Below are 72089 nucleotides of genomic sequence, written 5' to 3'. Positions count from 1 at the left end.
TTCCTTAGGATCTTAAAAAAGGTGCTAACCCTAGGAAAGCAAAGTACTTGCCTTCATAGCAAATGTCTTCAAAGGAGAGAACAAGAAGTCCCTAAACATGCAGAACTTTGGATCTTGACCATTATCTAGAAACAAATCTCTTTATTTCACTGGAGTATCCCATATGGCTGTCATAGCCTTAAATGAACAACTCTAGTACACATGCAGAGATATTGGTATACATGTGAATTCTGATGCACAGTGACTATTTATAGATGGAAACCTCCTAGATGCTACCAATAAAAAAAATATCCTTCCATCCCATCCTAAAGGATTTTTTTTCCTCGGTAAGAAAGAATATGAGAATAGTGATGAGAAAACATGGACGAGTCACTGTTGGCAGATAATAGTGGTGGATCCCTGTGCATTTCCATGTTTGAAGCAGGGTGCTTGCAGGATAAAAGCCATCAGATTTATAATCTAAAAAGCCACATGATGAAAAGGAAAAAAGGGATGGCAAGCTAAAAGAAAACAAGAACATTGGGGCACAAATTCTTAACATTGCACAGTTCTTACAATAGCCACCTGCAATAAAGTGTAATGTCATAATAGCTGCTAAGGCAGCAGAAGGAAAGGAAGACCAAATATGAGGTGGATTGACTCTATAAAGGAACCAAAGCCTTGAATTTATAAGATCTGAGCAAGGCTGTCATGGATAGAACGTTTTGGAGAGCTTTCAGTCATAAGGTCATCATAAGTGGGAGATGACTTGATGGCACAGAACTGGAACTAGAACAGCATAATGGAAGTGCACAGCTGATTTTGGGGGCTGCTCTTTGGGAGTGTTATGTTCACTAGTAGAAAGCAAGTAGGAATAACATTGACAAATGCCTCTGAGAAGATGTCCAGAGGGATCATTGATGAAAATTACTATATATGACATAAAAACTGATCTGTGTTGGGAATTTTAGGAATGAGGTTACCATTTTGTCTTGAAGACAATATTGTTTTCTGTGGATATAGCATAGCTCCTGCAGGAAGCTGCTAGAACTTTTTAGTCTCTCAAGTCTTTGATCATTAATTTGTCTCTCCCAAATCTGTCCATTATTTCTTTTTCTGTCCAGTCAAGTTACAGCTATTGCATTTTCCTCAAACTGAGACTCAAGTCTTGTTTTCACAGCACTCAAGAATACACAATGCATTTTCCAAAAAATAAAAAATAAAAATGAGTTATTATCAATGCTTGGGTATTCATTTTCTGCTTTGATTTTGCAGATCTTCACAGAATAACTCAAATTATTATTTCAAAATAACTTTGTAATTATCTTGTACCCAAGTCTAATGAAAAAAAAATCCAACTCCAACAACATGGACATATATATGAACAGAACCTGTTATTCTGGGAAACAATCACAAGGTAGTTTTGCATATTCTAAAAGTGTAACAAATATAGCATTCCCACACATGGTATTCCACTTTTGATAATTTGTAAACCTTGTATGGTAAGCTGGACTCAGAATTTATCCTTGAACAATGTCAATGTGTGCTTTGTCTACTGTTATCACCACATAGCAGTAGGGCTCTACCCAGGAGTGTAAATAAAGTTTTTAACCGCAAGCTCATTCCCTTCATTGACTTGAAAGCAATGAGTTAAGATCTGTTAGGTACCCACAGTAATGAAAACCTTATGATAGTGTTTTTCTCAGTGAGGGCCTCACAGTTAGAAGGTGCCTTCATCCTATGTCTGATGCCCAGTCTAATATATGGAAAGCCCTTTTATGTCAAATGTGTATTGGAGGCAGATTTATGAGCTCTGCAGGTATTATAAAATTATTAAGCAAACAGACGGCTGAAGTCACTTAGAAAGAAATAAAAATGTGGATTGAAGTCTTCTTCACACACTAGTGATTATCTACTCCAATTGCTGGATTTACTATTCCCTTTTTGTCATGCAAACAAGAAAAGGCAGGCATTTTATAGGAGCTCTTTCTTGGTGATGTGTATTGGATTCTACATGGTGGATTTAAAATGTCAGACAAGGGATTTAAAGTGTCTGTAAAGAATGAAATATGAGAAATCTCAGTTTCAGTCTGAGGCTACATGTAAAGTTTATGAGGGCCATGTCAGTAAATTTAAGGTTAGCTTCCATTTTGCATCCAGAAATAATCTTGATTCTCTGCTTTGTTGCAGGGCTGTATTTGCATTATACCAACATGCTCTTTCTTGAAATGATGCAGTGTGTTAATCAGGAAGGCGCAAACCTAACTGTAAAGATTTGCTTGGATAAGCATGGACATTTCAAACACACGTGCAATCAGACAGAATATTTGCCAGGAGCAGATGGTGCCTCTATTCATTTAAGCTTATTTTTCCTTTAGCTGTCAATATGCCATAATACAGGGGTGCACTGCTGGCAGGATGGCATTGCCTCTACGGCTCTTAAATAATATTCCAAACTATTAGAATTAAGGTAACAGCTTAACTCTATGTAAGTTTCTTCATAGAAAGGTTAAACACACATCTCTGCTTCCAAAAACAATGAACCACCAAAAAAGCCATCAATGAGAGCAGTGTTCCTTGGTGCAGGATCCTGTTCCAACTCTGGGTCAGGATCTTCAGGTACACTGGTGAAATGCCTTTCAGCTCAAATGTTGTCTCCTGTTTTCTTAGAGAAAGAGGTGTGGTAGTGGAGGGTGATGAACAGATTATACAACACAGAAGCCATCTTTTCAGCGTTGTCTTCCATATCCTGGCATTAAAAGTATTTTCCTTAAAGTCACTCAGTCAGGACTGATGAGCTTGAGACTCTCTCCTGGGAAAGTAGGCATTAGGGATGCTCCCACAATTTCTCAAATGTGGAACAAACATTGCCAAGTATCACAGGGACAGTCATCTGTCTCAGTGGCTTGTCTAATCCTTGCTTCTGTCAATGTTAATAAGAGAGAGATGGTTAATTCCATGATTCATTTTTGGCTGTTGAATCAAAGTTTACTCACTTAGCTCTGTGAAATTAGGGTGTACTCCAGTGTATTTTGAGACAGAACATACAACTCCTATGGCTGACCGGGGAGTGCTGGGAACCGTAGAGCTTTTTCTGTCTAAATGCACACAAGTGTGCTCTTATCAACTAATTCTTAGCCGGCCTAATATACTGCCAAAATATACACATACTCAACTCCCATTCATCTAAAGCTGCAACCCTGCTTCTTAAGAGTAAGCCACATAGCCAATGACTCTGATTTGCCTTTACCAGGTATGCCTTCTCCCATTCAAATATATTATTTCTTTAAAATTTGCTTCAGACACCTTCCTCTGGGTATGCCACATTCAGGGGTAAGAGGATACTAATTAATGAGAATCTTTTCAGTGGTGGCACCTTCTTTCCAGAATACCTTTCCCAGGCAGAACCCCAGGAAGCAGTAAGATTGTTATCTTCTAAACAGGTGAAGAACTGTTAATGGATCATTTGTAGTTCTGTACCTTTTATCTGATTTTTACTAGATTTTATTTTAGACACATCCCATCCTTGAGGGAGCTTGTATGATCTTCTCTCCTATTTTATCATCAAATTATTCCTGTGGGTTAAGTTAGGCTGTGAGGGAGAGACTGACAGGATGTGGATGACACGGACTCATTGTGGTCATCCACTAAGCTTCATGGCTGAATGGGGACTTATATCCTCCTAGTCGTAGTCAAATATCCTAATCATTACAACACATTGTGGTTTTTTTAAACAAAGGTTTAAAATGCATACCTTCACATAGATTTGGGGGAATGCTTTCTCTTCTATAACCCCCTCAAATATAAATTTAACATAGAATTTACTTTCTTCCAAAACCATAGGTCATGAGTTTATTAGCTTTTCCACCCCTTAGCCAAAATGAATCTCTGAATGGTTTCAACACACACACAGTGTTAATACAGTGGCATACTTAAGGTCACCACTATTGTACATTTAGTTTTTATTTCCATATCACCTTCTGTCTATTGCTGCAAGAAGGGACATGATTAGCAGACTACCAGATTGCACAGCAGAGGAAGTGGAGTCAGGTGATTTAAATTATTTGCATTTAATTATTGTACGCCAGTGTTTTCAGCACAAAAGACTTTATATGTGTCTTTTTAGAAAAAGTGATAAGGAACAAGGAAGTTATTTTTTTCCTTATCTTGCTCTTCCTTACTTTTCTATTTCATGCACTGTTGGATAGAAGTTGCCTTTCCTCTTACTGTTTGGAGACTGCATGGAGAAAGTTCAAAATGGCAACACATGGTAAGTAGTGTCTGATTGAATAAATGCAGAATAGATTACCATTCCAAAAATGGCAGGTTAATTTTATTTGTATTTTAGGATTACAAAATAATAATTTGTGACAGGTATATTTTTTTCAAAGATCGCATTGGGAAGGCGTTATGGGTATGACTCCATAGCAAAACACATCTTTTGCACGCAGAAGTTCCCATTCAATCCCCAGCATTACCAGGTAGGCCTGGAAATTTTTTTAGAGAACTGCAATCTGTGAGTATCAACAAAGCTGGGGTAGATTGACCAGTGTCTGACTAGGTATAAAGCAGCTTCCTTTAAAGTATAGCCAAGTAGCGGCTCTGCTCATAACCAGGCAAGTCACAGAGATAACCTTTATATTTGCACAGGCTTCCCATTTTTTCTGTGCATTGTACATTGCCTGGGCTTCCCATTTTTTTCCTGTGCATTCTACAAGTGTTTTGTCTCAAGACAAAACATATTAAGATGCAGGTCTAGCTTATACAGAAGTGGTAGAATAGACTCTACTACACCAGACTGCAGGTGTGGAAGCGGTTTAAAAAACCCATTTCCCATAAAAAGTATGTCCAGGAAGCTATAACACTAGCATATCACAGGGAAGGATTCTAGCCCAGAACTCTCTCTGGTGTGCCACTTTTTAAAACTTGTATGCTGATTTTCAGATAGGGGTAAATCCACATTTGCAGTCCTGGTATAAAATGTTTATTTATTTATTTTAAAAAATAGTATCCCGCTCTTTACAGTGTCTCAAGGCAGTGATAACATAAATAAGACACAGCATCACAATAGTATATAAAATCAATATTAAAAACAATACTAACTTTTAAAATGCAGGGAAAACAAGGTTTGGGCCTGGTGCCAAAAAAGTATTCCTTTCTAATACTTCGTCCCATCTTGTCTACTGCATGGGTAGACAAGGCCTGCAAGATTAACTGCCTCGACATGATCTTTAACACTGAACAAGAGCACTTTCTTTACCATATGTGCACCATGCTTAAACATTATTTATGTAGACATTCTGTATATAATCCCCCCACATGCACACAACATGCATATAGTATAGATACTTTAGGATGACACATAACAAAGAAATATGCACCAGGAAAAGGATGTACAATGGGTGCAGTCCAGCTCCATTAAAATCAATGAGATTTGGCAATGCATCAATAATCTTCAGGTAGGTTTTCTGAATGCTATTGATTTCATTTGGTTTCCTCTTACATCATACGACTTCATTTACACAGGTTAATTATGCATTGTGAAAAAAAGTTCGTTCTATAATCAGAATTTTGTTGACTTTTAATTTCTTTGGGTATTTCTTGTTCCAACAAAGGGAAAGTAAGAAGGGCTGCTGCATTCATTTCCCCTCACTTTAAAAGGCTCTAATGCAAATTACAGCAACTTCTACTAGGTGTTATTTGGATGCATTAATAAAGGCCTTCAAAGGCAAAGTTGTCACAAACTGCATGCTAATGGAGGACAAATTATTTGCATTTCTAAGTTTCCTAGAAGGTGTCTGCTCAATCACCTTGGCCAAAAATACATATTAAAGACCAAGCTAAATAAGAATTGCAGAGAAAGTTTCCTGCTAAGGACCTAGGAGGTACTTAGTGCAAAAGCAGCTTTAATTCCCTGGAGGAGTGTAAATTAGGAAAGAGGCGACACTTGTAGTGATGCTGGCTAAATCTTAGTCGAAATCAGTGGCAGAATTTGCAGTAAGATTTGCAACAAAGTTGTGGTAGAATCAGTACATAAGTTAGCCTTCAAGTATTATTAGCAATAATACATTTTTAGATTCTGAAATAGACACATAAGGCAGATAACTGAACTTTCATTGTGCAAAGGATTTCAAACTAATCTATGCAATGAAGCAGAATTAAATGTATACCCTCCAGAGAGTACATTGCTACTGACAGAAAGCACAACTAAGGGAACAAGCCTATGCATGTGCAGGGAGAAAAAAGTCCTACAAAGCCCAGCATTCCCCAGCCAATGCTTTACATAGCTTTTTCTAGCTGTTTTGGCCTATGGTGGTCATTTATATATTGCCAAGTAACAGGAAATGTGACATCAAAAACAAGGGCGAAGGAGGACACTGGTTTGTATGATATTTGCACTTGTTAATTCATAATTTGGGGATTTATAAATGCAAAGTTAGAAATAATTACTATTTGAATAGAAAGACAATATATGTCACTATCGTGGGGAAGATTGTGACCAGGCAAGCTTCTGTACAGGGTTCCAGCTGCTTCACTCCTTTTTCATTCACCCATCTTCTTTTCCTTCCCCCTTCAACAGGAAGTCAACATTCTGTGTCTATCGAGCTTTTATAACCTGCATGTTTTGCCCCCTCCCCCACCAAATCCCACTTTGGGATTTTGAGAGGGGACACAGTTCTCCTCAAACCCAGTTAATTGAAATTTTGTTTTTTTCCCATTACATCCTATGAACAGCACTACTCTGCTTTTGGGGACCTTTTAAACAAAGCTTCTCAGGGTGAACCAGGAAATGATCTCTTCTGACGATGCTACAGTTTCGTCTGCACTTTTTATCTCTATGTGTCTCTTCCACCGGTCTCCCTTTCCAACCAGTTGATTCCACCCTCCCCAGTCCAAGCCATCTCATTTCTCACCAGGTTTTCATTTTGTTCCCACCCACTCCACTCTCTTAACACTCCCCCTCAGCTGTCATCTTTCTCTCTCAGTCTGCTACTAAGTTGTAACTGGACTTTTTGAATCCATTCTTAGGGTTTTAAATTACTGTTGCCCCCCTGCAAGCCTCAAGGTTACCCTGATTTCACAGATGCTTTCATTTTGTGCCTGAGTACAATCTTATGCAGATGTGGCATGCCCTCCTTTTCATGAGCTCTATTACCTTTTCATTAGCACTCCTCTTCAAAAGTTCTCCATAGAGCAGTGTGGGAAATGCCTGGAATGAATGGGGACAAAGAGAATCCAGATAAACTGAGATACTGGTGAAGGTTAGGAGTAGTCAACCAAGATGCAGGAGTTCTGCCTTTTTTATTTGAGATCACACTCTCCTTTAAGGCATGAGGGTTATCTGATGCTGTTTCTAGATGTTCAGGTCATAGTTGCAGGCAAGAATGCCTTTGGCAGCATAGTTTTCTGAAAATAGAACCCTTACTTTCCCATATGTTCTTTATGTGGGCTCCAGGTTGGGACTTAAATTAACCAAGATGCCAGCCAACTATTTGTGGGTATAGGGGGGAGGGCTGTGGGGTGGTGCTCTCCTTACTCCTGTGTAGATGATCCAACTAGTCCAAAGACTAAACCCTGATCCTTTTCAATTACTCTAGGAAGGTAGAATAAAGACAACACATAGGATGTTTGATACTGCAGCATACTCAGTCGGACTCCGTGGGCTACTCATGTTCAAGGGTGCTTTACCACTGGGTCTCAGGCTTAAAAATATGGGAAAGAAACTCTGCACATGCACAGAGGAATTCATCCCAAGATGCCAGATTTATTTTTAAACAAAAATCTGGGTACTAGTTAAATACTTATAGTGTTTTTATCCTCTCAACAGAAAATCTGATCTAAATTGCTTTGAGCAATGACTTTCATTACCAATTTCCAAAACAAAAAAACAAAAAACAGTTTAGCATTCTGAATAGATCAGAGTAAACCATGCACATCTATCTGTTCTTGCTATAAGAAGTTGATTTTCCTGTATTCATTTATGGGCTGCTGGTCATGTGCTTATACTTAGTTACAAGCTATATTTTTTCTTCTGTTTATTTCCGATAAGAACAGACAGGTGGTTGAAAACAGATATGACTCAATGAATATGTTTCCCATGTGCTAGGAGAATGCACACTCATGATGAAAAGTGTAGAAGGGGAAGTTAAGATCTGTGAGAATCACAGAAAAAGGAAGAGAAGTTCTAAAAATGTAGGACTGCTTGAAGGGAGAGGAAAAAGAATCAGCAGCAACCACTCTATACAAACTAATAAGAAGCAAACAAATCAAAAGAACACCCTTTCAATTTTCTGCTTTCAGGTGCTTGCAATTCTGGAAATAGTTATCATATTATATTGGAAAGATCCCATTTCATTAAAAATATGTCTGAGATATGTGTTGATTCCAACAGGTATTTTATATAGTATTGTGGGATTACATTGAGGTTACTTTTGGTTTGGTTGATACTAGACCTTTTCTCTTGAAAAAAATAGGATTTTTTTTTCTATACCTTGCCATAGTAGTAACTCGTATAAATCAGTGGGGTCCCGTGTTGCCTATGTGTTGCCTATTCTAGAGTGCAAAGAAAGTGTGCAATAAATTACTGCTACTTCAGAACTGTTAATAACATTAGCTTCTGTGCTATTAAATTAGAAGTATGCAAGTGGAGCGCTGGACTGTATTTCTAGTACTCAGGAGTGCTTCTGTTCAGGATACTAGCTAGCTTGGCACTGGACAGGAACCTTGTTTTGCTCTTTGGAAGTTTGGGGTGGGGCAGGGGAGGGCAAACCACACACTTTTATTTCCCACCCTCATAAAACTTTTACCTACCATGCTATATAGCATTAAAGAATTTGGAGCTATATTTAATTTAATTTAATTTAAACATTTCTATTCCATCCTATGCAGAGAGCCTCAGGATGGCTTACAAAGATAAAATAACAATATAAAATACCAATAACAATCAACAATAATACAAAACTACAATTCATAACTAAAAAGAAGAAAATGTGACTGTATAAAATTGATGTTACTATATTGCTATATAGTGGGAGAAGGGCAGACTTTTGTGAAAGCAAAAAGAGAGAATAAAGGTTTTCCCTTCCCCACTCCAACCACCAGAGTCCCCCTGTTTTTCATGGATAGGGTTTTAATCTTGCAGTGAGCATCTGCTTACTTTATCCCAATTTTCAGGATCCCATAAGCTTTTGGGACTGAAGCAATCTAACGCCTTTCTCTCTGTTTTCCTTTCTTTTCTCTGTCTACTGGGGTTGTTGCCTCAGAAGGGAAACTTCCCCTATCTGATTGCAAAATGGAAATAATTTTACAAGCCCCTTTAACACAGGAAAGTACTTGAAAGCTTTTTTATTTTTTTTCCTGCCATCCTGTCTCCTACAACCTTTAATTACTGGATCAGAGTGGAGATTTTGTTGCTATTGGATATACACTCAACTGAGGTACAGAGCTAATTCAGAATCCTAAAGAACATACATGTATAATCTTTGTTTTTGTGAATACATAAATATCATATTCTCACTGTGTTATTAGGTCTACAGATACAGTACAATTTATTACAATCTTAGAGCACCCATACCTGGAGTTCTCTGGGCAGTGTGTAAAAATCATACATTTACACCTAAAAAATATAATGGGTGAAGAGACCTTCCAAGAAAAAGATTAAAAAAATAGATCTGTTAAGGTTTCAACAAAGAGGCATTTAACAGCTAATTTGTACTCTGTTTTACTTTCACAGCTCAGGAAAATGCCTGTAGTGGAAATGCTGCCAACAGAGGGATAGGCTGTGAAAGCAGCAATGCCTCAGACCACCTGCTGGCCAAAATTCTGAGGATATGCATGGCCTTCAAGGGAACTGAACAAAATTCTAATTTCTGGTGGTAAAGAAATGAGAAGTTACCTTTAGTATGAAGCTGGGGCATACTAGCTATCTAAACTAGCTAGCTACACAGTTATCTAAACTAGGAATAAGCAGAATTCAGGCTTGTAATGTCCACTTCATTCCACAAAATCCACAAATCACAGTCAGATAGAAATTCCTGGAAGAAGTGTAGTCAGTTATCTACCATGCCAAATGGACCATATACTATATATATAAATCTGTATCTGAGTTAAGATAAATCAGAGATTTGACGATTGGGTGTTAGAGAAATGTAACAAATAAATAAAGCCTAAAACTATAATTAGTATTCCCATTTTGCAGATAAGAAAGAGTGAGTCTAAGGGAATGATCCTATGGCCCCTAGACATAATTGCAGGGTGTGGGGGCAACAGCGGATACTCTGAATCCACAGCTCTGAGGCAGAAAATAAAGCTTTGGCTTCAGAGCTAGAAAGTCAAGCTCTGCTACCCCTCCCCAGCTAACACAGAAAGAACGGTGACTGATGCTTTTCCAAGGTCCATCAGCAAAGTGACTGCAGGGAGAGTTTAAAAGGAAGAGTTGAAATGGGTAAGAAGGGGCTGAGACTGTAGAGGCCAGGATACAATTTCCCTGCTTCTTCTGCAACCTCTTTCCTTCCTCTTCCAAGGTGCCCTTACTTTCACTGCTCTTCCCACTCTGTAATGGGTGACTGGCTTCCAAGTTTGGACAATCTAGGGATGGTAAGATTGCACTGTTCACATTTTTTTAAAGACTGGGTTCATTACCATTTCAAAACTATAATTTGTACAATATTTAGTTATATTAGTATTGCAGGCATATCACTGGGGTGACTTTGGGTCAGTTATTGAATCTCAGCTGGACCTACCTTACAGGGGATTGTGAGGAGGACCATGTACAGGATATAAGTGCAATATGTAAAAGTACTTTAATATATGAAATTAAAAAGTTAAAAATTAAAGCAGCTAGAGAGTACTTTCATAGCAGTCTGTGCTGTGGTATGGATGCTGGTAGCACTATTCATAACAGCCATGGAGGTGCCAGACACACAGCCTATTCTTTCTCCCATCCCTACTTTAAATTACCAATAATAGTAAAACATTATTATGTTGTACTGTCATTCAGAATAACGCTAAACTGGCATTTGTGACTGTGGTGGTATAATCTGAGTGTCCCACAGCTTTTATGACCAAGTATGTAAGTCCCAAGAGTTGTGTTTGTGGTTTGATTTTTTTTTTAAATGTGCATAAAATACACAAGAGAAGATCAAACAGCAAAAATAAAACAGACAATTTTATGGAAGTTCTGTCACTTATGCATCGTTGAGAAAATGCAGCAACCAAACTGATAGAAGAGAGATGAATGTACAAGCCTTTTTCCTTGTGAGCCATGTCAGCTAACTATAGGTTCAATAAACACCAGACTTTGGAGACTGACCTTGAAGTGGAACTTGTAATCAACCAGCACAAATAAATCACAGTGCCGGAGGGATGTGTAACTTTGTTAAATTCAACACTCAAAAGCTGTGATTACAATTATCAGTATCTTAATTCTTTCCCCTTCAAGAAAAGGCAGCACTTGCTCCCAAGTAACGATTATTAAATGCTAATAGGACGTCTGTGATTATTTTGTTCTGCTTCTTGTTGTTATTGAAAGATTTGCAGTTTGATTTGAGCAGTGACACATGAAGGCATATTTCATCCTTTCTTCCATGCTATTTTCCCAATCAAAATCCTTGGAGTCACCCTTGGAGTTTGCCCCACAAGTGCCTAATGCACCCGTGGATGCATGCGGTCACTTCTGATGGCAGCAGCTTGGGCTGGTGTGGCCCACACAGAGCTCTGTAGTAGCCAACATGGCCCACCAACATTCCAAATGTGCCCACCCCTGCCTCAAAGAATGGGCAGGCTGGTATGGGAGCAGGCACTTATTTGATTACTGAATCATAAATAGTATTTATGCAGCACTTTCAGCAAAGTTATGCTCAAAATCCTACAAGCTAGGCTCCAGCAATATGTGGACCAAGAACTACCAGAAGTACAGGCAGGGTTTCGAAGAGGCAGAGGAACTAGAGATCAAATTGCCAACATACGCTGGATCATGGAGAAAGCTAGGGAATTTCATCTATTTCTGCTCCATTGACTATGCTAAAGCCTTTGATTGTGTGGATCTCAACAAATTGTGGCAAAGTACCAGACCATCTTATTTGTCTCTTGAGAAACCTGTATGTGTGTCAAGAAGCAACAGTAAGAACAGGACATGGAAATACCGATTGGTTCAAAATTGGGAAAGGAGTATGGCGAGACTGTATATTGTCGCCCTGCCTATTTAACTTATATGCAGAGCACATCATGGGCTAGATGAATCACAAGTTGGAAATAAGATTGCCAGGAGAAATGTCAACAACCTCAGATATGCAGATGATACCACTCTAATGGCAGAAAGTGAAGAGGATCTAAAGAGCCTCTTGATGTGGGTGAAAGAGGAGAGCACAAAAGTTGGCTTGAAACTCAACATTAAGAAAACTAAGATCATGGCATCTGGTCCTCTTACTTCCTGGCAAATAGATGGGGAAGAAATGGAGATAGTGACAGATTTTATTTTCCTGGGCTCCAAGATCACTGCAGATGGGGACTGCAGCCAAGAAATTAAAAGACACTTGCTCCTTGGGAGGAAAGCTATGGCAAATCTAGACAGCATACTAAAAAGCAGAGACATCACCTTGCCAACAAAAGTGCATATGGTTTTCCCAGTTACAATGTATGACTGTGGAAGTTGGAGCATAAGGAAGGCTGAGCACTGAAGAATTGAGGACTGCAAGGCGATCGAACCAGTCAATCTTAAAGGAAATCAGCCCTGACTACTTGTTAGAAGGCCAGATACTGAAGATGAAACTCAAGTACTTTGGCCACCTAATGAGAAAGAACAACTCACTGAAGAAGATCCTGATGCTGGGAACAATTGATAGCAAAAGAAGAAGGGGACTGCAGAGAATGAGGTGGCTAGATGGACTCACTGAAGCAGTGGGCGTGAGCTTGGGTGGATTCTGAGGGATGGTGGAGGACAGGAGAGTCTGGAGGAATGTTGTCCATGGGGTCGTGATGGGTCAGGCACAAATTTGCATCAAAACAAACCAACCAACCAACAACTACAGCACTTTAGTGTTCAGAGTGCTTCATGTACAGTATGTCATAATTCTTACAACATCCCTAATAACTATGATATAATTATGAATGAGCAGGTGAAGCTGAGATTGTGGTTTCCTTGAGGCCACCTAGTATGTGTACCTGGAATCTTATTTCCACTTACTTCAGGTAAGCCCCACTAAGATTAATGGACAGTTATGCATAGGATTGCATGGTTCTTGCCTAAAGCAAGTTTTGAATCAAGGTCTTTCCTGATCACAATTCACTCTCTCAACTTTCAGCGTAATTCCTCTTTCTGCTATATGTTACAGTGAGAGCTAGTGCCTGCCTTTTCTTCCCTATAGACAGCCTGATGTTGCGAAGTTGAACGCTGCCCAAGAAGTATGTTTGCTTATGGGATAATTCTAACCAGTATACCTGCCATTCATATGGAGTATAAGGAAAAATGTATTAAATTGGTAATTAGAGATAATACAAATTTAGACCTATAACTTTGGCATGACGTGAGCAAATGTAAATAGGTCAAATGACCAGAGAGAGATGGTAGCAAAAGAAATTTAAGGAACTTTCCAGGCATCACTAGACCTATTCCCCAAAACCAGACTATAGATAATTGATATTCAAGAACCGGAATGGAAGTGCTGTAAAGAAGAAAGCATATCTACCAAGTTTCTGCCTGCCATTCAGCTGTTAAAGACATGGCAACCTGTCAGAAAAACAGGGCATCCTCATGGGTAGAGAGGTACTGGAAAGGAGAGGAGACCTGACTTGAAAAGCAATTCAGATCATTCTTGTGTGTTAATATTCTTCTTAACAGGAAGATAGGAAACGGAAGCAGCCCATCTTGCAGCAAAATCTGATGTGACAAATGATAACACTAATTTACATTTCTGTGGCAAGAAGCTCTGTCTAATTCATGAAAGGTTATGTCCCAATAATGCCATAAAAGCCTTTAAATATTTTTCTTCTAAATCTATCTACAACTGATTTATCTCAAAATACAATTTTGACTTTTAATTTTAACCAAAAGACTTTCCCTCCTGGCTGAGCTTACTTTGAACCCAGAATCATGCTCAGCTAAAACATATATAACAGAACGTCTTTGAGCATGTGCAGAATGACTTACCTTCATCACTAAACCGCACAGTCAGGCTCTATTGCCAAAGAGTTTATTAAAGGAATGTGACCTAACCAGGTATATTCCCCTGAGCTTTTCACCTTGGAAAGGGGGAAGACATAACTGATACTTGAATCTTTGCACAGGCCCAAAGGTATTTATTTGAAAGGTGGGAACAACCTTGCCTAGCTTCATGCCCTCCAAGATGTGCTGCACTACAACCCCCATAAGCCCCCAACAAGTATAATGAGAATTATAGTTCAACACGTATTTGAAAACATAACCAGACTGTCCATCAAATGTGTGTAGAGGAAGGGTTATGTGGACGTGGCAGAAGGATTTCAAGGCGACCTGAGGCACAAGCCTGCCTCAGACGCAGAAACTTGGGCCGCCAGAGGAACTCACCCTGAAGGGGAGATTTGGCTCCTACCCGGTCCGGGCAATTCCCGCGCATGCGCGCCTTTAGGGCTTGCCCGGGGTTGTCTCCCGTTGTAGCGGGCGGAACACACCTTGTCTGCGTTGTGTTACCTGCAGCACGGCTAAGAGCACCGGTAGGAGCCGGTTAAGAGAACGGAGGCAGGCTAGGGGTAAGCGCGAGAAAAGTTTTCGTCCAGCGCTGTCTGTCAGCCGGCCAGGCACTCTCACTTTCTCTCCCTCTCTTTGCCCAGAAGAAGCCGCGCCAGCCGCGCGGAGTTTTCCATCGGAAAGCGGGAGAAAAAGCGAGCGCCAACCAGCCGCGGGGCTCGCAGTTGGGCGCTGCAGTCCCCTTCCAAGCCAGCCTCAGGGAGGGCGGGCAGGCAAGGTAGAGCGCCTCCTCGCTGCGCCGCCCTGCACCGCCTCTGGCCCAGTCTCTTCACCGCGGCTTCCGGCTGTCTTACAGTGGCCGCGCACGGAGGGCGGACAGCCTGCTGCGTGCCTGGGGCCTTGGAGCCCCCGAACCCTCCTCCGGGAGCCCGGGAGCCCTGTAACTTCAGGCAAGTCATTTCCTCTTCTCAGTGCTACCTCTTCTGAGTAGAGGTGCCTTTTCTGGGCTGAACGCAACAAGGTGAATTTGAGGCTCTAAAGTACATATTCTAGTTTGCTTGCTTCTTAGTCATCTGATTTTCCCGTAAGGTTGACGTGCCCGTTCTTATTTTAAACCAGCGCTTGTTGCACAGCTGTTTTTAGGGTGGCCACTTCCCAACCCCCTGGGCCCGGTCGAGAGACTTTTCCTAACAGCTGTGAGATCAGGTAGACATTCAACAGCTTTCCTGACTGCCTGAAGACGCAGTGATGAGGTGCCAAACTTACAATTTGAAGAGAGGAGAGAAAGGCAACTTTAGGCCTTTTTATTTCTGCTCCTATTTCTGATAGGGTAGCCCCTGCACCTGCTTACCCCATGCCCTCCCTTACTGAGGATAACAGTTCCCCATATTTGCATTTCCAGGTTGAATATCATGACATAGTTTGCACTGTGATCTTTAGTTTCTGAACCTCTCTCAAGGCGGATAGAAATATTAAGAAAGCACAGTGTTGTGGTCTGTAAGTTCCTTATTTTGCCTTTCTATGAGGAAATACTGGGCAATGTCTGCAATTTTACATATCATCTCAGCAATTACCAGTAGCAGGGGATATGTCTGGCTCTTATCTGCCCTCTGTAGGGCTTACAATTCCCTGAAGTTTACTTTTCAAGGAAAATCAAGATTTCAAAAATGGAGAGGTTTTGTTATTCTGTATTCACTCTCTAGTGGAACTGTTATTTGACAGCTAAAGTAAGCCTGCTTAATGGAATGTGGCCTTCTGGTTCATGCAGTTGAAATAACAGATGTGATTAAAATAATCTCTGCTATTTACCGGTGACCATAAGTGTAACGTTTAGCATTTTAGCATGGGTCTGTGACATGACAAAGTTTCATCTAAACAGATTACCCTTTAATTTGCTTGCAGATGTATCATGAAACTGCTACTATCAGGAATCTAGCTGAACCTTGTAGAATCTTGTAAGAGCACAATAAATGATTGTCCTATGTAGATGACATATTTTCATGTATATGCTCCATTTGGAAATCACTGCTATAGACAAAGGAATGGAAGTTGAGGTAAAATAACATTGAAATTACAATTGTAAATATCATTTTAAGTAACATCTCTTAAGAAAATGTAAATTTTGACTCTTTGAGCTACCTAGTCTGTTTCTATGAGTACCTTAATGCTAAGTTCCTGTTTGCATTCATCTTACCTGATTGGCCTATGTATGGATACGGGACCAGTGACAGACTTCAGGATGTCCTTAGGGCAAGAGCTCCCTTGCCACCTCCATCACCCTCACCCAATGGCCATCTCCACCTCCTCCTCTCCTGCAGGCTGCTGTCATCTCTCAGTCCACCAGCATTGCAAGACGCCACTGCCACCGTTTTACCTGCTTATCCACTACCATCTCTACCACTCTCTGTCATCCTGCTGCTGCCACCAGCTCCCCCACTCCCCAGAATGTTTTTCTAGTGGAGCAGTGGGAGTAGAACAGGTACCTGACTGTACTCTGTGAATGCTGACTGGCATTTTAAGATAATCTCCAAAGCAGAAGTGAGAAGCATGCCAGAATCAGCATGCTTGCTTGCTCGCATTCATACACAACAACCTGTTGAGTTGCTTAACCTGCAGGTTGTTATTATTTCCCAACCAGGTCACTGAGCCTGGCCTATGCTTTTGCCTACCTCTTCTATACTGTGCTGCTGTTTGCTTCTCAGTTCATTAAACCAGAGGCAAGACTCACCTTTTCCAGGCGATCAGGTTGCACAGGAGCATAATTACTGTAGCGCCATACTTCTCCAAAATGTTTACTATTACTCCAAGGATTCAATTGTGAAGCAAAATCACTGGCATAATTAACTAACCTTGTTGCATACCAAGTGCTCAGTATCTTTAAAATATTGAACTCCTAACTATAAAAAGGTCAGTCCTATTGTCAAACCAAAAAGAAAACATGGATAGGCACCTTGACACTAATGCAGTGATCTCTAGAAATCAACATGGATTCATTAAGAAAAAGTTATGACAGATTAATCTCACTTCATTTGTTGATAGTGTAGCTTCCTTCATTGATCATGCAAATACTGTGGACAAAATGTACTTGATTTCAGCAATGCATTTGACAAACTATTCCACAATTTCTTGATTAGTAAGCTAGCTGTGGGTTGGATGGTATTACTATTAGGTGGCTCAACAGCTGGCTAGAGAACCATACTCAAAAATCTTAAATAGTTTTTCATCAAATTAGAAAGAGGTATCAAGTTGAATATTATAGGGTTAAGGTTAGAGTTAGATGGATAACATTTGTATTAATGACTTTTATTTTGTAATTTCTTTTTATAAATGTCTTTAACATTTTATTCATGACTTGGAGAAAGAGGTAGGGTAATGCTTGTCAGATTTGCAAATGACACAAAATTGGGTGCAATAGCTAATAATTAGAAGACAGAAACAGCATGATCTTGATAGGTTAGAGGACTTGGCAGAAAATAACAGAATGCAAATTAACAGAGTGCAAAGTTTTCATAGACAAAAAAGTGTTCATTCAGTAAGAATAAATTAAAAGCATTGGTATAAGATAGATGCCTACGTGTGCAAAGGGTCTTGGAGTTGTAGTTGATAACAATTTGAATATAAGTCAGTAGTGCGATGTGGCAGCAAAATGGCAAATGCAATTTTAGGTTGTATCAATGGAAGTATAGTTTCAAAATTACTGGAAGTAATGTTTCCACTGTACTGTCCACTGGTCAGACCTCAACTTGAATACTGTGTCTACTTTTAGACACTTCACTTTACTGAGCATTCAGATAAATTAGAACAAATTCAGGGAAAGGCAACAAAGATGATCATGGGGCTAGGAACTAGGTTCTTACAAGGAAAAATTGAAAGAACCGTATATATTCGGCCTTGAGAAAACTAAACTAGGAGGTAGGAGGGAATAAAACAGCACCTTTAGCACCTAAAGGAACACAGAAGAGGTCTGCAACCTATTATCTGTAATTCAGGAACCTTAGGGCACAAAATAATGGGCTTCAGTTACAGGAGGCAGATTTCAGTTGAACTTGGAAAAACTCCCTAATATGAGAGTAGACAGATAGAGGAACCAATTCCTAGAGTGGTCATGTATTCTTTGTCACTAGAGGCATTCAAGTAAAGACTAGACAGGCATCTGTCAGGGATGCCTTAAAGTGGATTCATGAGCTGGGCATTGGACTCAGTAACCCAAATATCCTTTTCAAATTTATATTTCTCCTACTGTAGGATTAATCTGGATTAATTCAGATTTGGATCTGAATTGTTTAGAACAGGGAAGTGGGACTCTTGTACCAAAGTATATTTTGTTAACAAAGGTTTATAGTCTGATCCACTGAACTCTTGCAAAAACTTGTAAGTAATGGGAAGTGATTGTTCTCAAAATAATCCTACTTTTCCTTGATGCAATATTTGTAACTTTTCCTGTCATTTGTATAAATGTTTACTTCCTGCTGTAATTGCCCTGTTGTCTGTCTGTCTTTCTAAGTGAGACAACATGATTCCATCTTTATCTCTGGATATGGGACATTCACATCTGGTTTACTTCTGGAATAAAACTGGAAGTACTGAGACTCCAAATGGGACCTACTGCTACAGTACTGCCCAGGAAAGTACTGTGCTTCAAGGTGTAACTTTTGGTGGAGTTCCTACTGTTCTGCTGCTTGATGTAACTTGCTTTTTGGTATGTGCATTTTATTAATGTTCTAATGTTGTCTGATTTCCCTCCCTTACAAAATAGCCTAGTTCACAGAAGGGGATCTGAAGAAGGGTGAATTCATTCTGTTGAGGTATATGCAAGCACTATGGAGAACAGCTCCTTCCAACAACAATCCACTTTGTCCTTACAGTCTGACATGACTCAACAAAGGAACAATATATGAAAGGGAATGGAAAGAATTTGCAACACTGATTCCAAATGGTTCTTTTCAATTTCTTGAGGTTTGGAGTATCAGCTATGGTTTGTGACAATCAATGTATTGTTTGCCTGAAGTTTTTCTTGAGATATTAATATCATTAAGGATTTGTTTCCCTTTGTGGCACATGCTGTACTCTTTTAATAATGAAAACTTACATCAAACACCAAAATATATGTGCTAGGTATAAATTTGGTACTGAATCTCATATTTGCAAATGTCAAATCTGAAACCAGTTTAATATGTAATAGTCAAACATTACAATGTGATATGACAGTGAAACTTAACATTCCTTTTTCTATTTCCTAGGTGATAATTTTGATATTTTCCATTATTAGAAGAAGATTCTGGGATTATGGTCGCATTGCACTAGTATCAGAAAACGAGAGGTAAACATATACAAAACATGAATGTCAAATCCTAGTACACCAAACCCTGATGAGCCCCACAGAACATAGGCAGGTGCAGAGGAGACAAGTCAAGCTGTTTAATTGTATAGTGTTTTGTTATGACTGGGCGCTGGCACAGACCACAAACACTCATAAGCATTTGAAACATAAGGGAAAAGAATTGGGAGCCAAACTAGATAATGACTCAAAATGTCTTATTGGAAATTGTGTCATCAATAATCAATATCGGATGTAGTTTTAACAGGGTTGCAGAAAGAGACAAAAGAGTTAAATATCTCATTTCTGTGCATTGTGATACATATAAAAATTGACACCTTCCTCACCACATTTTCTGATGAAATGAAAAGAAACAGTTTTCTTTTAAGAATTATCATTTAGCCTCATGTCTAGTTTAGTCTTTAGAGAGGTGAGCAGGTAGGAAATGCATTAGGAAAAGAAACATGCACGCAGAAAACACTAACCATGGTGTCTGTTGCTTGCTTAGTGGGTAAGGGCAGTGGTGGGTAGAAATTAGCGCTCTAGATGTTTTGGACTTTGGCTCCTAGCGTTCCTTACCATAGCTGCACATGCAAGCTGTAGTCCAAAACATCAGATGATCAACTTTTTTAGGGTGCCATTTAGGGTGCCATCTAGCATTTACTTGTATTTCAATAAAGCGGGATACCTGCTGCTAAGGATGTGTGTTAGATGTTTAACAGATTAGCTTTTTTTAAGTTCAGCACTGAATATAGGCAGTGCATGGCCCACAGCGTGCATGTGGCCTGCTGTAATCGCCACAGATCATTAAATAAAATTTATCCAGAGTGGCCATGTAGCACCAAAAGGGTTGCATGTATTTTAGAAGCCAGCTAAATGTAGAGCACTTTATAGTGCTCTTTAGCAGCAGTCCCCAAGAACTGGTTTCGTGGAAGACAATTTTTCCACAGGCTGGGTGGTGTGCGGGATGGTTTTGAGATGATTCAAGCACATTGCATTTATTGTGCAATTTATTATTATTATATTGTAATATATAATGAAATAATTATACAACTCACCATCGTGCAGAATCGGTGGGAGCTATTAGGAGCTACGCCACACAGCGTCGGGCAGGTAGTGGGCGGGTGAGCGAGGCTTCATCTGTGTTTTCAGCTGCTCCCCAGCATTGGCATCGCCACCTTGGCTCCACTTTGGATCATCAGGCATTGGATTTTCATAGGGAGCACGCAGTCTGGATCCATCGGATGCATGGTTTGCAGTGGTGTTTACAGCCCATACCACAGCAGGGCTTGCACTCTCATAGGAACAGGAGATCTGGGCTGCGCGCTCCTTGCGAAGGTCTGGTGCCTGGTGGTGTGGGCTGGGGCTGGGGAGTGGCTGTGGGTGGGGCTTTGCTCACTTGTCTGCCGCTTACCTCCTGCTGTGCGGCCCAGTTCCTAACAGGCCACGGACTAGTACCACAGCCCAGGGGTTGGGGACCCCTGCGCTATAGCACTACAGAGCAGCTTGCCACCAAATCTTTTCCCTCTTTTAAAAACCATTTTTGTAGGGAGTGCTTGATAGAGTACACAATACTCAGTAGAGTTTGGTTCACTGGAGAAAGGGTTCTGTGGGTGAAAATGCCCCCTCACAGTTGCCTGTCCCTGCTGTAGAGGATAGGTATGTTATGTTTAAAATTTTTAAATAACTAAGGCTTGTTCAGTAATATCTGTCTTTATGAATTTATGACTGTGAAACTGATTTATATAATTTGCTGAATTGGGAATGAATAGAAATCCTTTAAATATATTTGAACTCTTGACAAGACACTTTTGTAAATGATAAAAATATATTAATGTTCTATTTAGTAATGCATTTATATGCCACCCTCAACTCCAGTGGAGTCTCTAGATCAGTGATGATGAACCTTTTAGAGACCAAGTGCCCAAACTGCAACCCAAAACCCACTTATTTATCGCAAAGTGCCAACACTGCAATAAAACCTGAATACTGAGGTTTTAGTTTAGAAAAAACAACTCACAGCCAGTCCAAGCAAATATATATATATCCTTGGCAGCTCACTGACCAGCCATGTGAAAGCTCAGATGGCTAATGAGTTGTGGCTCATGAAATCATCACCTGGCGCTGCTACTTTTTTCCAAGCATGCGCATGGCCCCTATGAGCGCTGTTATCCGATGCTTGACTGCTGGGGTGACTTGACTTGTGTGCTGACAGAGAGGGCTCTGCGTGCCGGCAGGGGCACACGTACCATAGGTTCACCACTGCTTTAGATGATAAAAGTATTTTAAATAAATTGATGAAGGTATTTAGAAGGATAATGCCTATTCTATTATTAAGTGGTTACTGAGAGTCCGAAGAAAGTTCATAAATGAGGACCTGTAATCATTGGAGGGATATTAAAATTAGGAGTTTTATCTTTTAAGTGCAAAGTATAAGAGGAAATGAAAGTATTGTGTATTGCTATGAGTGAGAATCCACAAAATGAAATCGTTAGAATATCCTACATATTAACAATTCATTCTTGTTTTGTCTGTACTGTAACGTGTGCTTGTTAACTGACTGCTTCCTTTCTCTATGTAAACTTACAATGAGCTTTACATCACTTTAAACACTTATTTGTGTTGCATTGTGGGAAATCATTCCCTTTCCCCAGTTTTCTAAGGGCATTCTGAACAAGCCTTTAGAAATAGTTAACATAAAATCCCAAGGCTTTGATCCCAAAACTTTCCTTTCTATCTTTTAGTGATTCCAGATTTCACAGATTATCTACAGGTACTGGTCATGAGGATGATCCTAATGAGGTTAGTAGCATTTGGGGTTACCTCATTTAGTGCCTGTTTGTAAACCAGTTCCATATTCTCATGTGTGCACTCATATGGGATCCTTTGCTTTTGTAGCATGTCTTCTAGTCCTTTCAGGATCTTTTGCATAACTGGGGGGTATTTTTTTCTTTGAACTTTTACATTAAATAAGGAGACAAACAGTATTTTGAAGAAATGTTCAGTATGCACTTGCATAATATTTTTGCATATGAAAAACATAGCATTAACTAGGAATTCTCTCACTCTAAAATAACATCACTGAGATATAAGCATTAATGCAAGAAAGTAGAACTCTTCTGTGATCTGTTGAATGTTATGTGCCATCAAGCTATCTCCAATTTATAGCGACCCTATGTATGAAAGTTCTCCAACATGTCTATCCATGGCAGCCTTGTTCAGCTCTTGTAGATTCAAGGTAGCTGCTTCCTTTATGGAGTCCATCCTTCTCATATTTGTCTTCCTTTTCTTCTTTTGCCTTCTACTTTCCTTGGCATAATTGTCTTCTCCAGGGACTTTTGCCTTCTCATGATGTACCCAAAATTGAATAGCTATTTGTTATTTAAATTGGGAGTAACTTTCTAATGATTGTTTCATGTTATCTTTAATTGCACATGTAGTTGTGCTGTATGGAGAACTGTAGTCTTGCTTAGCATTTTTTTCCTTAAGGAAGCCAACTTTACTTTTTTCAGTTACCCATTTACTAAGATCTGAAAATGATCATCATCAAATATTTGCAATTAGGGAATAGCAATGAGGACTATCTAGCTGTCCACTTGTTTTGCAAAAGTAATGTCACTCCAGCAGCCCCTATCCCACTCCCTGACGTCCTTCTGTTACCTTAAGAAAGCTTGTATCATTCTCCTTCTTCTCTATGTTATCCTTACATTAATGCTGTGAGGTAGGTTAGACTGAGAGTCAGTGACTGGTCCAAAGTCAACCAATGGGTTTCATGGCTTAACGGGAACTAGAAGCTGGGTCTCCCAAGTTCCAAGCCGGCACTCTAATCTCTATGTCACACTTGTAGTCCTTAGTTCAGAATCTTAACTCAGGAAATGTGAGGATCCGTGGGACTCCCAATTTGGCAAGCTTCTAAGGGAAATTACTTTCCTATGTATTGTGGTTAGTATGTGAGCCTAAGAAAATTTTGTGGCTATGCAGTAGAGTGATCAGTGAATGATGAACCTCATCATTCTTGTTGGAAGTTCTTGTACCCTCCTGATCACAAAGCTTGCTCACTGTTTGGATCAGTCAGCTTAAATAAGGAATGCAAAATTTGAAACGAGCTGCCTACTCTCTCTTGGTATCTCACTGCAAAGAACAAACAGAACTGTAGCACAATTTGATATTTCTAAAGTCCCTATGCTTTCTTGATCTCTCTTTGTTTAGATAGTTCAAATTACATTAGGTACTTTCTTTAGGTGTCTGAAACTTGGTGCCATAACCTTATTAGGAATTTTCAGGACCAGCCCAATATTATAATATTAGATTATTCTGTTCCTTTAGAGAAGGTAGAGTAGGTATCAGGTATTTCTCATGCAAAGGAGAAAGGAGTAGTTTCTGATTTCTGACAGTCTCCCTGTTACAGTCCCCCTTGTGAAATCTCATGCCATTTTGCACTGTCCCCCAACCTTCCAAAGGAGTTCTTCAGGGTCATATGCAACTGCATTAAGAAGAGGAGAGGGGAGACTTAATTTTGCAACAGCAGTTATAATAATGATTCTCTGGATCCCACTGGGTGTTTACAGAATATTTCTGCTTATTTTTAAGGGCTTCTGTTCTTGGATGGCATCTGCCTTTCAAATGCAGTAAGTATGCAGAACAGCAATGATCTAACTGCTGTTTTTCACATGCTTTGCTTAATACTATTTGGTTTCTTTGGAATTATGAAAATGGAATGCTGTACATTTTAATATTTAATGTATTATATATGCAATTATTGGATTAATTGATCTTTTGTGAACTGACTTGATCGTAAGCTAGGATATACATTTTACAAAATCAATACATAAAATATAATAAAGAATATAAAACTATGATTAGAAAAATAGATGACAGTTTATTGGTCCAAACACACCTTTGGAATAACATTAAAATGAGTTTTTAAACTAGCCTTTCTCAGCATGGTACCCTCCAGATGTGTTGGTCTGTTCATCACACCACCCAAAACTGGGGGTGGGGAATGGGATCTGTCATTCAACATATCTGGAGGGCATCTGGTTGGGCAAGGCTGATCTAAACTCTTGGAGTGGAATCCTGTGCATGTTTAGGCATAAGCAAATTCCCCAATTCCCAGAATTCCTCAGCTAGCAATGCTGGGAATTGTAAGTATTTTTCTATTTTCTAGCATTGTATTATTTCTGTTTTTTAAAATATAATTCACGTTGTTCAAAAACGACTTGCAGATTCCTTTCATTTTTTGCCATTTAATAGCTCAACATCATCATCTCTTAGTGATGAGACCATCCCTTAAAGAACAATTTACTTAGGAAGGGTCCTCATCTATTTATTGGGATCATGGAAAGGAAAATGTGGCTCCATGGAAAACATGGCTCCAAATGAGGGTTCTTAAGATCTTTTAAAAAGCTTTTGCTGTTCCTCACCCCTGTAGTTATCTTGTTATTTTTCCAGTTATAATTATTTGTAGCATTCTTCTTAATGATAGAAACCATACTTGTCAATGTAATGGTTTTGGGTGAGAAAGAACCTTAGTTCTCCTGTGGGCTTTGTATTCTGCAGCAAAGTCTACTGGCCAGTGACTGAGGATTAGGGCTGATGTTCTTTCACAGAAAAGCCACATATCTAAAGACCTACTTTTCTTCTAGAAAAAGGGGACTTAAAATTCTAATGGACTGTTGAAATCATTCTTTGCTATTTAATGACTTGACTGCCTTGTGTTTTGTTTGTTTTTATTAAAACATTTATATCCTTCCTTTGTAATGTAAAGCATCACTCAGGGTGGCATACATTTTAAAAAGTCATTAAAAACAGCAATGTATAGCAGGGTCAGCACTTAACACTAAAGCACAAAAACATTATCCATTGTATGCAACAAAATAAAATAAAATTGTATTTAGTAACTTTGAAAAAATGGAAGCAGGACAGATTCTGCTTCTTGGTACACAATTTTACATAATCTGGGTGTAGTCACTGAGAAGACCTTCTTATTCTACTTAAACGTGCTCCTATTCTAGAAGGGATGCAAGTAAGGGCCCTTCCTTTAGATCTGATGGACCAACAGGATGATATAGAAAGGAGGAATCCCTAAGTTATCCAAGACCTTAGACATTTACAGGCTTAAACTTAATGAGTGGATGTGTGCCCATAAATAGATTGGTAACCGATGTAGCTCTTTCAGGATTAGTTGTTATGCCTTGTGAGCTTTAATGATACCACTATACCAGAATTGACTGATCAGGTTTCAGCCTACTGCTATGCCACATATATTGTTTGCCTACCTGTTAAGCACGTTCTGTCCTATAAAGCTTGATTACTGACCTATTCATTTATTTGTGGTGCAGCGATGAAGACATTCATGAAAGATGTGGAAATGATGCCATTATCTATCTCCACTTTCAGCGCCATCTCATCTGCCTGTTGGTTATTGTCAGCATGTTGTCTTTATGCGTGATTCTTCCTGTAAATTTATCAGGTGGCTTACTTGGTAAGAAACTGTTATAACAGAGCAAGATTGGATAACTTGCACTTCTAGAGCTGTGCCTTCAGCCTGATTTTGTGCAGTCTTCAACCTAAATTCAAAGGTCATCTGTGAACAGTTCTGGCCTCTGGCAGCAGAGAGCTGACCTTTCCCTGTCAGCTTGCTGCATGGGAAGGAAGAAGAAGGGGCAGCTGCCGGCCTTGCCCACTTCTTGCTCCAGCTTGTCCACTACTGAGTTGCCATTTCCCACAATTTACCTGTGAGGTAATGTTGAAGAAGGATTGTTTGTGTTCTGTGTCACTCTCAACAGCTGTTGGATCCAGAAGAGCTCACCACTGTTTTTTAAATAAGAATTGTGGTTGGTGTGATCAGTTCAGTAGTTTATTGAAGGAAACTACATTCTCTTCAGGATGAAAGAGTTTGGGCATCTGGTAAAACCCTCGTTAAAAACAGTGGCTTAGATAGTATGATAATTGAATGTAGTGCATCTGTCATGATGGATGACCTGTTACTGTACCATGCGAAGTGAGTGTGCAGGCATCCATGTGCTTGGCATTCATTGGTATTCAGTAGCCGGATACTTCTGTGCTATGTATGTTAGAATCACATTATTTATTCATAATTTATTTGATAGATTTATATACCATTAACCATACTTAAAAATATATCTGTGAGTGGTTAATGTGTCTAAATTCGTATTATCTGAGGTACTTAAACCAGGGCAACCTGAACCAGTAATCTTTGCTTAGGCCCTGTGTTCATTATGTTTGGTATTGTCAATATATGAATTTAGTCACTGCAAAACAAAAACAATGTGCACTGAGCTAAAGAGTCTTTTATCTCTGGATGATTAAAAAAAATGAGTGAGCAAGGCCTCTTTCATCCCTTTGAATTCACAATGGCCTATCATGTGAGTAGATTCAAAAGTTAAGGGGTTATTAAGATCACATATGCAAGTCTTCTTTTAATGCACAGTATGTTCAGTAGAACTGAAAGTGGAACTTAAAATTTATGTCTCTTTTCATGCAATACTTATGATGCTGGAGGTCATAGGTAAGAAGTCAGTAAAATTAAGAAAACCATCTTACTATCAAGATTTCTTGTTGAGAGGTATTTTTAAGAAAGCTGAAACCTATCATTTTTTATATTTCTACTTGCAGTTACTGGGCATATTCACAAGTCATGCCACCCTACCCTGTTGTTGGTCAAAAAACCCAAAGTCTGTCTTAAAGTTGAACAAGCTTGCTGTAGGTCGTTGGCCTCCTCCCTCTCCCTCTCCCTCTTTTTCCCCTTGGCCTTCCTGCTTTTTTTTGCAGAAGACACCATGGAAGGACCAACTTTTCTTCTTCCTTCCTGTCAAGAACATAAACTGTCTCCAGCTTGCCACAGCTTTTTTGCATTTTACCTATGTTTTTCTGAGCTTTGACAGCCATTGGCAGCTCCATCAAAGTATCCAAGTGACACTTTGGAGGATCTGCCAGCAGCCAACTAAACCTTGATTTATTTAAAAATTAGCGAAACAGTGTGTGGAAACACTTTTTTAAAACAGCTTTGATTGGGGTGTTGGGGAGGAAACATGCTGCAACAGATACTCTGTTCATTGCTCAAATGAGACTAGTATTTCCCCCCCACCCCATCCCCACCCCTTTGGGGGGGGTTTGACAGCTGTCAAGAGAAACCAAAGGAGTAAGTGATTTTTGTCACAAAAAAGGAACTGGCGTGTTTTATCCTCTCTTCAACAGCAAGATCTTCATAATTTTTTCCTTCTTCACTGTGACAGACCTCAGGTTAAGATACTGTTTGTACTTTTCCTGAGACTCTAGGTGCTTGGAACAGTGCAAAAGTGTCCCCCAATTTCTCTTGGAGGTTTTCAAACTGGGATATATATAGCCACACATCCCAAACAAAAAGCAACCTTTGACTTACCAGAACCTTCTTTACATATATGAAAGCTGTCAAAATTTATTTTCCCCATTTATGCCTGCATATGTCTCTGTGAAAAAATTATAAGGAGGCTTGTAATAAAACCCCTCTTCTTTTAGAGGAACTGCACTTTTGAGAACTTGCTGCTGAACCTCCATGCTCTGGCAAAAGGGTGTGGGCTTCTTTTTTCCATCTTCCTGAGTACCTATAGTCTCAAGAAAGAGTAGAAAACTTGAGGAACTAGGACCTATGAGAGCAAGGCAAAAAACGAAGAGGGGATAAAACTCTGTATTCCCTTTTGCAAAAAAGATCACTTAATCACTTGTGTCTTGGAACTGACAACTTACCTTTTGACTGCTGTCAAGCCAAAGCAAACTGCAAAAGCGACCTTTTTAGAAGCTTTTCTGAATCAGTGTCCCTGATTGATATCGGCTGTATTTTGACAACAGGAATCCCTTCCTGGAATGTTAGCCAGGTAAGGCTTCCAATTTTTGCACCCACAGAAACGTACACAACATGACCACTAACCGTGTTTTTTCACCCATAGTGAGTTGTTTTGAGGTCACTGTCTGTCAGGAGATTCCTACTGACCCAAGGCAAATATGCTCATTTCAACAGCAGGAATGATTGAGGATTTTGGTATAGGAGCAGCAGTGGACCTTTCTTCTTGATTACCATATGTTTTGCATGGCTGGATGATCTTTATCTGAGTTAGGGAGTTTGTCCTTGTTCTAAATGCACTATCTGTGTTATGCATTTACAGCTACATTTAAAAAAACATGTAGAATATTGTTATGGTAAAAAGCGGTTGCAATATTATATGAACACAGACTATTTGTGCAGAAGTATTTTGTTACTTGCAGTGACTGAATTAAAAGTTTATATATTGTTTTTTTTATCAGATAAAGACCCCTATAGCTTTGGGAGAACAACTATAGCAAACTTACAAACAGGGTAAGTAATCATCAAGGTGTTGCATCTTATATCCTTGTATTTCTCACATGGCTGTTCCTTAATTTTTCTATTTGGGGTGTTTGTTTTCCTGTCATATAGCAGAATAAATCATAGCATGCATTGGGTAGCAAGATGTGGTGGCCACATGGCATTTTAGTACCTCTGCCTTGACTTGGAATAGATTTGGGCATACTTAATTTGCTTTTCAGAAAATCTGGAAATAAGTCATCCCGATTCCCCTCACAGAAGGTTATTTTGGATGTCATTGGAAATACAACAGGACTCAAGTGTTCTTTCCTTTTCCAAAAAATGTACCTGCAATGGCAACAAAGAATCTTACAGCACTGGTTCCACGATACGCTGGACCACTGTACAGCAGTTGCCTAGGCATCAGGATCCTCATGGCTAATCCTGAGTTTCTGAGACTCTTTATTGTAGATGTTTAATAATTCCAACAAGGATAATGTACCTGAGACACTGCTGTGGCATTTTAGGGCAGATTGCATGCCTTTTCTTTATATCCACTGTAAAGTAATTTAGTGTAGGGAGGTAGAAACTGAGTGGGCTGGCAGATCTTATTTGAATCTGGGCTCTGAGCTCAGAGGAACCAAAATACATAATTTTGTATCCTGAGACACCTATTCCTAAATGTAATAGCATTGCTAACAATAGTGGATGTTAAAAATGGAATATGGAAATCTGTCTCAGGTTAATTTTTTTAGCTTTGAAATGCTCTAAACTAAGAAATAAGAGGTATACCTCCCACTTAAATGCCTTCCAGTCTTCAGAACATGCAAGGTTCATGTTGGCTGAGGAATGCTGGGTACTGTAGGACTTCTCTGTTTAAGTATGTATTGCACCCTCAGCAACTTAACATATCTACTAGTAATTTGGCTAAAAATTCACACGGTGGTTTGGATCCAGGTTAAAGTGCAGGTAAGGGAACTTGCAGAAACTGATTTCCCTGCCCCATTCAACTCCCCAAAGATTTCTGCAGGGGCCAGAGCTCCCTGCTGAATGATTTGGACTGTTGTGCAAGGGACTTAGGGGTTTGAATAAGTAAAATAAACAGGAATTTCCAAAAATTGAGTAGAGACATAGACAAATATATAAGGGCATCCTAAATTTGCTGCATAACCACATTTATAAATATATTTCTAAACCTACCAATAGCCAAACCTCTCATTTAAGACAGACAGTTGCATGTATACTTTTATACCTAGGTCCTGTATATGTAAACTAGAAACTCTAAAGTGTGTGTTGGCTAACCTTATGCTTGCTTTCCTATCTTCTTGTTCATTGAATGGTTGTAAATTGAATAGTAATCTATGGAAATATTACACAGTCATTTTACTTCTAATATTCTGAAACATTATATTCCACAGCAACAACCTTCTCTGGCTCCACATAATTTTTGCTATTATTTATCTGATGTTGACAGTCATCTTTATGAGACATCACAGTAGATCTGTCAAACACAAAGAAGGCGTAGTAAGTTTCTGTATTTTAAAATAAATACTTATTGCTGCTTACATGCTGAGCTGAGAGAGGTAATGGTTGTGAAATACTGCCCACTGACAAATAGTACATTTACATAGCTATTTTGGCAGGGAGTTTGGATGGAGAAAGGGAGGGGAAAAGCCTGTGAAATAGTTGCCCATTCAGAGCAAAGGCAGCAAATTTTTCCCTAATGGTGATTTGGTTTTGTGATGGCCATATGTAGTGTCATCAAGGCATCTATTCAGACTGAAAACAGTGCTTTTTGCCTTTCACTCTGATTTGATTGTTATGAAGTCATCAGATTGCCTACATGGTTCCTGAGTAGCTGCAATTGCTGAACTTGAGAAAGAGAAAGAGAGAGAGAGCATTCCCTATATCTTGTTTAGTGGATCAGATTTCAGTACAGCCTGAACCCCAATCCTTTGGAGAGGTAAAACGATAATAGGGTAAAAATAATAAAAACAAACTTCAATACGTGTGCTTGTATATATATGTTTTGGAGAGAGAAAGAGTGTTTGAAGAGAGCACAACTAAATAATACCAATTTTCTTCTTTGGCTCTTCTAATTCTTTGTCTCTGAGAAACTGATACTTCTTGATTTTCAGGTAAGGTGCACATTGTTTATAAATGGACTTCCCAAAAATGCCAAGAAGTCAACCATAGAAAATCACTTCCGGTAAGTTTTTAAAAATGCCTTTATTAATATGAAAGGTCCTTGCAGTTTAATCTTAGTGGGGAGAGTGAACATATGGCCCCTGGACAGCATTTAGAAGACCATAGGATTCTTTAGACTCCTAGTTCAAAAGAAAGAAACAGAGCTCCAACCTCAGAGCTGGAGATCCACACTAAGATCCTGTTCCCCCCTCATAGCAAGTGCAGAAAGAGCTAAGTCAGCTGTGCCTCCAGGATTGTAGGAGTGACCTCACAGAAGGAGTGAATGGGTTCTGAAGGGCAAGGAATGAAGAGAACTTGGGCTGCCTGGATACAGGATATCCTAATGGTACTCCAGCTCCCTTCCCTGCCTCTCGAAAGCTCTACAGCTAGATTGCCAAAACTAGCTATCTAGTTTACTTGCAGGGTGGGAAGAGGTGGGAGGCAGAGATCAGCTCCATCACTTCCCTCATACTGCACTGGATGACCATAATCTTCTGAGTTGTGGTCTAAGCATGCTTAAAAATGGGTATTAAAATAGTATCCTATGACTAATTTTAAAACAAGATTTGTATGTAAAGCAAGGTATTTATGTCAACCTATCTCAAAGTTGATCTTAAGTTTAGTGGCTGTCCTACCTGTGCTGTGTAATGGCAGCAGAAGGTGGATGAACCACTGGGCTGTCCACATAAGAGGAAACCTCATCTGCATTTTCTGGAAAATGAGGCTAGTCCTCCCCACCAGCTACCCAAAAGAAAGCACAAAAACAGCTGGGGTGGGGTAGAGCATGAACAACTGTATTTTGGCATGCTTGTAACTTATTTGTAATCAGTTGAGCAAGTAGTTTTTAAAAATAGATTTTCTTTTTTTTTTAAATTAATTGATTACTTTTTTTACCACTCAGTAGCTGAAACACAATGAGTAGTTTATGAAAGCCTCTTGCACTTGGTTGTTTTCAAAATATGTTATGCTTTTTATCTGCAAATCTGACTGTTCTCATATGATGGACTGTTGCGTGATGTAGGCATTTTGTTCATTTGCAGTGAAGCCTATCCATCCTGCACTGTGGAAGAGGTCCAGATATGTTATGATGTGGCCAAACTCACTCACCTGTATAAAGAGAGGTACTTGGATGAAAAAAATGGCCTGATGAAGCCCTATTAGCTCAGTTCTAAAATATGTCTAAAGCAAAATGCTTCCTATGGTAATGATAATCCTAAATTCTAGGCTGATGTTGTGATTTTTGCAGAATCACAAATGAAATACTAATACGTTTCGCATAAATAAGAATTTAATAAAGTTTGAGTAAAAATTTTCAGGTGGGGAATGGCTGCAGTACTTTCTGCAGTAGGCTAATTTCATTTGTTGCGTGACTGTAAAGGTACAGTATATGCACAGTGTAAGATAACCACATAACTTTTGCTGACTGCAATATGGCTCTTGGCTGCTGAGACGTGTTGCAATAAGGTATGTGTGGCAAAACTCACATAATGGGTGAATTTAGATGTGTCACTCTCTTGTTCAAATCTCTGTTCAAGCCAAGGAGCTAACTGGATATTTCTGGCCACTTCCTGTCTTTTGTTTTGAGTAGATAAACCCAGGCTATTAAAGACCGCAAAGTGACTTACATAAAACATAACAAAATAGATGAGGTCTTGGGAAGTTATAGATCTCCCCACAGCTCTCAGATAGTCCAGCTGCCAGTCTTGCCACCTGTAGAGGAAAGTTGTTAAGGGAAAAATGAGAGCACCATGTATATGCCTCCCTGAGCTTCTTGGGGAAAGGTTGGATAAAAACATAGTAGAGAATTGCACAGGGATCACAGTGTATAAGTATCCCTGCTATTTCTGTATCATGTCTAGTTCTCCTTTTTCAACTATTTTTAATACAATAAAAGCACCTGTTCATGGAAACACCCTCAAAGGTACCTGAGGGATCTCCTCAAATGCATTTTTATATATAGTTCATTATTGCTGATCAACTACATGCCTTAAAAGGAAGCTTATATACATTGTAGCTGCCTGATTCTGTAGCCATAATTTTATACATATCTTAAAAATGTTTAGCATATATATGTCTAAGTATTTTGGCTCTTCTATTACTCCAACTTTTAAAAATTTGAATGTATTAGACACACCCAGTTGTGGCAATGAATCTACTGTCCCATCATCAATACTTTTATGTTTGTGCTCAGAAAGAAGGCAATGAAAAATGTGGCTTATTATACAGACATATTTCAGAGGCTTGGTAAAAGATGTTTCATAAACACAAAACCATGTGGCCATTTCTGCTGTTGTGACATCAGAGGTTGTGAAAGAGTAAGTAACTGTTGCATTATTTGGTTAAAACTTTGCATAGAAAACTATGTTTGTATTAGTCACTATTTAAAATAGGATACGTCTATAAGAAGTGAAAATAATGCTATTTCAGTAACGTATTACTAAGGTTGCTGTGTACCCCAGCAGCTGTTTAAAATATTTGTAAAATCAAACAAACAACTTTTTTGCAAACCTGAACCATGTCATACCCCATGTATACAATGATTAATGACCTAGTTTCATTTCTGAGAATGTTGGTGTTTCATCTCTCCCCTTCCAGCGTAAAAAAATGCTAGGCTTTCCCTATTACAGTGACTGTAAAAATCAAATTGCTAATTGTTTGGTCTAAGGAAAATATCAGCTTTTTGTGTCTCTCTTAAATTCAATTATATGTAATTTTAGCTTGTCAAAGACAATAGAAAATTTTGTTTTGATTTCGTAGAAAACTTCTGTACATTCAAAATAATTACAAAGCATTTGTTGTACTTGAAGGGTTAATTGTGCTCTGCCTTGGTTTCATCTTGATGCAGGAGTTAACACTATTACAGTGCAAGTGATTTCTCATTTATAATACTCTTTTGGGGGAAATATCTCTATTGGGTTATTGGACCACATTGAATCCTGTCATAAACTATGTATCTGAGGCTTTTTTCTGTTTTGCTTTATCTTCTGATAACAAATGTGAAGCCTGATATATTGCCATTGTTATTGTGTTCTGTTCTTGGAATGTGATAGAAAAAACAGGTATTACTGGTATTTAACTGCAGATATTTTGAAAGTAAAAAGTTTTATTTCCAGCTAGGATAAGTAGATTGCTACTATTTCACAAATGTCAGAAGATGTTAAATAACTGAGCAGTTTCAATTTTGACTTCTAACACAAGTCTGCTGTCCAACAGGAGGATGCTATAGATTACTATACTAAGGTTTCCAATAAAAATTTGGATGAATATTTGAAAGAAGAAGAAATCATTCATAATAAGCCATTGGGAATGGTTTTTGTAACATTGAAGGAGAAATCCATGGCAACACAGTAAGTTCTTTAGTATTGCTACCAAAGTTGAATTATTTTCAGTAGAATGAACCACAGAACTATCACTGTTTACAGTCCAGTATAATTAATTGGTTGTTGTTCCACAGGAAACCAGAAGGCAGCTGTATTCATTCTAAATAATTTAGCTGACAATGGGCTGATTTGTCTTAATCTGACAACAAAGCTTTTCTGTCTGAACAACATTTATCTAAAGGACTTAATAAAAAATATTTCCCTCATATATTCGGCATAGAATCATCTTATTTTTATATAATTTGTCTCTGTGTATCTACAGTCTTTATTCTTAAAAGCAATACTTATGTGAAACTCTGGTTATGTGAAATTGAAGGAATGTGCCAGCATTGTATTGGCTGCCCTTACTTTGCATTTTCTCTGTGCATATTAAGTATTTCCAAACATAAACACTCAAATATTTTATTTTACTGCAGTATTCTTAAAGATTTCAATGCCTGTAAATGTCAAGGATGTAATTGTAAAGGAGAACCCCAGCCATCAACCTGGAGTAAAGAACTCTTTATTTCTAAGTGGAGTGCTGCATATGCAACCCATCCAGAGGATATTTGTTGGTAATGGGCCTGAATTTTTCCCTCAGTTCATATTTGAAAATAACGGAAGTAGGAGGCTGAGTTTGTTTCTAGAACATCAGTTAACTTTTCAATGCTATTTCCTATATTTTGGGTTGTATGCAGTAGTGGTATTCCCTTTCTGACTGAAGCCAGGGGAAAGAAATGATTTCCCTTCTCCCCTGCACACAAATTCTCCTGAACAGATTTTCAGTGCTTTGAAGTTGAGCTTTTCATTGTGCTCTTGTGATCCTTCACAATCATGGAAGTTTGTTGGGTCCTTTCGTAACATTATCATTCCCCAGAGACTTTTCTGTGTCTTTTAGCCTTTTTAGCAGGATATTTTAGAGCAAGGAAAGTCTGGTGTTAAATTTTGAACTGCAAAATTCTGGAATAAAAGTATTGGGAAAGTTGCAAATTAGCTATACTGCAGCTATACCTCAGCACCATCTTGTGGTTGGTAAATAGAATGTATAGAAAGGAAGAGGAAATACAAAGTTCTGGGGAGTGGGGGGGATCAATGGTTTTTGTCCTGCAGTGAATATGGAAGAAGCCTCAGTTAAGCAGTGGTAAAATCCCTCATGTAGAGAAGAGCTCAGACAATGCAAAAGGAAGCAGGGAGAGGAAGAAAGTCCTGTTGCATTAGTGGAAACCCACTATTGCGGTGCTGGATTTCACATTATTTAGTTATGAAATCTGTCGCCAGTTAAAGAATAAGAATACCATCTTACTCTACTCAAGTAAAAATAAACACTGGTTTGAAGCCAGTTCATAAACCTTCTGCAGCATTTTCAAGGGAAGTCCAACAGTGCATATACCCTGTGCATGCAGAGCCTTGTCAAGCTTGTGCATGCAGAGCCTTATTTAAGAAGAAGTCATTGAATTGATCACATGCTAAGGGTAAGCCTATGGGAATTAATCTAACCCAGTGAACGGTAAAATATTCAGCATGGTGCAAAGCTAATTTTAATAGAGATTCCAGATATATTTCAAGTACTAAGTTCTCTTTCAAGTAAGTAACTTGTAGCTAGAAAATCTATGTCCTACTTTTTTGGCCTGTAGCTTGTATAAAAGTACATCTATTCCTTGATAAAGTTCCTCACCTGGTGAGCCCAGTGCTCAGAACAAAATTTAAAAAAATAAAAATTGTCTTGCCATCTTTTCTCCACCAATGCATGCTTACGTCATTGCTCAGGGGGAGGGCTAAGGTGAGGAAAATGGTTAAGCATCATCTGCCTGTTATTTCTGTACTTCAAATCATACTTACAGTGGTACCTCAGCTCATGAACACCTTGGCTCACGAACAAATCGGGTCACGAACAAAAATTACTGAAAAATTTTTACTTGGGTCGCGAACACCGCTTTGGTGGGGAGATGGCCACGATCGCAGTTCCATTCGTGCAGGGAAGGTGTGCGTGATCAGAGGCATGCGGCTGCACTAAAGGCAGGTGAGCGAAGCAGAGCCGCGGGGGAGATTGCCGAGAATCTGCTTGTCGTTCGTGCAGCCGCGCGCCTCTGATCATGGATCGCAGTTGCTTTCGTGCAGGGAAGGTGTGCGTGATCAGAGGCTCACGGCTGCAGGAAAGACGGGAGCAGCAAAGCAGAGCCGCGGGGAGATGGCTGAGATTCTGCCTGTCTTTCCTGCAGGAGTGCGCCTCTGATCACGGATGCCTTCCCTGCATGAACAGAACTGCGATCACGGCCATCTCCCCACCCCCAGCGCACCGTTTGCACCCATCTCACCCTCCCCCAGTGCGCCCGCGATCACGCCCGTCTCCCCCCCCCCACCCCCCCCAGTGCACCAGGATGACAGGCGCCTGCAGGGATGATGGGTGCAATCTCGGTCATGCTGGCGGGGGGCGGGGAGATGGCTGCGCTTGGGCTTGGAGGGGGGCGGATGGCTGCGATCTTTGTTGTTGTCACTTTGCTTCACATTTTTATGATTTAAAAAATGGTTACAGAACGGATTAACCTTATTTACATTGAACCTTGTGGGGAAATTTGACTTGGCTCACGACCAATTTGAGTCATGACCAGAGTCCTGAAACTGATTAAGTTCGTGAGCCAAGGTACCACTGTACTTCTCATCTCTATTGCTTTGCACCTTCTTGTTTTAAACAAATGGGTCATGTATGAATACTGTTGCAAACTGTACATGTTTGACTGTTGTGTGTTTTTACTTGACAGGAATAATCTCTCAGTTCAAGGGCCAAAATGGTGGTTTCGGTGGTTTTGCATCAATTTGTTGCTTTTTTGTGGGCTCTTTTTTCTGACAACCCCCTCCATTATCATTTCCACAATGGACAAGTTCAATGTAACCAAACCCATTCATTATCTTAATGTGAGTAGCCCCCTATATATTCATGTTGTCATCTTCTATGGAGCTTGGTGTCATCAGTGCAGGGATGATATCCAGTGCTATTTCTCTGTAGTGTCTCAGTCAAAGGCCATGCATGTTCTGAACTGGTGTCCAGATTCAGCCAAGGGCTGGAGGAGGGCTAATAAACTGTATCCTGATAAGATAAAGACCCTATGGATGGATCGTCCTTGTTCAGGATGTGCTTTCATTCTCTCCATAGGAACAGGTCCGTACTTTTGGATTCTCCTGGGCATTTCTTTGTTACTAGAAGCCCAAGTGACATCAGTGGCTCTGCATGCCCACTGGCAACACAGCTGGTGCAACAACTTTGCCCATTACTGCATAGGGTTGGCTAATCACTGTGGTTCATGCACCACTAACCTCATGATAAGAGCACTGTAATATGCTCTGTGTGAAGCTGCCCTTGCACCTATTTGGAAGCTTCAGATAGTGCAGCTAAAATGCTAGGTAAGGCACCCAGCCATATACAGGTTACAGCTGTGTTAAAAGAGCTGTCTGTTAAGAGATCCTTGATCATAGCTTCATAGGTAACATATAAAGGCATAAACAGTTTGAGATCAGGATATTTAGCAAGACTGCCTTCCTTGGTACATATCCAGCTAAGATCCTCAAATGGGGCGTTTGTGGTTATTCTGCAACCAATAGAATGGCATCAAGTGATGTTTCAAAAGTGGGCCTTCACTGGACTAACACTCCCCTGATAGAATGGTCTCTCTCATGTGGTTTGAGAGGCACAAATTGTGAACTGAAAGCACCCCCTGGAAATATACCTGTTTACATATGTATTTCTTGACTTGCAATTGATTTTTGTACACTACTGCATTTGATTTTTCTATTGTTACATGACGTTTAGTATTTATGTATGTAAACCACTTAGATACTTCGTTATATGAAGCAGTATGCAGGTACTACTAATAAATGAATGTCCTGACAGAATGTACCTTAAGGCTGGCATATATTTTAGTTTTCATTCTAGCTTTATGAAAAGCTAGGGATTGTTGTTATTGTTGTTCATTGCATTTATATCCCACTTTTTTGCTTGTGTAAGCTCCAGGACAGTTTACAAAGCTCCATTTTATCCTCACGACAATCCTGTGAAGTAATTAGGCTGAGAGTGAGTGACTGGCCTGTCACACAGTGAGTTTCATTGCCGAATGAGGACTAGAACTCGGCTCTCCCGTGTCCCCAGTCCAGCATTCTAACCACCACACTAGTTTCATGCAAGACTGTAGTAAGTTCAGGCTTCTTGAAAATAGCATAGCTGCATATTAAACCTTTTCATTTAACTGTTGTTTAAAAAACTAATTTAAATTTTAATGTTTAACAGTCACTTTTATTTAACTTATTTAATTGTATTTTTGGTTAATTGTTATTTATTGCTGTTTTATTGTTGTTGTTTTAATTATTGTAAGCCGTCCTGAGATGCCATGCATAAGGGACAGCATACAAAAGTTTTAAATAATAAAAATTTATAATAAATATTGCAGAGGACCCACACACTTCTTTGCGGATCTTGCTTATTCAGAAGCCCTTATTTCTTCTTAATCTTAAATCTCTGGCCTTGTGTCTACCTGTTCCCCTAACTTTGACTTCTTGCCAGATTCTAGCTGCTATCTCAGCGTTCTTCTACAAGGCAAATCAGATTTCAGTGGGTTATAATTCTTAAAGCCAGTATAACACATATGGGGAGTCAGTGATGAGAGTGCTGGACTGGGATTAGGAAGATCTGGGTTCTGGTCTGCACTCAGTTGTGAACCTTGGTGGTGACTTGGGGCCAGCTGCAGATTCTCAGCTTAACCTACCTCACAGTTTGCTGTTGTGAGGATAAAATGAGTAGAACTTTGTAAGCCGCTTTGGATTCATTGCAAAGGGGGAAAAGGCTGTGTATAGATGTAATGTAATAATAACATACTTGCAGCTCAGTTGCATTCATGGTGGCTGTATAGAACAAGGCCACATTTCTCTCTTCTTTTTCCCCCCAGAACCCAGTTGTTAGCCAATTCTTCCCAACAGTCCTTCTGTGGTCCTTTTCAGCTTTGCTCCCAACAATTGTCTATTATTCAACACTGTTTGAATTGCACTGGACAAAGTAAGAGTACATTTAATTTCCTTTTTAGCTGTTTAAAGATCTTGAAATTCTGTTGGAGAGTGAAAGGAAAGAATGCCTTATAGAAAATAAGACTGCAAGTCATAGTAACTCTATTCCGCAACTTTTAAAGGGGTAGTAATTACTGATTTTAACTTTACATATGCTGAAAGGCAGTGGTTATATTATTTCTTATAAGACATTCTCCTTTAATTGAATAAATCTTCTTACTGAATTTTAAGGAAGTTGCTCTGTTTCCTAGGTGACCAAAGAATAAGATCCAGTGTGGTTTTTCTTTGGTAAATATTCTAATTGGGTTTCGTGCTTGACTTATGAAAGCATATATTGAAGGACTGCTTGCTTTTAAAGTAAATCTGCTGGAAGTATAACTATGCTTTTGATTGCTTATGGCATTTATTATTTGTCTTGGTAGCTAAATTACATGCTTAATGCAGATTGGGTGATTGGCATGCATCTCAGCTCTTTGTTTGATTTTTAGAATTTTGAGAGCAGCATAGTTAAAGGAACAAATAAAGCAAAACCAGAAACAATGTATTTCCAGATGTTGAAATTGCCATAAATTGTGTCAGAACTAGCAGGGTCAAAAGAAAACAAAAGAACCATGTTTGTGAATACACATGATCATTTATTCTCTTTTTAACAGGTCTGGTGAACACAGAATAATGATGCACAAAGTTTATATATTTTTGATCTTCATGGTGTTAATTCTGCCTTCACTTGGTTTGACCAGGTAAAGACCACATTAGAATCTACCTTTCAAGCTAAGGTTACAAAGATTTCTTTTAGAATATATTGTGTTGAAACATTATTTTTAGCCTTTTTTATCGTTTCAGTATTTGTCCAAGCAAATGTAGTATTTCTGTGCAGGGAAGGTAGATTTGAATCCTTCCAATATCTCTGCATAAACCACAGAACTCCCCTCCTTTCACTTTTAAGTTATTTGCTTGCTTAAATCCCATTTTGCGTCACCAGCAATGTAGTACTCATGTCTTCTTATTAGATCCTGTTCATAGCTTTCTCTAGAATGCCATGATACTTAAATCACATTGAAACAAATGAAAAGCAACTGCATTTCATTAATTTAAATAAGTATTAAAGCCAAAATAGTGGTTCTGAAGTGATTGATAACTTTTTAATATATATAACTTTAAAATCAGCTGTGAAATGGCAACCAGCTTTGATCAGATAAGCTTTTCCCCCATGCCATTTTCCCAATCAAAATAATCCCCAGCTGCTAAGAAGTACATTTTTATCTAGAGGGGCAAGTTTAAGGCGTGATTGTGATCAGAAGATTGTATCATGCTTAGAAAGGTCCAGACACTGCTTCCCCAGCATCAGGGCTCTAATAAAAATTGGAGCCCTGTACAGCTGCCTTTAAATGAGGATATATGTTTGTTCTTCATAAAAATGGGTAATTTCCTGCATCATGTGTGTTATGCCCCTTAGGCATGCATAACTTTCTGTATAAACTTCCAAAACTAAACAGTAACTATACTTATTAAATGATGTACTTTAAAAATGGCCATTTTGTTTTCATGTCCTATTCTGTAGTGAATTAGACTAATACCAAACATTTCTTCCAGTCTGGATTTCTTCTTTCGTTGGGTGTTTGACAAAGCATCTAAATCTAGAATTAGATTAGAGTAAGTATTTAAAGATCCTTTTTATCTTTTTGCTGCCTAATCCTTTCTCTAATCTGTGCAAAAGGCTTTCATAACCAATTTGCAGTAAACGGCAATATACAAAACTAATACTACTGCATATAAAAGCCATTCCAAGAAGATGTAATTGCTCTTTTTTATATGTAATTTTCTAGGGATCTCTCAAACAATTGCAGATCTCAGTATTCAGCTTATGGAGCGAGACAATGCATACAGCTACACTTCACACTAATCTGCTTTGGCTATAAGTGGTGGTTGTGTGAAGAATCTATACTGAACCCAACAGATGATTGGACTTACTGTGGATCGTTCCTTCTCTTTCTCAGTCTTTCCATAGGTATCCCAGATGTCCCCATTCCCTGTCACAAATCAGCTTACCTCCACTTGTCTTCCCTTCTGTTTTCCACTGGAGCATGTAAAAGGTGACTGTGAAGCTGCCTTTTGTGATCCTTGTTTTGGCAGCTATGAGCAATACCTTCAAGGTGCCCCAGCAGAACCCTGCAGTGTCTACCCGTGGTTGTCCAACCATCATTAAAAACAGTGCCCCCAATAATAGTGCAAATATTTGCACACATTATTTTTTCCTAACATTTTTGGCTGTATTCATAGAAATCTGGATGTTTAGAGATGTGTGGGAGTGTCTGTGGGGATCCTGGGAAAAGTATTATCCTGGTTACATAGCTGCCCCTAAATTAAAAAAAACACTTTTTTGCACATTTTTAAAAAGTCTGGGTAACCTTGCTGCTCTGGCACTTTGAGAGGATTCATGGAATACTAGATTTGGAATGGGGCCAAGAAAGGCATCCGGTCCATCCCCTGCTGTTATAAGTTACCATCCCACTCAGATGACTATCCAGTTTCTCTTTGAATGTCTTTACTGTGGGAGAGTCTATCACCTCTCTAGGCAACTGGTTCCACTGTCCTAGTGCTTTGACAGTAAGGAAACTTTTCCTGATATCTAGCCTGAATCTGGGTTGTCACAACTGGAATTGATTATTCTGTGTGCACTCTGGCATCAGCAAGAAGAGATCTTGACCTTCCTCTTTGTGACAGCCTTTGAGGTACTTAAAGAGGGATATCATGTCCCCCTTCAGTCTTCTCTTCTCAAGGCTGAACATACCCAGTTCTCTCAGTATTTCCTCATGGGACTGCATTTCCAAACAATGGATCATTTTTGTTGCCCTCCTCTGGACCCTTCCTAATCTTTCTGCATCTTTCTTAAATCTTGGTACCCAGAACTGGACACAGTATTCCAGTGAGGAGTCTAGGGGAGCTACTACTATTTGTGATTTGGAAGTAATACTTCTATTAATGCATCCCAAAATAGCATTTAACTTTTTTGCAGCTGCATTGTGTTGTTGGCTCATGTTTAGCCTGTTGTCCACAACATTTCCAAGGTCTTTTTCTTTTTCCGTTCTCTTGGGCCACATATTCCCCATCTTTTATTGATGCATTTGGTTTCTTTTTCCTAGGTGGAGGACTTGGCACTTGTCCTATTGAATCTCATTCTGTTGCTTTCAGCCCAGCATTCAAGTTTATCAGGATTGCCCTGAATCTTCATTCTGTCTTCTAGGATGTTTGCTATTCCATAGTTTAGTATTATCTGCAAATTTAATTATCTTTCCTTGTACTTCCTCATCTAAATCATTAATAAAGATGTTGATTTGGATGTAGATTTTCTTGTGGAAGAACACTGAGGCAAAGTAGGAATTGAGTGCCTCCGTCTTTTCCTTGTCATCTGTTATCACGCTATCATCTACTTTAAATAGCTGGACAGCTATCTCTTTGTCTTTTTTTTTTTTTTTTGGGGGGGGGGATGTAACTGAAGGTTTTTGTGTTGTTCTTTGCATCCTTTCCTATTCTCAGTTCATTTCCTACTTTAGCCTTCCTGATGGCATCCTTGCAATTCCTTGCTATTTGTTTATATTCTTCCTTTGTGGCCTGGCCCTGCTTCCACTTCCTGTACATATTCTTTTTTTTCTCTCAGGTTGTCCCTTAACTTTTTGTGGAGCCTCGGGGGTTGCTCTCTTATCCCCTACACTTTTCTCTTCTTGGAATTGTTTGTTGTTGTGCTTGGAGAATCTTTTTCAAGATTTCCCACTCCTCTTCGACTCCTTTTCCCTTAAGAGTAAGTTGCCATGGAACCTCACTCATCAGTTTTCTGAGTTTGTTAAAGTTGGTTCTTTGAAGTCCAAGGTACAAGTTTGGCTGCAGTTGACCTTTGTCTCCTTTATAAATGAGAATTTGGGTATTGCATGGTAACTTTCCCCCAGGGTTCCTTTGGCTACTATTTTGTCCACAGGGGCATCCTTGTTAGTTAATATTAAATCAAGGATAGCTGATCCTCTCATTCCTTCCTTTACCTTCTGCTGGAGGAAGTTGTTGACAATGTATGTCAGGAATCTCTTAGGGGGGCTTGTTTGGCAGAAATTGTCTCCCAGCATATATCAGGGAAATTGAAGTCCCTCATGATAACTACATAATTCTTCTTGAAATGGCTGGCAAGTTGCTTTTGTTTGTAGCTGTCAGAAGAAGGATTGCAGAAAATAAATGAATAGGAAAAAAGGTCCAGTGAGTCCAAAATGGCTAGCTATCATGGCAGGGAGTAGGGAAAACTTTCATTCCTCCCTTGGGATACCTGCAGGATGACCAGTTGGGAAGGAGGGGGCCAAAAATGGGTTGCTTTGCTCACATGAACTCACCATGGCTTACTGCTTGTGATAAGTTAGCATTCACCCATTGAAATTCCTAGATCTTTCTTAAGCATAAAAGAATATAATTGGCAAAACATGTTGGGAGTGTCTAAGAAAAGTAATTGGAAAGATCTGTGCATTGTGGAAGACAAAGGAATAGTGGGAGGTATATCTCAAGAGTTGGGGAGGAATGTTCATCTGGGTGACCAGATGGGTGAAGTGATCTGAGCTGAGGTTTGTTTGTTGCTTCCTGCCTTATGTATTTTTAAAAAAATCCTACTGCAGGTGTGTCTTTCTCCCTGACCAAGGAGCCTTCTTTGTGAACTATGTGATTGCATCATCTTTTATCGGCAATGGAATGGAGCTCCTTCGTTTGCCAGGCCTTATGTTATATACCATTCGGATGATTCTAGCCAGATCTTCTGCTGAGAGAGATAATGTTAAGCAGGTATAAACATTTTCTACCACCTGAGGATGTTTTCTATCTTAGTCAAGTTTGCACAACAATATTTTGCCTGTCTACCTTTTTTGTCTGCTTGCCTTCATCCCAGGACTCTTTGGTATCTTGATAGTGAAGCCCTATTTTTCTGGTGGTCTTTTAATTAAATACAACTAGCTTGATTAATTACTATGTTTTCCCATCCAAGAGCCACAGCATTTGAGGGGATTTATATGCATAGTATGATTCCCTGCTTTGAGTTGAGTGAGCCAATAAATAGACCCTGTTACTTGTTGTCTTGAATCTTAACACATCTCTAGTTACACTGTTGAGTGATTTGTGTGTTGAGTCATATGTGTAAAAATTGGTTTCTTCTATGGGAAATTTGACATGAATCACTTTGAATAGAACATTTGTATAATCGCAACAGAAAAATTAAGAGGCAAATTTGTAGAAGGGAAGACTACCAACATATAATAAAATATGATAGCCAAAGAGGCCTACGTGCCATAGCAGAGGATGCACATACCAGAGACATCTGGGGAAGAACTTTAAGTATCGGTATTCCGTTGCAAATGTTAGAAGATTTGAGCCAAAATGAGAGACTTGGAGTTCTTTAAAACCAGGAATATAGTTCATGCGGTGAAACTGGATGGAATGGAGACAATCTGTTGGGATACAGTTATCTCTAGATGTAAATTCTGTAGGAAGGACTATAGGAAACAGTGTTAAGCAGACTAGAAAACCTAAAAGGGGCAAAGTCTTCCACAGAAACTCTGTGGATGACAATACTGGACTCCAAAATAAATTTAGTACTAGGAACATGCTGTCATTTCCAGACCAGAATGCATAAAGTGATCTTGAGATGGAAAACAAAATCAAGGAATCCTCCAGGTGAGGAAGTATACTAATAATCGGTGACTTCGGTTATCCGTCATTGATTGGATGAATGCATGTCCCAGTCAAAAAGAAGAGGTTGGATTTTTCAGTGCCCTAAATGACTATGCCCTAGAATGGCTGGTCATGGAACTGGCTGGATGAGAGGTGACCTGGTCTTTCCCAAGACCTAATACAAGATAGAAATGTTGTAGAACCAGCTGGAAACAGTGACCATAGTGTAACCAGTTCTAATATATATGTAAGTGGATAATTGCCATGGAAATCCAAAAGTCACATTTGACTTCAAAAGAGGATACTTGTCTAAATTGAGGGAACAGGTAAAAGGTTAAAAGAAAGTGTCAAGAGGGTTAACTCATCTCTAAATACTTGGAGGTTGCTCACAATTAAAATAATAGCTCTGCTAGAAGATATGCTACAAGTTAGGAAAGGCAGGTGAATTATCAGTGAGGAAAACAAAAGGGAACAGCAATGTGAAGAAAGGAGAAACAAGCAGACAATACAAGATGCAAAAGTATTTTGAGGAGCATAACGCTAAGAGCATCAAGACCAACAATAAAGCATAATTTACATGTATCAGAAGCAGGAAGCCTGCTAGGGAGACAGTTGGACTGTTGGAAGATGATAAAGTTAAAGTAGTACTAAAAACGGATAAGGAAATTACATGGAAGCTGAATGAATTATTTTCATCTGTCTTCGCAACAGAGGACATAAGACAGATACCTGTGCCTGAACTGATATTTTTCACAAAAGGTATCTGAAGAACTGAGCCTAATAATAGTGTCAAACCATGACATTCTCAGCCTTGTGGACAAATCAGAAGTTAATAAATTACCTTTTGATGGTATCCATACTAAAGTTCTCAAAAGACTGAAATATGAAATTGCCAATTTTCTAACAAAGATATGTAACATCTCTAAGATCAGCCTGTGTACCAAAAGGACTAGAGAATAGATCATGTAAAACTAATTTTTAAGGAAGGGTTCTTCAGGGGGCAAGGGATTAATTACTTGTTAATGGCTGTCCCAGTTAAATTTATTGAAATAAATAATAGTAAAGATAAAATTAGTAAGCATGTAGAAGGACAAGCCCTGCTGAGAGAGAATCAACATAGCTTGTGCAAAAGTAAGTCCTGCCTTGCTCACTTTTTAGAGTTCTTTGAGAGTGTAAGTAAATATGTGGACAGGAGTCATCCTGTAGATACTGTATACTTCACTTCCAAAAGGTTTTTGACAAAAGTCCCTCACCTATGACTACTGGGCAAATTTAGCAGTCATGAAATAAAAGGAGAGATCTTCCAGATTGTAACTGTTAAGGAACTGAAAGCAAAGAATTGGAATAAACGGTAAAAGTCTCCCAGTTGGAGTGATGGAAACAGTGGGGTTTCAAGGGGATTTGTACTGGGACTAGGGTTGGGACAACCCTTTTTGGAATCTGTCCCTCCAGAATACGTGGACTTCCTCTCATGCTTGGCCTGGTCCTGCAAAGCAAGTCAAGTCAGCGGAAGTCTGCATACACTCGTAGGCACCTGGTTGTGCAACCAGCCACTGTCCCCAGCTGCCATCCCTGGTGACCAGCCTTCTTCCCGGATTGCTGCTGCAGCCAGCAGCACCAGCAGCACACACGGAAAGGGGGCGCACTGAGCCGGTGTTCCAGCTGCTATTCCTGGCAGACAGCTACCTTCCCAACTCACTGCTACTGGCAGCAGTGGCAAGCATGTGTTAAAGGTGCTAGTTGCACAGCATGTGGGGCTCAGTTCCCAGTGAGTGCTCCTTGAACCTTGGGCTTGCGTGCCAGAAACTTGAAATCTGGACCACTGCAAAGTGGACCAGCGTCCCAGGTGCTGAAGTCAAGGAAGCTGGAAGATTTTTCTGCACAAAACAGATTTCTTGCACGTCCCTAATTGAGACTAGTGCTTTTCAACTTACTTATAAAGGATATTATGGAGTTGGAAAAATGCAGAAAAGGGCCAACTAAAATGATCATGGCTGTAGCCACTCCCTTGTGAGGAAAAGTTGCAACATCTGGGATGGTTTAGTTCAGGGGGGAAAGGACAAAAATTATGAATGGTGTGGAGATTTTTTTCTCCCTTTTCCATAATACCAGAACCTGGGGTTAGCCCATGAAATTGAGAGGTGAGAGATTTAAAACAGATAAAAATGAAGTATTTCTGCACGAAGCTTGGAATTCATTTCCATCAGATGCAGTAATAGCTACCAGTTTGGATAGCATTCAAGAGGGACTGGACAAATTCACAGAGGATAAAGCTATCCAGGGTTACTAGTCTTGATGGCTCTAGGCTGCCCGCAGTATAAGGGGGAGTACACCTAGGCACACTTGTGTTGCACTGATCCTGCTGGTTGGCAGCCGTTTGGCCTCTGTGTGAACAGAATACTGGACTAGATGAACCCTTGCTCTGATCTAGCATGGTTCTTCTTTGGAATCTTAGCTCTTACAATATGTGATTTAAACCTTTTGTTTTTTTACAGCACCAAGCATTTCAGTTTGAGTTTGGAGCAATGTATGCCTGGACGCTGTGTGTATTCACAGTCGTCATGGCCTACAGCATCACTTGCCCCATTATTGTCCCGTTTGGTAAGTTGGCCAGTGAGTAGGATTTTTGGTGGAACAAGCTCTGGTGAAAGATTGGCTTGAGAATAGTACTGAGATCTAGAAATGTATGAGTTGCACAAGTTTTGATGCTGGCTGACTTTGTTCACATAGGCTAAACAAAACAGAGTAGTAAAATGTATAATTATACTAATGTCAAGGTGAACTTACTCCACATGTTTTTTAAAATACGGGCAGGAATTTCAATTTCTCAAAGGCTGTCTCCAATTCTGCCTCTAGTGCATTTGTACAGGGTTATCTCCACTTGTTACAAGAAACTCTACAGTCAACATTTCTAATGTTACAGAATAACACTGTGAAACTTTAGAAGTCAACATAGATCAGTAAGAGGAAGTCCGGACTGTGGACTTCACAGATTTAAGGAAAAGAGGATGAAAGAGGGCCACAGGCTATTGCAGCACAAACAATGAGAGAGAAAGAACTGTTATTCCTGCAAAACCAAGGGAGCGAAGCTATCTGGTAAAATAGATAATACAGCTCCTAGTGTTATCGTCCTGTTTAGCCATGGTCACCATTTTTGTGGCAAATGTGTCATACAAAGAAGGAGATGTGACTCAGTGTTACTCAGTGTTACTGCACACTCTTTGCATGCAGAAGGTTACAGAATCAAACTCTGGCATTTCCAGGTAGAGCTGGAAAAGAATCCTGCCTGAAATCCTAGAGAACCAATGCCGCCAGTCAGTGTTGACACTACTGGGTTAGATGGACCTCAGGTATATCTCTGATATGGCTCCGGTATAAGCTTCTTGGGTTCCTATGCCCCTGTATGTCACTTTGGTGCTATCTCAGTGTTCCTGTCGATACTGGGTTTTGGTTAGGATTAGTACAATTGCATTTTTTCTGTGAAATCTTGCATGCTACAAATAATGATGTAATATTGTTGTTAATACACTTCTCCTTACATCTAAGTACACATGCAAAGTACAGTGGTACCTCGACTCATGAACACCTCAGTTCACGACCAAATTGGGTCGTGAACAGAAATTTCATAAAAATTTTGCCGCAGGTCACGAACTCTGCATTCGGTGACAATCGCAAGCGCGCCCACCTTCCCTGCACGGGTGCAATCGCAGTCATGCTGGGTGGGGGGAGATGGCTGCGATTATGCCCGTGTTCCTTACCTGAGTGTGCCCACGCTCGCCTCCCCCCACAGTGCACCTGCCTCCCCCCAGCATGCCTGTGCCCACCTCCCCCCGCACATGCACAACTTTTGCTAATCTCCCCCCCCAGCGCGCCCGCGCCCATCTCCTCCCCCGATCGCACCCATGTCCCCCCATCCCCCTGCATGATTGCTGGGGGCGGGGGAGATGGCCGCGATCTTTGTTGTTATTTGTCACTTTGCTTCAAATTTTTGTGAGTTTAAAAAATAGTTGCAGAATGGATTAACCTTATTTACATTGACCATTATGGGGAAATTTGACTTGGCTCACAACCAATTTGGGTCATGACCAGAGTCCTGGAATGGATTAAGGTTGTGAGCCAAAGTACCACTGTACTGTTAGTTCCCTCGTATGTGATGGGATGCAGTTTTACTGGACAATGCTTCCTGACAGCTGACCTGGGTTAGCTAAGATGGTATTCATCAAAAGAAAAGATTGATCCCAGTACTAGGTTGTTGTTCTGTAGGCAAGATCAAAAGAATAGGTGCTCTGCTCTCTGTAACACTTAAGATGTGGTTTTAAAAATGATAAACAATCACAACTTTCACGAGATCCTCAAGCACATACTGCTACAATGTTGATAGGAATGAAATTCATGCACGGCTGAACGAAAACATTGAAATTCATAATGAAACATTAAAAACCAAACATGCTGTTCTGGGCATTTAAAACAGCACTGGACTCCTTCTTATTGGTTAAACCAGGAGAAAGCCCATAGGCAGCATATAGTCCCCACTGCCCCCAACTTCATTTTCAAAGTAGGGAGCCACTATCCATAGTGGCTATGGAGCACCAAAAGGGTTGAAATTATCTTGTTTGCAAACTAATTTTTCACTTTTGGTGCTCCAGAACCAACAGACATGCCATTCTTGTTCTTTGCTGGTTTGTTGGTGCCTGGGGAAAGGTCAAAGGAGTCTCCTAAAGTTAAGCCAAGGGAAAAAAGAATATTTCAATACTGTGCCAGTCTACAGTGAGGAAAAGAAACATTTGATCTAACCTTATAAAGTGCATTCTTTCTTCAAATGCAATAGTTAAGAGTCTCTTACAAATTATTTCATATATTGTACATCACTGGAAATCCTAATGTTTATCTTTTGAGATGGAAAATACAGACATTTTGTTGTCATACTTTTTAGTAACTCTGGCATTTATTTCCTATTTTCAGGGTTAATTTATTTACTCCTGAAGCATACGGTGGACCGCTACAATCTCTACTATGCATTCCTTCCTGCAAAGCTTGAAAAGCAGATCCATTTTGCAGCTGTGAATCAGGCTCTTGCAGCTCCAATTCTCTGCCTGTTTTGGCTGTTTTTTTTCTCTCTTTTGAGACTAGGTAAATATGGATGGTCTTATGAGAAGACAAACTTAGGGTAGACATTTTATGCAGCTTGTGAGGAGTGAGTCTGGTCTTAGATTTCTAAATTATACAGTGAATGGGAACCTAGGACAAAGTTATGGCTAAAGTATGGGTCTCCTGAGGGTGGACAGGTGATGGGGCAGACGAGTTGCCAAGATCAAGGACATGGGCATGTCTTTTAGAGTAAATGGCAGGAGTATTCTTTCCAGAGGAAGCAATACATTCATATGCTTCAGGATCAGTGTGTGTTGGAACCTACTTTCTTCCCAGCTCCCATTCCAACAGTTTACTGATAAATGTTTTTCTCTATTTTAGGTTTTAAAGCACCTATAACTTTATTTACATTTCTAGTACTACTTATAGCAATTGCAGTTTGCCTAGGCTATACCTGCTTTGGCTGCCTCAAGCACCTGAGCCCCCGAAACTATAAGGTAAATCACAGCAGTTGTATCGGTAAGTCTCTGTGTCTTCTCCATTTCGTTACATGTGGATTTGGCACTTGACATGAGTGCCATAGTCAATCTGTATTTTATTTCAGTAAGTCCAAGTTCTTGCTATTTAGTTTCCAGTACTTAAATTTTGCCTTAAGAGGGAAGACACTCCCTCATGTGTATGTGTGTGTAGTCATATTAAAGTGACAGGTTTGGTTTTTAAATTTGTTTTACTGATTTGGCTTTCCACTATTGATACTTGCAGGAAACAAAGCATGAGATTACTGGAAAAAGATACCATACAGCTTCAGCAGCACCTCCAAAATCTCCTGTAAGTGGTTATGAAAAATAATTATTTGTTCTTCATGGGAAAATGAATTCCTCGTAGGGAAAGTGTTTGCATTCATCACAAAATTCTGAAATGACTAAATGCTTTCATTAGTTGACTAGATAGTATTTTATTTATTTACTGCCCAATAGCTAAAGTTCTCTGGACAATGAATAACATTAAGACATAAAATAACATGCAATCTAATAAAGTGAAACATAAAATTACATTAAAAAATAAAACCACTTTTTAACCACTAAACTACTAAAATCAGTTTGTACTGCTACATCTACTGAACCTAAATGGTAACAAATGTTTTCCTTACATATAAAATGTTAGGACCAACTAAGACTTATTTAGAATATATATTCACTATATAGTAACAGTATATAAGGTCTTCACATTTGGCAGTGTTTCCCCGCTCTGGGATGCACAGCTTAATGTGGCAAGGGTGTTTGAGAGTGTCAGAGAAACTGACAGCAATGTTGCCAGGCGACCAGACTGTCTCACTTGGCTGGTCTCCCAGCAAGGTCAGCCAAGGCGGAATGGTCAAAGCAGAGACACCAGACTAAGATGCATCCACCTATTTGGTAGTAATGGCCATGCCAACAGAAGAGAATGAATATCTCTTATGATGATGGGGGCAGAGAAACTTCTGGACAGCAGCGGTAGCTGAAGGCAGCACTGGCAGAGAATCTTTCACAAAAGCAGCAACTCTGCAAGGTAACTGGTTAGTACTGCATAGAGGAAGGCAGTGGTGAACCCCTTCTGAATCTTTTTTTTACTTTGAGAACCCTATGATGAAATGAGTCATTGTGACAGAAGATGAGACCCCCACTTTAGAAGGCACTCAATGAGCTTTTGGGGAAGAACACAGGATAAGTACTAATAGTGTTATCACTAATGATGCAACTAGATCAAAACCGAAAGGCAGTGTAGTGGCTGATATGCACAGAGGTGAAAGGAAAATCTGATGCTTCACAACACATTACAATTGGGACATGGAATGTGAGAGGTATGATCAAACTAAACTGGAAACCATCAAGCAGGAAATGGAACAGTTAAATATTGCAGTACTCAGTGTGAGTGAACTAGAGTGGACTGGAATGGGGCAATTTCAGTCAGACAAACACAAAGTATTTTACTCTGAAAATGACAAACTCAGAAGAAGTGGAGTAGCTCTAAATACTTAAGCAAGACAATGTAAACAGTAAGTGACTATAACACAAAATCTGAATAAATGATATCAATATGAATTTGTGGAAAACTAATCAACGTAACTGTTATTCAAGTCTGCAACAACAGATGCTAAAGAGGGAGAAACTGTAAACCTTAATGCAGATGTTCAAGAGACAATTGATAAGACATCATAACAAGACATGCTACTAATCCTAGGTAACTTGAATGCAAAAGTAGGAAACAAAGCAGAGTCTACTGTTGTGGGCAGTTTGGCCTAGGGATCAGAAATGAAGCAGGAGAACAACTCATAGAATTCTATGAAGCCAACTATCTGTTTATTGCAAATATGTACTTCAAGCAACCAGTTAGATATCTGCGTATGTGGACATCACAAGAGGACCTATACAGAAATCAAATGGACTATGTTATTGGAAGCAGGAGATGGAAAATCTGTATTCTCACTTCCAAAAAGGCCAGTTAGTGACCATGAACTTTTAATATCAACAGTTAGAGTAAAGCTGGAAAAGATCACCAACAGGAATATAGTGTCCAAGTATAGCTTCAAGCAATTTCCCTGAGGAATTTAAAATTCACATAAAGATGAGATTTCCATTAGTCAACTTAATTGACTGTGAGCCATAAGAAATTTGGACTGAACTATTATTAGGGAAGAGTGCCAAAAGACCATTCCTATAGTAACAAGGAAGAAAAAGCCTAGATGACATCCTAGTTTGATGACAACAGAAACACAGTTACTAAGGTCAGGTGAGAAGCAAAACCAAAAGGTGACAGAAATAGGGTCAGAATCTTGAATGCAGCTTTTCAGTGACTCATCATGTGGAGGCAAAAAAAAGGAGCTATTACAATGACCAGTGAAAAGAAACAGAAAAGAGCAAAAAAAAAAAAAAAGGTGTCTTCCAGAAGATCCAAGAAATCAAAGGGAAATTCAGACTTAGATTTGGAATGCTAAAAGACCAGCAAAGAAACATCATATCTGACTAGAAGAAGTGGAAAGAGAAGTGGAAAGAATATATAGAAATAAAAGAATGAGATGCTTCTTTAAAGAGGAATCCTATGAAGAAAAGCCTGCAATAGTAGAAAGAGTAAAAGCTGCTCTGAGAACAAAACACCTGGAGTAGAAAGGATAGCAAGTTGAAGAAAATGAATCAATCCAAATCCTAACAAGAATAGGCCAGCAAATATGGAAAACAACAATGCCCCACAGCCAGGAAATGTTCAATATACATGTCAATCCCCAAGAAAAGAGATGCAAAAGAGTGCGGCAACAACAGGACCATTGCATTAATTTACCATTCAGGCAAAGTGATGCTCAGAGTGTTGCAAGAAAGAATGAAACCCTATATGGAGTGAGAAATACCTGATGTTCAAGCTGGATTCTGAAAAGGAAGAGGCGTTGGTTACTGGAAAGCAACAAAGAATTTCAGAGGATCAGTCCATGCTTTATAGACAGCAGCAAAGCCTTTGACTGTGTGGATCACAGGCAACTATGGATGGTCCTGAATAAATGGGGGCGCCTCAGCACTTGATTGTCCTGATGCACAACCTGTGTCTCAGACAAGAAGCTACTGTTAGGACAGAATATGAAGAAACGCAAAGGTGGCAGACAAGGATGTATCTTATCTTTGTATCTGTTCAACCTGTATTGCAGAACATATCATAGGGAAAGCTGGATTAGAATCAGAGGAAGGAGTGAATATTGGCAGAAGACACATCAATGTTTTAAGATATGCAGATGATACCATACTACTGGCAAAGAGCAGCAATGACTTGAAACGATTCCTGATGAAAGTGAAAGAAGAAAGCGCAAAAGCAGGACTGCAGCTGAATATTAAGAAAATGAAAATCATGACCACAGAAGAGTTATATAACTTTACTGTTAACAATGAAGAATTCAAAATTGTGAAAGATTTTACATACCTCAGCTCAGTCATCAGTTCAAAGGGAAACTGTAGCCAAGGAATTGAAGCCAGAAACTTGGAAGAACAGCAGTGAAGGAACTAGAAAATATGATCAAGTGTAATGACATTTCACTGGAGACCAAGGCCAAGATCATGTATACTATTATTCTCCCATTCACAATCTATGGGTGTGAAAACCTGACAGTGAAGAAAGTTGACAGGAAAAAAGTTGATGTGTTTGAAACGTGCTAGAAGAGAGCTTTGCAAAAACCCTAGACTGACAGAAAGATGAACAAGTGGGTCTTACATCAAACCAAACCAGAGTTTTGCCTAAAAGCAAAAGTGACAAAACTGAAGCTATCATATGGACAAGGCAAGACTCACTGGAGAAGATAGTCATGCTAGGGAAAGTTGAAGGTAAATGAAGAAAGGGAAGATCAAATATGAGATGGATTGAATTTATAAAAGATGCCACAGCCTTGAACTTAGAAGAGCCAAGTGGGGCTGTTGTGGACCGGCCGTTTTGGAGAGCTTTCAGTCATGGAGCTGCTATAAGTCAGAGATGACTTGACAGCACATAACAACAACGACACTGACATTTGAATAGTTGTTATTGATTCATGTAAGAGCATGAAATGCTGTTTCATGAAAGAGAAGTCAAATACTGTCTTCTGGTTTAAGAGACCCACGGGAAACCAAATATAATCAGCCTGTAAGGGTCTTAGGTGATGTATAAGGTAAGGAGGAAGAAAGGTCTTCTCCATAGAGAAAGCAAACAGTAGGAAGCAAATTGGGTACTGGCAATAAAACTTTGGAATTTGAAATCATAATTGTCTCAGTATTTTAATTGTTCAACATGCAAATTTTCTGCCATTCCAGGTGTATGTACCCCGTGTTTTGCAACATATTCCTACTGAAAGAACAGTTCTGGCTAATGAAGACCAGCAATTCTACGGCAGCATGTCAGAGACATACACAAGAGGGGGAAACACCATGCACGTCCATTAAAAGAATGAACCTGTCATCTTTGGAAGATGTAAAAGTGTGCTTCTTGCTATCACGGACTAACACAAGGTGGCACCCTTAGCCCTGCTTCACAGAAAGGATTTCGCCAAAAATATTCCTGTGTTGCAGTCTTTTCTTGCAAAGCAACCAGTGATCTGGCCATTCAGGATGGTTTCATATGTGCTAGTTTTCCAAAGTTGCTATCTTGGGATTGGTTACTCTAGTAGGTCATTACACAAAATGTGGCTTGGTCATATTGAACAAGAAATACTTGGAGAAACCACTTTGGGTTTACTTAATAGTTGCCTTCATAGAAAGATTTGACTGTCTTGGCAATTACTAAATCACCAATATTTGTTAAACACTTGGGTTATATTCAAAGACAACAGCTATTTTTGTACAAAAACAAATGTGGGAAAAACCAAGAAAATGTAATCTCTGCTAGTACCTTTCAGCATTAGCAAGAGTGTTTCTTTTTCTTAGAAGAGGACTCTTCCTGCTGATGTAGAATGATGTAGAATGAAAATGGGCAAAAACTAGAGGGCAAGAAAAGACTCTCTAAGAACATTTAACTGGGCTGCAATTGCTAGTTTTCTGGTCACTGTTTTAAGGACATCACACAGGGGAAGTGTACTTGTCAAATGATAAAGGACATGAACATTTATTATTTTTAATCTCTCTGGTTTAAACAAAAAGGTATGCTTTAAGTGCCAAAGCTACCACAAACGTAATGTTAAGATGTTTTAAAATTATGAAGTAGGTGTAAATTTCTGCCAGAGGCTGTGTTGGATCCAAGCATAATTAAGCAATCATATTCAATAAAACACTGTATTCAGATACATTTTTGTGGCTCAGTGTATCAATTTTTTCCACATTTGCACCTTTTATGAAATGCTTATATGTGGCAATATTGGTGTACCAAGGGCTTAATGATGGTTTGAAAGATGGGGAGAAGCATCAGACTCAGGCTTCAGGGACTGCCTTTTTCCCAGGCCCCTGCCCGGCATTTTGCCCAATAAAACTCTGTTGTACGTATCTATGGCATATTTGAAATATACTGCTTTACACAACATATTGTACTTCTATCAGCTATGGGAAGAGACAAGGAAGTTGAAGGAAGTTGAAAATCCACTCCTGGACTATTAACACTTCTTCTGTTTCAGCCTGTTATCTCTTCCTGTTTCAGCTTTTTGATTTGAAAGTATGTGGGCACACATGGAAAAATTGATCTTTTTAACATAGGAGGCTGCCTTATGCTGAGTCAGCCAAAGGGTCCATCTAGCTTATTGACTTGTCTTATTTTAAAGAGATATGGGTATCTTTTAGGAGAATGGATTGGTAACAGCTGAGCAGGATCTCAGAAATCTCTTCCAGCCCTGCTTGGAGATGTTGGGGATTAAACCTGGAACCTTCTGCTTGCAAAGGTGATGATCTGCTACTGAATTATGGTCCTTCCTATGTAACTTGCTTTCCATTAAAAAGAAAAGCACAGATTTTCAGTGTGACAAATTCTGTTCCCAAAATACTTCAGTCATGTGGATGCAAAGCATATACATTCCTGGCCTTTTAAACTCAGTGAAATGTTCAGTAATCTGCTCCATCCTAAAACATCTTGCAGGATTTTCAAGTTCTGCATTACATGATCCCAAGCTATTCACTGGAGCCTGCTTCTTTTAATTCTGGAATATATGCCACTGGCTACCTTTTTTTTTTTTTTTTGGTCCAGTTTATCTAGAATAGAACAAAACACTGGAGCAAAGTAATGTGTAGCTCTCTGATCTTTATGTAAGAATGGAACAACTCAATAAGTCTTTTTATTCATGTAAGCTGGCATAACTATATGGTAGTTAACACCTAATTTGGTTGTTCAGCTTTTCTGTACTCCTCTGTCAGACATTTTAAAAACATGGAGGAACTGAATGGAGGGAAACTGAGAAGAGACAAAAGTACAACTTCCTAATACTTCATAATTAACCTGTGGAATTTACTGTATTTGAATGTGACAGTCACTAGCTTAAATGAGCTCAAGAGAGAGTTGAACAAATTCATGGAAGATGAGGGCTATTGGTGGCTGATCTGCCCTCAGGTTTAGTGGCATCATGTCTCTGAATCAGAGTTGTTTGGGAGCAGAAGTAAGAGTTGGGTATTGCCTTTTTGTTTGTGGGCTTTTTTTGGCTGCTCATCATGGTTGTTCAGAGGAAGTAATGCAATCAATTGGGATAGTACAAGCCTATTGTATGTGTCTGGGTTGTATCCAGGATGAACACTGAAGCTTTCATGTTAACTGAACTAAAATCTTTTACTGCCTGTTTAAATAATATTTGTAGTTAATTTACTATTTTCTTCCAGTACAAATGCTGCCCAATAATAGGAACAGAATAATTTCACCTTTGCCAATTAAACAGACATTTGCTAGGTTCTTCCAAATGATACTTACAATACCAGTCACAGAATTTTACTGGGACTGCAGATGTAACAGTCTTCCATTTGTAACCCTCATTTTTCTGCAACTGCTTCCATCCTTATTTTTTTTCTGACCGCAGAAAATCAGTTGGGGAGTTAGATTTAATTGCTGCACAATGCTTTATGATTGGTATTTATGATTTTCCTTACCACTGTACTGAGTCTATTAAAATTGTCTTTCTTGACACCCAGGGTATATGTTTGGCTACATTGGCTTTTGCTTCCTTTAGAATCAGGAATTCAAGTATGACATGGTCACTTTGCCCCTGAGTTCCTGTACCTGCCACTTTCTCCACTAGGTCTTTCCTGTTGGTTAGTATCAAGTCAAGGATAGCCATTCCTCTTGTTTCCTTCCTCCACTTCCTTTTGGAGGAAGTTATCAGTAACATTTTAGGAATCTCTTGGAGGGCAAAGACTGTGTTTGGCAAAATTTGTCTCTCAACAGATAATGGGGAAATTGAAATCCCTTATAATGACAACATCATTTATTTATTTATTTTTATTTTTATTTATTTATTTTTCGATTTATATCCTGCCTTTTTCCTCAAAGGACTCAAGGCAGCTTACATCATTCTCCTCCTCCATCTTATCCCCACAACAACAACCCTGTGAGGTAGGTTGGGCTGAGAGTCTGTGACTGGCCCAAAGTCACCCAGTTGGCTCCATGGCCGAGTGGGGACTCGAACCCAGATCGTCTGAGTTCCAGTCCCATGCTCTTAACCACTACACCAACATCATGCCTCCTTGAAACACTGGCAATTTGCTTTTCAAAAGTTTCATCTTCTTCTCATTGACAGGTTGTCAGTAATAGACTCCAACCAGTGTGTCCCTTTTATTTCTTGCTCCATTAATATTAATTCAGATGCTCTCAATGGGGCTACTAAGCACATCCTCCTGCATTTCTTTGCAGAGATCTTTTACATATAACACAACTCCACCTCCCTTTGGTTCCTTCTGTTCTTCTTGAACAGATTATATCCATCAATTGTTGAATTCCAGTGATGGGATTCATCCCACCAAATTTCAGTTGCACCTATCAGATCTTATTCACCCTCCTGTATATATTAAGAGTTCAAGTTCATGCTGTTTGTTTCCCATACTCCAGGCATTAGTGGATAGACATCAAAGACTACGTGCTTTATACTCAAACTTCTTCCTACATTTTTGGAAAGTTATTATTGAGCACTATTTTTATTAAAGCACCCTCGGTTGTGCTGCATAAGCCTTTGACTGTTGTTACGCTCAGGAGACTTCACTCTTTCCTGTAGGGTTCCGTTTAAAGCCCTTCTAATAAACTTCTCCTGCTGTGGCCAAACACCTTTCCCGTCCTTGTAAGGTGCAGTCCATCCCTTGCTAGCAGTCTATCTTCCATGGTCCCAGAATCCAAATCTTTCACATCTGCACCACCTTCATAGCCAGGCATTCACAGTATTTTTCTTTCCCTGTCCATTCTTGATGGTGCTCTTCTTGTAAATTCTTTCTACCACACTCTGTTTTTCCTTGGATCATGATGAATAGCCTACATTTACAAGTAAAACTGGTTCAAATCGTTCTGCAACTTTTGATTGTATCTCTTTAAAAACCAGTCTATGGCTTTCAGCAGTTTCACATGTTAGTCTCTAAAATTATTTGGAATCCTCCTCGATTTGTAATGCATCTGTAACAGATGTACGGGGCCACTTTGTATAGTCTGTAGCCAGCTTGCAGGGTTAAGGTTTCTACCCTAAGTGCAGCTGCTCAGTAAAGAGAGACAGTGAATAAACTGAAAGGCAACTGCCTTGGGACATCAATAGATAAAAAGTGTTCACACCAGTATGTTATGCCTACTTATTTCAAATCTTCCAATGATTGTATCATGCAATATCGCAAAAGACTGCATAAAATGAAAAGCTCTGGAATGCCAGCTGGAGCAAATGCAGCATTCCTATTTTCTCCAAAGCTCATGCCCTGTCATATTTGGACATCTTTCTCCTATCCCTGCAAGTAGTTGTCCCATGGGAAGCATGTGAGGTCAAGCCAGCCAACCTTCTACTGGCTACATGCAAGGTTTAATTTTTGACCTTTATAATGGAATGAGTGATACCGTAGGAATGAATTGCCAAAATGTGTCAGTAGTGCTTGTTACAACTTCATCTGTCCCAAGGTAGAATTGATTTGGCTATCCTTAATCCAGAGCTGCTCCATTGTTCTCTTCCTGTTAAGACCATTTCATATTATATCCAGCAAAGATTTGGGGTGTTTCCAAATTGAGGGCTCCTAATGCTGTCAGTCAAAAGACACAGTGCGGCTATTTTGTCATTTCCTCAAACACTTTTTCACCTCGTAAGTTAAAAGTTGGAATAATAGTTCTGGCTACCCTGAAAATTCCATGCATACGACACAGTGCAGATGCACAGTGAAAACCCCATTTGGAAAGACTTTTGGAATGATTGTTAAATGATTTTTTTCTTCCTGATTGGGGGAAAAATATGTGAGTCAAGTTTGGGATTTCTAACAAATATCCACACTCAGAACAAATTAAAATATATATGTTACTTTGAGGAAACCACAATAAGTTATTAGTAGACCCTGGACTTCCTGGAGGTCCTTTGGATGGCTACATGTATTACTTTCATAATGAAGCGAACAACTATCATATTTCTTCTCATACACCATTATTGCTTTAAAAAAGATATTCTGAGCATATGCATTTTGTCATTTCAATCCCACTTAACCAAAGTTCTGGCTTGATAATGGGAATAAAATGGAGATTGTTTCTGCGGCCCTGATGCTTAACACTTTGGCTCTGTTCATACATAACTACAAGCCATGCTGGAAATCATGCAGACATGGCTTGTTGTTAGGTGTGAATTCAGCATGTAAGAGAGTGAGTGTGAGTGTGTGAAAGTGCACATTCAGCTACATACTGTGGCCAGAACCTCAACATTTTGAAGCCACTCCCAAGATGAAGGCTGCAGACTGAATGAGCTACTGTTCAGTGTTACGGGTATCAGGAGAAAGGATTCTGGGATAAAGAAGCAATGGCTGACCCACACTGGCGTCTTGAGCAAGACACAGGCTCCTGGGTAAGCAGAGAGCAAATGTAAAACGGCACGGCTGCTCCCTTTATAGCTGTGCTGACTCAGAGACGGCAGCAGCAGGACTCTGAGACTGTATGGATGCGAAAGCTACCCAGTGTTCTTGTAACATAAATAGCATTTAAATGGAAGGTCAATATTCTAAAATGGCTGTCCATTGTTGACCTTTTTTAGAGAGAGCAGCCCTCTGAGCAAGGATCGAATGTTAATGAGAAGCTGTCAGCTAAGCCTAAGCATATGGACTAATTAGTATAGTTTTCAAATGGCTTGATGCAGTAGAAGCTAATGAGGTGTGAAAAGGTTGGGGGAAACCTCAGTGCTTATTCAAAAAGAGCAGGAGAAAATCTTCTCATGAGAGCTCTTCTTTCTCTCCACCTCCAAATGCCTCAAATGTTTGACAGACACCTGCTTCAAAAAGACACAACAGTTCAGAGCTTTAAAACAAAAACAAAAACAATTGCTTACAGGTAGCTCCTCAGTCACATCCCCCAAACCACATCCTCTTTCAACAAGCTTGACCTGGAATACGGAAACCAGGTTCTGCCTGGCATTGACTCCTATGTAGTTGTGAGACTGTTTGTCACCAACCTGTGGCTTGCAGAAAGAAATTGTGAACAGGCTTGGAGTGGGAGGGATGGCTAAATAGCCCTTAAAAGGACAGAGCACTTGGTCACCCAAGCTGCCCTCTCTCCACCTGCTGGTTAGCAAAACAGAAAAGCACTGGGGCATAGTCACAAGGGGCTTCACTTATGTTACCAATTTGGTGCTTAAGCCTTAAATCAGCTCTGTAATAGAGCAATATTCCCAGGATCTGGGCTGCTCTGGGGCTCCAACTGAGGGCCACAACCAGAATCCCACCTCAGTACTTGCAGAAGCAGTTCCAGGTGCTGCTGGAGCACTCAGCCTCCTGATGAGAGCCACCTGGGAGCCTTGGAGAAAGAGATATGAAAGCAAGCCATTCCCTTTGGCAGTTGTTTCAGCAATACAGGTCTTGCTGTGTGTTATGCCAGCTTTGGGGTCCTGCCCAATTATCCTGCCTCTTGTTTGTTCCCCTGGTTCTTGATCCTTGCTTGTTTCTGACTGAGGCCTTGTCTTGAGACATACTCCTGGTTCCTTACCTTGGCCTGTTCTGTGTCTGTGACTTGGACTTGGCTGATGGACTTTGGACTCTGTTGTGCCTTGGGTTCTGTTGTCCTGGTCCCAGTGCTTGTGTCCTGTCTCCTGCTGCCCATGTCTCTAACTGTGACACATACAACTAAAAGGGAGGGGAGGAACTAGGCAGGACACCGAGCAACTGTTGACCTGCAGTTAGAGACTGGGTTCAGACCACCCACACTCAGGCTGTTATTGAACTGTGCGTTTCTACTGAAATATAGGTCACTGTGTCGTCTGAACCCAATTGCACTGACAGGTCATGGCTTCTTAACCATGAACAACTCATGAAGAGACTCTATGGGTTTGTTGGGTTGTGAACTGAGAGTTGCTCACCATGGTTTGTTATCTTGGCGGGTTCAGATAGGCAGAGAGCAAGGAGACCATGGCAACAGCTGCACCCCCATCTCCCCACCACCACTGGCACCATTGTCTGGACTGAAGCGAGAGGTGGCTGGACAGATTCCAATGTGAAGAGAAGAGACACGTCCGGGAGGCTCCTGCTGGTGGAGCTCTCCTGGCGTGTAGGAGCTTGGCAGGTAGCCAGCCATCCTGACCTTAGTGCTCGCCTTGGCTGCAGTCAGTGTGCAACTTTCAGCACTGCATTGGTGGAACAGTCACCTGTGCACAGGAATGTCCCCCACCTTGGTTTCATTGACCTGCAGGAACTAACATCAACCTAGGACTCCATGAGTGGTATAGAACTATTAGAATATAGGCCTGTTAGAAATCAACAGGACTTAAATTAATCACAATGTGTGTGAGATGCAGGAATTTCAATAGATCTGTCCTTAAGTACAACTAATCGGCACCCAACCTGTGGGTGAGCTATCGTACTTTTTGGTCTTTTATCTATGACATATTTCCTAATTTTCAAATTTTTGTAGGGCTATTATCCCCTGAGCTTGTATGATATGAACATTCAACAAATGTTCATATCATATGAAGCTTTTAAATTAAGCTTGAACAGACACATTCTTCATATACCACTTCTTAGCTTGCCCAGAAGTCTGAAACTTCAAGAATATGACTGTAACATTTACTTCCCTTGTAATAGTTGCTCTATCTAGATTTAGCTGCCCATAGTTACATAATAGTAACAGCTGTCCAGTTATCAAAAGTCTTCGAATGAAAAGGGGACATTCTGCCAAGATAGCTCTAGTCTTTTGTCTTCACTTCCCAAGCCTGTCTCTCTCTTTCTCTTTAGACAAGATAACACAAGAGTGCAGCAGGGCAGAGTGGTTCCCCCCCTCCCTTCCTGAGCCCAGCCCCTAAAATGGAGTAGCTGATGCAGAAACAAGAGAAAATAATTCTATACTTATGCTGGAGAGCAAGTCTGGCAAACATCCTCTGGTGAACTTCCTTCCCACTCATTTTGGCTGCATCATGATTGATCAGTCTACTGGGGAACATTAGTTTACATGGCTTATAGCCAGGCTCCCTGGCTGCCACAGATGTGGGTTTGCACACACCATTGGGTGACCTCATGTCTGAAATGGGAGTCCACATGAGGGAGATGGCGCCAAAAGAGGACAAATTACTATTCCTTGAAGAGCCAAGGAAAGTCTGATAGAGTTATAGATAAATAAATTGCTAGAGTGGTCTAGGGGCATCAGAATCTCTTGCTTTACCAATGCTCAGACCCTGTGGGAAAACTGCTAGTTTTCTAGAACGGTAAGTAAAAGGAAGAGTTATAGGAAGACTTTAGATGCCAAGTCAGCCCAGTCCAGTCCACACACAGTGGGCAGGAACATCCAGCACAGAGACCCACACTGCCACCCAAGCTTGGGGGCCACTGAAAGGACTTGTGGTGGGGAGTAGGGGAACCAGGAAGCAGGGCACAGTGGGGTGGCTGCCACTGGTACTTGCCCACTAGCTATTTGGCAAGAGTGCCAAGAAGGTTTCACTTCTTTTGCCAAGCAGTTGCCTTGTAGTAGTTGTGCTACAAGATTCAGAGAACATGACAACCCCATCAACAACCCCAACTGAAAATAAGCCAGCTGGACAAACCTGCACCATGTTTGCATGATGCAACATGAGTTGTCATGTAAACTCATCAGGGCTTCTATTGCCTGGAGGTGACTCTTCAGGGTCTCAAACAGGTGTGTTTGCTCAGTCCTCCCTGGAAATTTCAGTGACTGAAGCTGGGATCTCTCTTCTGTATATGGCACTCTACAACTGAGTGTCACTAATTCAATCTAGCTTTGGCTACATTTTCCAAAAATCAAACCATTAGCAAAGTTCTATTTAAGCAGTACCACCTGAATTTTAAAAAGAATTAAAACTTTGGGAGTACTGAGCACCATGTTCAACTTCTTTCCTAACACTTCCATTCTACAGTTTAGTAGTCAAGAGTTGACCTGCCATAATCTCTGATCATTGGCCATGCTGGCTAGGGCTGATGGGAGCTGTAGTCTGTCAACACCTACAGCAGGGCTCCCCAAGGCAGCATCTCTTCACCCCCTGCCTCCATCAAAACTACATTTTAAATTAATAAATTAAACCATGCAGGGATCTCCTTCCTGTCCCTGAACTGGCCACTGATCAAACTGTTTGGAGGGCAGGGAGAGAAAGCAAGGCAGAGGGGAGCAAAAGAGCAAGGCAAGAGTCTAGAATCAGGGAGAAACAGCAAGGTAAGGAGGTGGGTGGAGAGAATTAGTGAAGACCACAGTCCTGGTGTGGAGAGAAGCAGCAAGCTAAAAGGGTGAATGGGAGGGAAAGAGCAAGGCCAAGTGCTAGGGAATGGAAGGGAAAACTCAGGAACAGGGAAAGGGAAAAGAGAGCAATGCTTGGGGCATGAAAGAGGAAGAAATAGTGAGGGAAATAATAGGGGGAGACAAATAGCAAGGCTAGAGGCTGGGAATATTAAGGAGAAAGAGGGAGCACCAAAAGGAAAGGTTTTGTGGATGGAAGAAGATGAAGCAGCCCAAGAAGCAACTCTCTCCATTCTTCTCCCTCTGGCCCTGCTATTTTTTCCCCTTGCCTCCCCATCTGGACTATGCAGGCCCCCACAGCAGCCATGATGTAACCAGCCACATCCTCCATGGAAACCACTTATGGTGGTGCACACAGCAGTTTATCAAATCCCCCAAAGTGCCCTAAAAGATGGGGAGGTGATTTGGGGGCTACCAGCTCCCCATCTTGGCATTAAATGAAAAGGTGTTACCTACAATGGGGAAAGCCAATAGAAATCCAACTTCTTAACAGGTGACGAACAAGGATTTATTAGTGCTAGGAATCTCACCCCTGTTGAAAGGCGGCACATTTCTGTGGAACATCTTCAGCATTTATACCAAAAGCTGATTCCTCAAAGCTAACTGAGCACTTTTGGTCATTGATAGCACCCTGAGGTAGAATCTAGCAATAGCCCTGCCTGGTTGCTCTGGGTGAAGAGCTGAGCTCTATCTGAAGCTCTCTGCACTGGACTTACAACTGAAACTGGCAAAGGTAGGCAAGGCACTTCTCAGTAATTTTTCAACCAGTTCTGTTCAGTGGTCTCCTCCTGGATCCCCACATCCCTTTCTCTACAGCAATCATTCAGGGGGCTGGTGCCTGCCCAAGGTTTGGGAGGCCCTTGGAAAAGAGACCCTCAGTGTTCCGCACTCTCTCGGTGAGTCTAGCTCCTCAACACCATTGTCACCAGCTGGTATTCCTCCTCCTAGCACCACTTGCTTGCCTGATAGGCAGAGAGCTGGTGAGGTAATAAGCAGTGGCATCTTCAGCTTCCAGATCTCCTCTCCCACACGGTTATCTGGATCAAAGGTGGGCAAATCACAATAGTCAGGAAAAGCAACTCCAGGACACTCTTGCCAGGAGGCCCCCGCTGGAGTATCAGCCCTTGGCAAGTACCCAACCATGCCTACTTTTGATGTTGACCCTGCAAGAAAAACAAGAATTGCTTCAACTAGTCAATTCTGGTGATAGCTCTCTGTATGGCCATTATCAGATTTCTACATTGTAGGAAGATTTTTCTTTTTAATGCTAAATGTGCATTTAATTGTACACATAATTCACCAAACACAGTTTACTTATTTCTTTATTTTAGCTTAAGCAAAACAAAACTATTTTAAGATCTAGCCTCAACATTCCCATCCTTCCTTCTTCGTACAAAACCAAACAATCTATACTGTATTTACTCAGAAACAGGATGTATTTATTTTGTTACTTTAAGCTTTATCTTAGCCATGTGATTTTTATTCTCTGCTAATTGTTTTTACTTTTATTTGGATTTAATACCATGTTACACCTATTACATTTTGTTCTTGTTGTTTTTAAGCTGTTAGCAGCCTAAAGTTCACTTGTTATGACAAACTGAATAATGAAAACAATCTCTATTTAATAGATTGCCTAATGTAACAGGGCTATTAGCGCCTTAAAGCAAAGTTTTGGCTTCCACCTTTTTAGCTGCTCTGATGCAAATCAAAGGTAGCGTAGTCAAGATTTTAAAATTTTATTTATTTACGTTATTTTTAGGCTCTCAAAGGGTAAAACCTTCTCAAGATGGCAGTTATAGAACTCTAAGAAGAGATATTCAGACTTGACACGACTGTGACCTGATTTGCATCTTAGAACCCTAGTTGACCCTGGTTTATTCAACCCATGAATTACAACAGAATGAGCACCTGTTGGGTTAAATCTCTGGATTGTTTTACTCTGAACAACCCAGAGTGCTGGGTTCAGATGTTACAATAACAGAGCCAGATATACAGAGCACAGGGAAGGAAAAATGCTTACTTACTCCAGAATAGCCATGGCAAATGGTGGGTTGCTTATCCCATGGTTGTGATGTGTAGACGGGTCATACCTCAGCCTAAATGGCATCGTTCATCTACAGCAAATGTCACATTTAGGGAAATTCCATCTGAGATTGCCAGTTACACATTGCAAACTAAAAAAGAGGCTCCCCACTGCCAAAAAAGAGGGCACAGGCTTGTACAAAAATGTATGTGCTAATTTATCTGTATGGATACAGTGTTGTAAGTAATTTATATAATAGAAATATAATACAACAGACCATAATAATACATCAGTTCATAGCAAGAAGGACTGTGACCATTGTGCCTGTTCATCCTTTCACCGGGTTCTGTGAATGGGAAATGGCAAGGCCCCCATTTTAAATCAGGCAAATCTTCCATAGTTGTACCACCTTACCCATACTACCCAATTAGGAAATTCAATAATTTTATAGCTCCAAGAGAATTCCAGATTAAAATAGGGAATTCCAAAAGTTAATGAAACAAAACGGTCTCTTGCTTACAAGAATAATTAAACTTGTATTGTCTTTGAGCCTTCCCAGAAAGGAGAAAGACATGCCAGGCAATTAGTAATTGATGAATGCTTCATCAGCACCACCATTAGCAGTAGCAGATTCCAGATACATGTGTCAGGTTTTGCATTTGGGTCACCAAGGGGAAGTAATAAGATGGGCATTTTAGTATGCCTATATTAGATTTACATTGATTTAGTCATCACAAAATTGTAACTATTTTACTGATAACAGAATACCAGTAAAGCGATCATAAAAAAGTAATTATCTCAAATATGGTAAGAAAAGGAAGCTTCTTAGTTTATAAATACAAGAGATATGTTTTGACAAAACACACTTACTAGGCAGATTAGAGTCAAAGAAATTATTTTTATGTCATCTACACACTTTTAACATGTGATTATGTTCATTAGCCTGAAGCATCTGGCCCTGCCTAATCTTGGGAGCTAAGCAGGATTGGGCCCGGTTGAAATTTGAATGGGTGACTTAATGTTGTGAACCACGCAGAGAGCTTTGGGTACAGGTGGTATAGAAATGTAGTAATAGATTTCTAGAAGATTTTTATATGCATGTTTTTAGAAGGTCCAAGCATGTTAAGAAGTTTGAATACCCATGATATTTAGACATTGGGTGATTTAGGAACAGGAATGGGATCTTTAAGGTATGTATTTTGATAGGATATAAATAGAGTAAAAAAAACTTGAAATTTTGATAGCCTCCAATTTTTATATAAGGAGATTTTGAACATGGGGTACTGGAGCTATCCTTTTGGATCAATCACTTTCAACTTGTTACTCAGGCTGGTAACAAGGAACAGGCAGATCCTTGTCCAAGAGAATGATTTCTGGAAAACAGAAAAATCTGCATATCTGATGAAGAATTTAATTGTGCTCCAAGATGAGATCTTGTGTGAGAGATCTGAATACATTATGTTAAAAAAGTAGCTGAGGGTTCCCCTACATACTTGAAGAGACTATCTGAATAATGGCGCATGACACATTCTGCTCTCCTTTCTTACAGTTTCTTACATATTCTCTTTGGGCAGGCTTTTTTTTTTTTTTTTTTGGTCTTTCTAGCAAAACTGCTCCTGAAAAGAAGGGAGGCAGGAAAGACCTCAGGATAGCTGATTTCCTGACCTCTCCAGTCTCCTCCCCTCCTACCAAATTACCTGTCTTCTCCTACCTCTGAGGTTTGTTCCTTCAATCTCAGAGAAGCAGATGGTTGTAGCCACCTGGCCACCAGCCGGCCACAAGCAGAAGTGTCAGAACTTCCAGCTTCAAGGTTGGAGCACCATCTCTGATCTCGGAGCTGAGAATCCAAAACATCCTATAACCCCTCAGATATTGTTTAAGGACCGCAAAGCTGTCTTTTGTCCTGAAATTTGACTCGGACAGTATTTCAAATAGAGAACTGACCCGTAAAAGTAGAGTATCTGCCCACCCTAAGTAACTGCTTCTTTGGCTATAGTATCCTTTGATTCGCATCAGAGCAGCTGAAGATGGTAGAAACCAAAACATTTTGGTTTTAATACTTATGTTAGACACAGTGATAAATGCCCGCACTCACACACACACAGAGGAATAACACAGAAATAAGATGCACTAGTAGTGCTTCTCAAGTTCTTCAGAAGCCAACAAATTAGTAAGGAATTCCCATTACAGTCTACGGTGATGCCATTTCTTCTGGTCTTCATGGGACTATTTGCTGTCTCTCCACGTTAACCAATGGTACCTATGTAAATCAGGGCACAACCCTATGCGGCTGCCTGTAATCTTTTTATTTATTTATTTATTAAAACATTTTTATGCCGCCCCATGCCGCCCCAAATTCAGAATGTGGGGGGCATCCAATTAAGCACTGGGGGCATTCCAAATTAAGCAGGCAGGTTTGCCTTTGCATTTCCCTTACCTTCCAAAGCGTTTATATGGCTGATTTCAGCCATATAAGTGTTTTTCCCCTTCTCACGAGGTGGAGGGGCAGAGGCACTGCTTGGAATTGGTGGTGCCTTGTTCCAGCCCTCCTTGTTCTCCTGCATCTGTCCCAAAAACCATCTCCATCGCTGGGGACTCAGCTCTGGCGGAAAGAACCACGTCAGCTGAAAGAGTGGAGTGGAGGGTTCTCCAAACATTGAGCACCTGCTGTGACTTTTTCCAAAGCTGCAAGAGGGACCATGCCTTTTCCTGTAGCCAGACCTTTGGCTGGCTGCAGGAAAAGGCACCTAGCAGCCATACATTTCTGCCTTTGATGTATTCTTTTTTTCATTTAACATTCTGATTGATCAATAGTTATATCCTGATTCATTTCAAAGGGTGGGAGTAGCAACAGTGTTATTCACAAACCGAATTCTGTCGCATCCCAGGGATGGTGCTTTGCCCACAAAGGAGCTGGATGTGAGGCACTTTGAATGTGGTTTGCAGAAATCATAGGAGGCTGAGTGTTCTCCTGAGGACCGCTGCTATTATTTTGACCTTTCAGTTGTGCAAAGCACGGTACTTATCCATTAAAGCAATATAAGCATTTTCCTCAAGATCTGGCATTTCCTTTTTATGCAAAGACATGCATTGATATATTTACCACAAGACGCTTACTAGAATTTTAAAAATTCAGTGTAAGCAAGGGGAGAGTTAAGCATTTGTTACTCTAGAAAAGCTATAGATCAGCAGTTTTATAAGGAATTCTATGCATTGTGTAAAACAAAAGTTAAATATAAAAGTTAAACACAGCGGTCATTTTTTTGAGTTGGCAGAGGCATGTTTTAGCTTACTATAGTAATCCAGGTAATATTCCATTGCTATAACAATTGTAATAAGAGAACAAAGTACTTTACAACATATTCCTTATTTACAACGAGAGCTTTGGCTTTTGGGTGGTATAGAAATTAAATAATTATATAAATACAATGCAACCCTAAGCATGTCTACTCAGAAATGGATCAGGGGATTGTGGTTGACAGCTCGATGAAAAAGCTGAGCCAGTGCACAACTGCTGTGGAAAAATAAACAAAAACAAACTCCATGTTAGGTATACTTAGGAAAGGACTGCCAGAATCATACCTCCCTTATACAATCTTTGGTGCAGCTGCACTTGGAATGTTGTGTACAGTTCTGGGCACTGTACCTGAAAAAGGACATTACTGAGTTGGGAAAAGTGCAGAAAAAGGCAGCTAAAACGATCAGGGAGGTGGAGCAACTTGTGTTACCCACAAATGCAATTGCAAGAGAAGTCAGAGGAGCTGAAAAGGTGATGTGTGAAAGAAAATGGCCCTTAAAAAATTAGCTAGGCACAAGTGTGAAAGAGTGGAGTCTTAAAGGGCAAAGTGCCATTCCCTCTGCACACTGGCTCAAAATCATGGAGAAGGCCCGTGGAAGAGGCAAGCGGAAGTTGAGGTGCTGTTTGCTGCTCTCCTCCTCCCATCTGGCGGAGCTTGCAGGACCAGCAGTGTGTTGGGAAATTTCAGATAAATCCTGGTAGAAAAGCATTGCTTATATGTGCCTTTGTGTTATGAAATCAAATATACACCTCTGTCTCACAAAGCACCAGCTTTCCAAGCCTGCTCACTGTTTAACGTTGCCGTTGCCTTAAGCAGATGGCATTATTAGCTAGACTGAGAAGCGTCACTAGAAATACCTGTGTTCTTATCAGCTGTAGAAAAACTGAAATAATGTTCATTTGTTTCTGAATGGTCCCACCTAACATCTAGTCTCACGGAGCAGAGCCCCTGCTGAGTACATTTGTCAAACCAGACTTCATCAGACGCATTTGCATGTTTAAACAGACTTGGCTGACCTGAACTGTCAAGTATTTGCTAGACTGACCTATCAATACAGCAATCAGTAATGTTTTCCATCCTATTGTTACCGGTATTTCTGATGGTTTAGAACAGTGGTCCTCAAATTTTTTCAACAGGGGGCCAGTTGAAAGGCTGCGGTGACCGTCGTGGGCTGGTGAGGTGGGGGTGCCTGGGCATGCGCGAGGCAGCATTGGGCCTGCGCTGCGGTGGCTCGCTCGGAGATCTCCCAGCGAGTCCAAAACCATCTCCAAGTGAGCAAGCCACTGCCTCCCCGCCTGCACAGCAAGCGTGCGCAGGGCAAACAGCAGCACGGGCCGGATGGATGGCCATGGTGGGCCGGATCCGTCCCGCAGGCTGTAGTTTGAGGACTCATGATTTAGAACATTATGTCATGCCTAAAGACATCAGGAGGCTATTGTACTCAGATTATCTGGAAACTTGACACTCTGTATTGGTGTATGTTATAGAAGTGTCTGCACATGGGCTGCGATTTTGTAGTTGAGTTCCTACCCGGTAATGCATTATCGTTAGTGACTGCAGGTACTGGGACACTGGTCAATAAAGCGGCAGAGGTTCAAACATTTGATCTTTCCCATGGACCGGAGTTTTTATTTCCTCCTCACAAATTGAAAACCAAGATTCTGTCAAGCGCCATTCCCTTCCACCCAAGAGCACTGGAGTTGATATGGTTTACCTGTGAGTAAGGTCATTGAGGCTAATGTGATTTACTTCTGAATAGGCATGTGATTCAGCTAGCAGTTTCTTGAGGCAAGAAGTGGAGGAGACAAAAGGGAAGGCTTGCAATATTCATCCCCGAAAGGAATGGGAGGGGATGGTAGAGGTAGCACTGGCTTTGCAAATCAGAGAGAGCAGTGCGTGGATGGGGTAAGTGGGAAAGCAACTGCTGTGGTGTTTTGCCAGAGCCCTGGTAGGACATGTCCCTTTCCCCACCAACAGCTCTCTAACTGGGTAGCTTGCCTTTCCCAGCAGCTTGTCACATGTTCAAGGACTGGGCTCTCCCTCTTCTCCTGAGTCCCCTCCCATCTCTTCCAAAGCATGTCTGCCATCATGGTCTGCCTGGGAAACTGTTGGCAGCGACCCTGGTGGAGCTTAAATGGCTCCTGCCCTCACTTTGAGCCTCCTGCCCTGCTATCACCGCTTCCATTGCCAATGGGTGACCTGCAACAGCAGTGGGTTGGCCCAGGGGCCCTTCTAGGCCCCTTCCAACTCTACCATTCCATGGTTCTATGATTCCGC

General features: G+C 40.1%; 1 protein-coding gene across 11 annotated transcripts; it reads left to right on the top strand.

Annotated features, from left to right (window-relative positions):
* The first annotated feature begins 14991 nt into the window (after positions 1 to 14991).
* On the top strand, positions 14992 to 55925 carry TMEM63A (transmembrane protein 63A). 11 transcript variants are annotated; one of them, XM_044434994.1, is made up of 25 exons: positions 15232 to 15637; positions 16043 to 16194; positions 16459 to 16619; positions 18645 to 18839; positions 19381 to 19460; positions 22202 to 22259; positions 24048 to 24085; positions 25799 to 25941; positions 28761 to 28812; positions 30198 to 30303; positions 30918 to 30988; positions 32007 to 32087; positions 33158 to 33281; positions 34180 to 34313; positions 34763 to 34900; positions 37085 to 37238; positions 39260 to 39366; positions 40028 to 40114; positions 40968 to 41027; positions 44024 to 44186; positions 47564 to 47669; positions 50031 to 50198; positions 50538 to 50653; positions 50919 to 50984; positions 54959 to 55925. In XM_044434994.1, the coding sequence occupies exons 4-25, from the start codon at positions 18654 to 18656 to the stop codon at positions 55085 to 55087; spliced, it is 2367 nt and encodes a 788-aa protein (XP_044290929.1). In that variant the 5' UTR covers positions 15232 to 15637; positions 16043 to 16194; positions 16459 to 16619; positions 18645 to 18653; the 3' UTR covers positions 55088 to 55925. The 11 variants fall into 11 exon arrangements, with proteins under 11 accessions (XP_044290752.1, XP_044291091.1, XP_044291010.1 ...); XM_044434817.1 differs by lacking the exons at positions 15232 to 15637; positions 16459 to 16619 and adding an exon at positions 14992 to 15090 and having other exon boundaries at positions 16043 to 16095; XM_044434734.1 differs by lacking the exons at positions 15232 to 15637; positions 16459 to 16619 and adding an exon at positions 15104 to 15161.
* The last annotated feature ends 16164 nt before the right edge of the window (positions 55926 to 72089 follow it).

Source organism: Varanus komodoensis, unplaced genomic scaffold (assembly GCF_004798865.1).
Source record: "Varanus komodoensis strain SLA01 unplaced genomic scaffold, ASM479886v1 scaffold1, whole genome shotgun sequence".
Lineage (NCBI taxonomy): Eukaryota > Metazoa > Chordata > Lepidosauria > Squamata > Varanidae > Varanus > Varanus komodoensis.
This window is presented reverse-complemented; position numbering and strand designations above follow the sequence as displayed.

Excerpts from the sequence above, each read along its gene's own strand:
- TMEM63A (XM_044434817.1), top strand. The coding sequence starts at position 18,654 with ATGATTCCATCTTTATCTCTGGATATGGGACATTCACATCTGGTTTAC. Across the intron at positions 34,314-34,762 it reads GAGAAATCCATGGCAACACA|TATTCTTAAAGATTTCAATG; the intron begins GTAAGTTCTTTA and ends ATTTTACTGCAG. Across the intron at positions 40,115-40,967 it reads CCTTCACTTGGTTTGACCAG|TCTGGATTTCTTCTTTCGTT; the intron begins GTAAAGACCACA and ends CATTTCTTCCAG.